Source organism: Nicotiana sylvestris, chromosome 1 (genome assembly GCF_000393655.2).
Source record: "Nicotiana sylvestris chromosome 1, ASM39365v2, whole genome shotgun sequence".
In the NCBI taxonomy this organism is placed as follows: Eukaryota; Viridiplantae; Streptophyta; class Magnoliopsida; order Solanales; family Solanaceae; genus Nicotiana; species Nicotiana sylvestris.
In genome coordinates, this window is record NC_091057.1 from 2,909,855 (window position 1) to 2,981,943 (window position 72,089).

The following is a 72,089-nucleotide window of genomic DNA, read 5'->3' on the forward strand; positions in this document are numbered from 1 at the left end:
ATCCTTCAACAACTCCAACCACCTTCTCTACCTCAAATTCAACTCCTTTTTCTTGAACAGATACTGAAGGCTCTTGTGATCCGTGAACACCTCACATGCCACGCCATACAGATAATGCCTCCAAATCTTCAACGCGTGAACAATGGCTGCCAACTCCAAATCATGAACTGGATAGTTCTTCTCATGAATCTTTAACTGCCGCAAAGCATAGGCAATGACCTTGTCATCCTGCATCAACACTACACCAAGTCTAATACGAGATGCATCACAATAAACTATATAAGGCCCTGAACCTATAGGCAAAACCAACACTGGTGCCGTAGTCAGAGCTGTCTTGAGCTTCTGAAAGCTCGACTCACACTCGTCCGGCCACCTGAACTAGACACCCTTCTGGGTCAACCTGGTCATCAGGGCTGCGATAGATGAAACCCCCTCCACGAACCAATGATAGTAGCCTGCCAATCCCAAGAAACTCCGAATCTTTGTAGCTGATGCTGGTCTAGGACAGTTCTTGACTGCCTCAATCTTCTTCGGATCAACTTGAATACCCTCTGCTGATACAACATGACCCAGAAATGCAATTGAACTTAACCAAAACTCATACTTCAAGAACTTAGCATATAACTGACTATCTCTCAAGGTCTGAAGAACCACTCTAAGATGTTGCTCGTGCTCCTCCCGGCTGTGGGAATATATCAAAATATCATCAATGAAGACTATCATGAATGAATCCAAATAAGGTCTGAACACTCGGTTCATCAAATCCATAAAGGTTGTTGGGGCATTTGTCAACCCGAATGACATCACCAAGAACTCATAATGCTCGTACCGAGTGTGAAAAGATATCTTAGGGGCATCGGATGCCCTGATCCTCAACTGATGGTAGCCAGATCTCAAGTCAATCTTCGAAAATACCTTGGCACCGTGAAGCTGGTCAAACAAATCATTAATCCTCAGCAATGGATACTTATTCTGGATTGTAACCCTGTTCAACTGCCAATAATCAATACACATTTTCATCGATCTATCCTTCTTCTTAACAAACAACATCGGTGCACCCTAAGGCGAAACACTCGGCCTAATGAAACCCTTCTCAAGAAAGTCATGCAACTGCTCCTTCAACTCTTTTAACTCTGGCGAGACCATACGATACAGCGAAATAAAAATGGGCTGAGTGCCCAGATCAATGCAAAAGTCAATATCCCTGTCGGGTGGCATACCTGGCAGGTATGAAGGGAAAACCTCAGAAAACTCATGAACAACGAGCACAGAATCAATAGAAGGAACCTCAGCACTAGAATCACGAATATATGCCAAATAGGCCAAACACCCGTTCTCGACCATATGTCGAGCCTTCACATAAGAGATAACACTAAGGGTAGAATGACTAGGAGTCCCTCTCTACTCTAAACGAGGTAAACCAGGTAAGGCTAAGGTCGCAGTCTTGGCATGACAGACCAGGATAGCATGGCAAGGTGATAACTAGTCCATCCCCAATATGACATCAAAATCAACCATGTCCAGAAGAAGCAAATCTACACGAGTCTCAAGACCTCCAATCACAACTATACATGAACGATGGACTCAATCTACCAAAATAGAATCACCCACCGGTGTAGACACATAAACAGGAGCACTAAAAGAATCACTAGGCATGACCAGATATGGTGTAAAATAATATGACACATACGAGTATATAGACCCTGAATCAAATAACACTGAAGCATCTCTATCACAAACCAGAGCCGTACCTGTGAAAACTACATCAGAAGCCTCAGCCTCGGGCCTAGCTGGAAGAACATAACATCGGGGCTCGGCCACACCACCCTAAACTACATCTCTAGGACGGCCTGCAGCTGGCTGGCCTCTACCTCTAGCGGCCTGTGCTCCACCTCTAATACATCTACCTCCACCTCTAGCACCTCTACCCCCACCTCTAGCTGGCTGGGTGGGTTGTGGAACACCTGGTGCCTGAACCATGGCACGAGAACCATGATGCTGAGAGCTACTTGGTGCTTGAGGGCAAAACCTAGCAATGTGACCCATATCACCACAAGTGTAACAAGCCCTCGGTTGTTGAGACTGCTGGCCCTGACGACCTGAATGACCATCCTGAAAACTCTGAAGCGGAGGTACACTGATAGGAGCAGGTGGTACACTGTAGGACTGCTGATCAAAATACTATATCTGAGGACCACGACCACCTGAAGCACCATGAGAAACCTGGAGTGCTGACTGAAAAGGCCTAGGAGGATGGCCTCTACCATACGAATCCCTACCTCTAGATGAGGTATCACTGAATCTGGCTGAATGACGGGGCCTCTTGTCTGACCCATGACCACCTCCCTGTGACAGAAACATCTCCACTCTCCTTGCCATATTGGCCGCCTCCTTGAAGGAAATCTCACTCCCTGTCTCCCTAGCCATCCGAAGATGAATCGGCTGAATAAGTTCATCAATGAACCTCCTCACCCTCTCTCTCTCGGTGAGAAGTATGATAAGAGCATGACGAGCCAAATTCATAAATCTGGTCTCATACTAGGTAACAGTCATAGAATCCTGCTAGAGACACTCAAACTGCCTCTGATAGGCCTCTCTCTGAGTGATGGGGAGAAACTTCTCCAGAAATAGCTGAGTAAAGTGCTCCCAAGTCAAAGCTGGTGATCTGGTTGGTCTAGCCAAATAGTAATCTCTCCACCAAGTCTTGGCAGATCCCGACAAGAGAAAAGTAGCAAAATCGACCCAATTGGTCTCAACTATTCCCATGTTCCTAAGAACCTTGTGACAACTGTCTAGATAATCCTGGGGATCTTCAGAAGATGCACCGCTGAAAGTAGTAGTAAAGAGCTTGGTGAACCAGCCAAACCTCCACAAAGCATCGACAGACATAGCTGCTCCATCACCGGTCTGAGCTACCACACCCGGCTGAACTGCTCCAACTGGCTGAACTGCTGGAGTCTGAAACTGGGGCGCTACCTACTCCAGAGTGCGAGTAGCGGGAGTCTGGTCTCCTCCTCCAGCTTGAGAGACGGTTGGTGCTACAAGAAGCAAGCATGTTCGGGTGACACTCTCCATAAGGCCCACTAGACGGACCAGAGCATCCTGGAATACTAAGGTATCAATAAACCCCTTTGGGACCTGAGTTGGGCCTACCAAAATAGCTGGGGCCGGAACTTCATCATCAAAATCAACCTAAGGCTCCACCGCTGGTGCTGCTGCTCTGGGCTGAGCTCTGCCGCTACCTCGCCCTCTACCCCTCGTGGGAGCTGCTGTTGGGGGCTCGGGATGCTGGTCAGTGGATGACGAAGCGCATGTTCTCGCCATCTACGAAAGAACAGAGTAGAATTTCAGTTAGCATTGAGAAACCAAACCGCACGATAGTAAAGAATAAATGTGAAGTTTTTCCTAACTCTGTAGCCTCTGGGGGATAAATACAAATGTCTCTGTACCGATCCCTCAGACTCTACTAAGCTTGTTTGTGAACTGTGAGTCTCATGTAACCTAGAGCTCTGATATCAACTTGTCACGATCCGAATTTTTCACCCTCAGGAATCGTGATAACGCCTACTAATGTGAGCTAGGCAAGCTAATCCTTTAAACTAATTAATTCATTATCCATTTATATCTTTTTAACAAACATAAAGCGATAACGTATAAACAGCAAAAATCTAAATTAAGTGGAAGAAAATAATAAAATATCTAAAATCTGTATCTATTACAACTACTTAAGCTTTAATCACCCAAAACCTAGTGTCACAGTACCGCAGACGGTCTAAGATTTACTATATACAAAGTCTGAATAAAATAAGTGATACACTATTTCTGAAGCAAAAGATGAAATAGGAAATAAAAGATAGAGGAGACGCCAGGGCCTGCGGACGCCTGCAGGTCTACCTTGGATCTCCGCGTGGACTGAAGGTAGCCTTCAAACTACGGTCCAAGAGCTGCTTCGGGATCTGCACATAGTGCAGAGTGTAGTATCAGCACAACCGACCCCATATGCTGGTAAGTGTCTAGCCTAACCTCCGCAAAGTAGTGACGAGGCTAGAACCAGACTACCAAACAACCTGTGTAATTCAAATAGATACAGCGGAAAAGAAATACAGAAATAAATAGTCAAGTATGGAAAGGGGAGCATGTTGCGGGGGAAATATCAATTCCGAATAGAAAGACAACATGTAAATGAAAGAAGCAATATATCTCGGATGTCAACAAAAGAACCAGAAATCAATAAATGCACGGCATCACCCTTTGTGCTTTTACTCTCGTCCTTTCCAAAGCAAACAAGTAATGGAAAAGTGCACGGCATCACCCTTCGTGCTTTTACTCTCTTTCCTTACCATATAATCAATATAATCGGCACGGAATGGTACATCGTGCGGCACGATATCACCCTTCATACTTTACACTCTTTCCTTACAATCATACACAGCATCACCCTTCGTGTTTTACACTCTTTCCTCACAAAAAAAATACACGACCCCCTTCATGCATTAACTCTCTTCCTCATCCAAACAACATCACAAACAATAGGGCAAGCGAATAAATGACATTATAATAAGAATCCCGGCAAGAGAACAACAATTCAACAATTTAGTCCAGGCAAGGGAACAACAATTCAACAATTTAGTCCCGACAAGGGAACAACATCAATAATATCAACATCCCGACAAGGGAGATAACAAATAAAGTAACAATATCCCGGCAAGGGGGGGCAACATAATGATCTCTTCTCTTTCGCACTTTTACTTCACAATTCGCTTCAAAACTCGAGCCTATGCTTTAATAGTTCAATTATCACTTATACTACAACTTGAGCCAACGTTCCTCAATGTTTATAGGTCACAATTCCTTCCACAAACTTTGCACAACAAATAGAAACCACCATATAAGCATGAAAGATAGAACGAAGTCATGATAATCACAATATAAAGACTCACGGGCATGCTAGACACCAACGTATAGATACTCGTCACCATGTCTATATGTCGTACTCAACAATTACCACATAGCAAATAGGACTTGACTCTTAATCCCTCAAGCTAAGGTTAGACCAAACACTTACCTCGATTCCATGAACACAATTCACGTTTCAATTATAGTTTTACCCCTTGATTCCACCACCAATTCGCTCGAATCTAGCAACAAGTTACTTAATTATATCAATAAATGCTAAATGAATCAACCCCAATGCATGAAAATGAGTTTTCCAAAGTTTTGCCCAAATCACATGGTCAAAACCCGAGGTTCGAACCAAAACCCGATTACCCATTCCCCCACGAACACAAATATGTAATTTGTTTTGAAATCGGACCTCAAATCGAGGTCCAAATCCCCAATTTTTTAAAAACCTAGGTTCTACCCAAAACACCCAAATTTCCTCATGAAAATCATTGATTTTGAGTTGAAATCATATTAAAAGATGTTAATGATTGAAGGAAATGAGTTAAAATTAACTTACAATCGATTTGAAAGAAAATTTGTTCTTGAAAAATTGCACTAGGGAGGTTGTGTTTTGAAAAGATGTGAAAATGGGTTAAAAATTCGTCTAAGTATAAAAGTTGTAGGTTGCAGAAGTAGGAAATGCGAACAGGGGTTCTCAATTACAAACCCCGACCTCTGCTATATTGGGAAATGCGAAACAGGGCTCGCATTTGCGAACCCTTCAGGGAAAGTTGGACTTTCGCATTTGCAATCATGAATGTCGCATTTGCGGCTTCATGCATTACAGGCAGACTTTGTATTTGCGAAGGGACACTCGCATTTGCGAGGTCGGAATTGCGAGGAACATCTTGCATTTGCGAGAAAGGGCAGGCCTGGGCTGGTTCACATTTGGGACCAAGCTCGCGCATTTGTGATATCGCATTTGCGAGCCAGGCTTCATAAATGCGAAGCCTGCAAGCCTGATCACACCAGCAATAAAACCTGCAAATTTCCAAGTCTAAAATACACTCTGTGGCCTATCCAAAACCCGCCTGAGCCCTTGGGGCTCCAAACTAAATATACACACAACCTCAAAAATATCCTACGGACTTATTCGTGTAATCAAATCACCAAAATAACGTCATGAACATCGAATTAAACCTCCAAATCAATGAAATTTCTCAAAACTTCTTTAAACATCAAAATTTTGTATTTAAGGTCTGAATCACATCAAATGGATTCCGTTTCTTACCAAACTTCATAGAATTATCTTAAATCACATATAAGACCTGTACCGGGCACCAGAACCAAAATACGGGCCTGATACTATCAAGTTTTAATCAAAATTCGTTTCCAAACCTCATAAATAATTTCAGAAAATAATTTTCTTTAAAAATTTATTCTCGGGCTTAGGACCTCGAAATTCGATTCTGGGCGCACGCCCAAGTCCCATATTTTCATGCGGACCCTTCGGGACCGTCAAATTATGGGTCCGGATCTGTTTACCCAAAACGTTGACCGAAGTCAAATTATTTTATTTTATAGTTAAAATTTATCATTTTTCAAATATTTTCACATATAGGCTTTCCGGCTACGCGCCCGGATTGCGCACACAAATCGAGATGATACTAAAAGAGGTTTTTAAGACTTCGGAAAGCAGAATTTATTTTAAAAACAAGTGATGACCTCTTGGGTCATCACACTTGATGATGTTATGAACACATGTACCTATGCACGACATGACATTCATACGCATATGCATGACACTATAAGTATTTCATGTTTTACAGAGTTATCCAGACTTACAGGTTGAGTCATTTACTCTATATTTCTTCCATGTCTTTAATGTACTTATTTATGTGCCTTACATATCATTACATTATTCGTACTGGCGTCCCGTTTGCCTGGGGATACTGCGTTTCATGCCCACAGGTCCCGATAGACAGATCGAGAGTACTCCAAGTAGGCTATCAGCTCAGCGAAAGATTGTGCGCTCCATTTGCTCCGGATTTGCTTGTTTGGTCACTATGATTTAGACTTTATTGTTTGGTATAGCGGGGTCATGTCCCGGCCTTTATGTTAAGTGTGTACTCTTAGAGGCTTGTAGACAGATGTCATATATGTGAATGCTTGTATGGCCTTGCCGGCCTATGTTTTGAGTTTACAAATGATTATGTTGGCCTTATGGGCCCATATATCACATGTATAAATTTTTATATCAGGCTGGGTTGTCCTATAGTGAGTATTCCTCTATGTTTATTCTGGTTAGCACATGACGGCCCGTTTAGCCCAATTGCCAACGAAAGTACAATAAGAAAGATATGTTATGTTGGTACTCGGTTGAGCATAGTACCGGATGCTCATTGCGGCCCATAGGTTTGGGTCGTGACAGAAACATCCGACAAGATTTTTTAAAAAAAAAGTAAACTTAGATATGCATATATTAATTAAATAAAGATATTTATTATTCTATTAAAAAGAACACATATTTCTTAAAACTTCTTCAACTTTTTAGAAAATCAAAGAGATAATTGATTAAGAAATACATATTAACTTTACATATGCAGATTAATCCCTTTATAGTTGTGGGGAATTGTATCCTTCCATGACAAGTATAGTGTTGAAGATATGGAACTTGCAACAATAGTGTCATTATATGTAATTTTTACAAATAAATTTTATATATATATATGTAATTATATGTAATTTTTACAAGATATGGAACTTGCAACAATAGTGTCATTATATGTAATTTTTACAAATAAATTATATATATATATATATATATATATATATATATATATATATATATATATTCACACAGACAAATACACTAGTTAGTATAATAATAATGTGATGATATGATTTCTACTCTTACAGAATTATTTTTGTTCATTTATTCAAAATGACTTCCCAACTTATTTCAAATTGAGGCGTAGTGTTGTTGATTGAAGACAAACTTTGGAATATAACAAGAGGTCTTCTCTACTGAGTAGAGGATACTTGTAAAAAAGATGCATTACATATATTCTCTACTTGCTAATATGTTAAGCATGGGATGTAATTTCAACTTCGACGACTTGCTAATATATTTCCCATTTTAAATATGCATAGGTGACTACATCAGACAATTTTCTTGTCTCAATTCAAGAGAGTATCAAATGGGCAGACACACAAGTGAATTGGAGAAGAAGCTCCTTGAAAAAGGTAGCAGAAAGAATGGAAGACAGTTGAAGAAGAGAAGAAATCTCTTGTTGTTCCAAACTTACTTAGATTTTACTTAGGCATACACTTGGAATTAGTTATAGGGATCTTCTTTTCATAGTATTTTACTTTATTTCAAATTGTCTATGGTGAATGACATTTGAATGTATATATTTTGGAATTGGATGGTTATGGTTTCAGGTATAATGAAACGAATATTAGCGTTTGCACTTATAGGATATCGAAATTTCCGACATTTAAACTAAGTGTCAAAAAAATATCGGTAAGGGAATTTGTGACATTTATGTGACTTAATATGACATTTATAAAATGTTGTCGTAGCCCTTGCTTCTTGTAGTGAGTCTTTCTTCACGTGCTCTTGTTGTTTTTACTTCACAACTTGAAATGGCTGAACACTTTGTGATGGAGAGCCATACAACATCAATAGCTACGAATATAAATGGAGCGAAATAGTTAGCAATGATCCATACAGCTGACCTCAACTAACTCGGGATTTAAGCATAGTCTTAGTCATTAATACTAGAAAATTTGCTTTCATGCTGCATTTTAGTAAGCCACTAATCTGTTTTCTGCCCTTCTCTACTTCATTAATTGAGATGTCTGAAGAAATACAAATACACACGAAAAATTGCTCAAGGGGTTGGAAATGTTTACTTGAAAATAAAGAAAGTGTTTTCAGCCTTAAAGCAGATGACCTCACATCAAAGAAGACATCCAAATACTGATTTGACAATAGAAAATGGAACTTCTCTATATTTCTAATAGTAAAAAGAAATTAAATGGGAATTATTTACAATTGAAAGTAATTCAATGAGTATTACAACATTCTCTCTGTTCTGTGATTACATATATAGTGATGTTCCATAATAGGCAGCGAAATCGAATGTGGAAAAATCAAAGGGATGAAATCCTACACATATGAGGTTGGAGATGATGATGCAATTGCTAACCTGGCAATAATGCAGAATCAAGAAATCCACAAAACAAAACATTTCCTCTTGCGCGTCTTTGTATCTATGTTGCTTTGGTGAAGAACAGAACTAAGAAGAAGACATAAATGGTTTAGCTGCTACGAATATCTCCTTGATCCAAAGAACATAAGATAATGAAGGCTGTTGCAAAAGCTTAATCTGCAACTGAGAAAGTGAAGAATAAAAGCAAGATAGAGAAAAAACTCAATAGATCATGTCATGACAAAATGATGTACCAATTAATGATTTTGATAAGATAAGTTTTCTTTTTTGGAAGCCCTTATGTTGTTGTTACTGTTTCTGTGATTTCTGTTGATGGTACTGATTTATTGTCTCTATTCGTCTTCTTGAGACGAAGGTCTTTCGGAAACAGCCTCTTCACTCCCTCAAGTAGGGGTAAGGTCTGCGTACACACTATCTTCTCCAGAATCCAGTTGTGGGATTACACTAAGTTATTGTTGTTTGTCAGTTTTTTTTTTGGAAGATCATATAATTCTATATATATCACAGTGCGTATAATGTAAAAGATTTGCCTCGTTTGTCTTAATGATAATTTTCTAAAAAGCCATCCAAAAACACTATGTTGGTATTTCAAGAAACTTTCCAAAAAAACTTCTTGAACTTTAGTATGTTAAGAAATAACGAAAAACAATGTTTTCTTCCTTCATACCAGAGGAGCAAAAAAGCGCAAGAAAGAGTTTTCTTCTTCTTGCATGCAAGGGCAGCTCCGTAAAATTGGTGGCCTAAAGCCAAATTTTAATAAGAGGCTTTATACTTTTTCTATTAGTACGTATCCACACATATATGCAAAAAAATTAATTTTGCCATTTTTTTCATACTTGTTGTTTATAGAATATCTTCTTAAATGACATAAAGTCTTTAACTTCACATAGTAATAGTATTATTTATATTAAAAAGGAAAATTTAAATAAATGAGATATTAGACATGTATTTGCGATATGTTACCTTTGATGTTGTTGTAAAAAATATATTTACTAATATGAAGATTTAAGTAGTTTAATTCAAAGTTTAAAAAATATTTTTACTGTTTAAGAGAAGACACCCTTCTTTCTTTTTTACAATTTTTTTTGTACTTTTTATTTTTTCTACAAACATTAATATTGTCTAATTTGAAATAAAATTATGAAATCCATTATTAAAAATTTTGGGGGACCTAAATCAAGGCTTTACTAGTCTCCTACTAGAGCCACTTATCTGTCCTATACATTCTCAATAAAATTTATAGTCTCACTTAAAATAAGGCAACTATGACAAGAGCATTAAAGGCAGCGAGTTTGTCATTCAGTTACCAAATGTGAATGAAGCTGGTTGAACATTACGTTTATAGTGGAGCAGTAGTCTATAAATAATTGTTGATTGTCAATGAGGGGCGGCTTAACAAAACTGATGGCCTACATCAAAATATATTAAAAAGACCCTGAAACGTCTTTTATAAAATTCATATAATATTGAGATACAAAAAAAAACTTTCATGACTTTAATATAGTGGTGATAGCACAAATCATGATGTATGAGTTAGGCGCGCATCATATGGTATTGAATTCTTCCCTTAAGTAAAAACGGTAAAGGGTGAACCCATTATTCATCATGTTTTGAACCTTTCGACATTTGCATGGGGGATTTCTTAGTTAAAAAAGATGAGACACAAAAGAACTTGCTTTCTGGTGTGTGGATCAATCAAATGTGACAAAAAGAAATAGTTAATTTAGAGAATTGGAATTGAAATTAGAAAGTAAAATCGTAAGAAACATAAAAAAAGACTATACATAAAGAAAGAAAAATAAAATTGATGAGAAGGTAGATATATATTATGTCTACCAAATGTTAAAAATCATTAAAATTTGAAATCATTATTAATAATTATATAAATATAAATTATGAAGTATATATTATATAATAATATAATACCAGTTTTTATTTGTGGGGCCTTAATTGTTTGGGGGCCTAATGCAAGGGCTTCAATTGCTTTACCCTAGAGCCGCTCTTGCTTACATAATAGAAAGAATTACAGCCCTTATCATTTGAACTAATAGCCCAACCAAAAATAGCCCATGTTTGAAGTTCTTACCGAGTTTGGCCCAGGTTATACATAATCTGAAAGAAAATTTTTAGCCTTTAGCCACTATTACAAACACACTTTTAGGGTTTCTTTATTTTCGTTTTTTCTTCGTCCCAGCACACTCAATACTTTCCACCCGCCTCTTTTTGCTTTCTCCCTTCTTTCTCCTCTCACTCACATAGATCTGAATATTTATAGAACTCAAACTTGATTTAAATCATTTTCTCTACTAAGTTGCTTAATCTTCGTAAATTTTTATAGATCTCAAATATTTGAATTTCGATTTATGGGTGTCCAAATTTAAAATTGAAGTTTTGTTGCATCCATATTAAAAACTCCATTGAAGGAGCTTTGAAGCTCTATGTTCAACTCATATTTGAAAAATCTAACTCTAACGTGATAAGGTTAAGTCAAAAATTATTGTAAAAGCTTGTAATGATATGAATCTTGAGTGCTGGGTTAACTGTGTTTGATTAATGTTGGTTTTGGGAACCATACTAGTTGAAGATGAAATCCAATTTTGTATACACCATGCTACAGCATTATACAATATATAACATTATATAAAATTACAATAAGGGTATAATATTGTATATTGGGTGTGGAAATATTGTTATACAACATTGATCTTTCTTTTGAAGTAAGTTTCTCTTTCAAGATAGTAATTTTAGTTTTGTTCCATTTTTTTTATTTTTAGTTTTGTCGCGGTTCCATTTTGCTTTTGTTTTGGTTACTTTTTATTTAGATTTTTCTTTTTGCTTTTACTTCGTATTCTCTATGTTTTCTATTAACACATATTTTGCTTTTCTTGCCAACGAAATACAGATATACATTATTCAACATTTTATATACAAGTTAATATAAACTTATATATCATTGTCCACGTACTGTAAAGATGCAGTTAAAACTGAAAATAATTTTTTTTTATTTTTCTCACTTTTTTCGAACAATTTATATATAAAGTTAATTTTTTCGTTGATTTCTCTGCTAAATCATGAACTTTCAAATTTTTCTTTCCTTGTTGTGTTTTCTGTCAAATCAGAAATTTTGGAGCAAATTCATCTATATAGAACTTGGAGAATAAGAGATTTTAGGTCTGTTTTTTGTATTTTTATATCTAGGATAAGAATGTATAAATTTGGGCAAGAAAGAGAATAAAAAATCATGAAAAATTTGCGTCAGAATAAAAAGAGCATGAAAGTTTGTTCCAGATCTGAGCCAACTAATATTGGGCTACATACTTGTAAACTTAAATCTGGGTCATCCGATTGCAAGGTTAACTTGTGAAGTGTATTATTTTGTAATTCTCCCTACATAATATGTATCATAGGTACGATAATCACTTACCTTAATCTTTAAAATAATAGGCACGAAATTGGAGACAATCACATCCTGTGTTATCTTCCACTTCTTTTTTAATGTTCGGAGATGAGGGTCTTCCAGAAATAGCCTAGGTCTGCGTACACATCACCCTCCCGGACTCCACTTGTGGGATCCGGCTGGGTTAATTTTGTTTGTTATAGAGCTGAATCCTCAAGTGACTTTGTGTAGTCAATTTAATCAACTTAAGTGTTTGGATATCCGCAAAGCTAGAAGGGATCTCTTGAAGCTTCTCACAACTGTGTATAACTAGTTTCTCGAGCACGGGGAAGGTCCAGGATGCATCTGAGCAGCGCCATTCTGTCAAATCAACAAACTATAATTTCAAGTATTTGAGTGCTTGGAACTTGTAATCATTGATATCCCAACATCTGCTACATCCTCTGTTCAGGACCTTATAATAATATTGATCCTTGAAGTATGGCGAAAAAAGTGTGAATCTCTCAAGGTTTAGCAGTCTTGCGATTTCTGAAACAGGTTTTTCCGTTAGCATAAAGTCAAAAAGGTGCACATTCAGCGATCATTTAGGGGCCTTAGCTGGTGATCCAGGTTGTTTCCCTCTCGACGATGAAGCTTCAAGGGAAGACAAGATAGTTGCTCCATTTAATGTATATGTGAAGGCAATCCTCCGGGATTTGGAAACTCGTAGTGAGAGATTGAACTGGGACAACAACAACCCAGTAAAATCTACAAGTGGGGTCTGGGGAGGGTAGTGAGTACGCAGACCTTACCCCTACCCGAGGGAAGAGATTGAACTGGGAGTTCTTCAAAATTCAGAACAGAACATAATTTGATGATTTTATTTCCTTGATTTCGGATAATTATTTGGAGCTTGAGATCTTCACTATTTGGAAATCTCCACAAAAAGTTCGGAGTGATCAACCTACCCAAGTCCATAATTAAGCACCGAAAAATCTTCAATTTGTTTTTGATTTGCACCAAATGTCTGAGTCTCTACGAGCCCCGACTAATCTCGAGGGTGCATAGGCCCTCGGCAAGGAGTTTCCTGCAAGTGCACCACGGTTAATTCAGGTTTTATCTAGTCTGATGGCCCTTGCACCCAATGAGTTTCGAACTTGAGACCTTGAAAGGAAGCAAACCCCAAGGCTCAAGTCAATTACCACCAGGCTAGCCCTTGAGGGTTGAAAAATCTTCAATTCGGTAGCACACTTTCTGAAGATTCTTCCAAAATTGCTCCATCATTGTCTTCCTTCCATTTTATGTACAAACTCTCTACTTCCACATGCCTTAGCTTCTGCATTTTCCAAATAGCAGGTGATGTCCACGATACTGCATAAGAATCCCTCGTCGACACCGGCAAAGTTTTTAGATCGAGTAAGTGTGATACCCACTGAAAATCAAATTCTTCGGTCCATATTGCAAGACTTAAATGTAGGGTAAAATTGCTATCATCTGACCAGGAAGTCACGCGTTCAAGCCGTGGAAACAGCCTCTGTTGGGAACTGATTCAAAAACGCTTTTAAGTTTATTGGTTGGATGAAGTTATTTACTGTGAGTTGAATAAGTCTTTTACTAGAGTTGACAAAGTCTTTAGGTCAGTTGCTATGTTTTCTAATTTGGTTGTTGTTTTTCTGGTCATTTTCTAGATTTTAGTCAAGTGGGTGTTACGGATAGATATTATCTTTACGAGCTTGTAAGCCTATAAAAGGCACACCACTTTCAGTTAATAAAATAAGCCCTTCTACAAAATATCTCTTTTAGCTTCTCTGCATCTGCTTTAAGTTTTCTAGTTAAAGATAATCTCTTTTTCACATTGTGGTATCAGAGCCTGCGTTCGGTCTTTGACTGGGGGATAGAGGGATAAGGAGAGAAACACGTGATGGAGTGAAATACGAGAAAAACAAAAAGGTATGGCAGCAAATGCTATTTCCTCTTCTTCACAATCACTCATACCCGTCTTCAATGGCGAGAAGTATGAGTTTTGGAGTATCAAAATGAAGACCTTGTTTAAGTCTCAAGAATTGTGGGACTTAGTTGAAGATGGGTTCGTTGATGTGGACAAGCCGGATGCAGAGGATGAGAGGATATTAAAAGAAGTCAGAAAGAAGGATGCCAAAGCTTTATTCTTTATTCAGCAAGCTATTCATGAGACGATTTTCTCAAGAATTGCAGCAGCAACTACCTCAAAATAAGTGTGGCTGATCTTGAAAACGGAGTTTCAAGGTTCTTCAAAGGTAATTATTGTAAAACTACAATCTCTTCGCCAAGATTTTGAAACATTGTTCATGAAAAATAATGAATCTGTGCAAGACTTTTTATCAAGAGTTACTGGGATTGTAAGTCAAATGAAATCATATAGTGAAGAGGTAAGTGTTAAAACTGTAGTAGCAAAAGTTTTAAGAAGTTTACCTCCAAATTTTGATCATGTGGTTGCAGTTATTGAGGAATCAAAAGACTTATCTGTGTTTACATTTGATAAACTAATGGGCTCTTTGCAATCTCACGAGTCACGAATCAACAAGTCGATTGAGAAGAATGAAGAACAAGCTTTTCAAGTTAAGGAAGGGCCTCCAATTCAGAATGAGAAATCGCCCAAGCAAAGAACACAAGGATGTGGTGGGAGAGGTGCTTTTAGAAGAAGAGGACGTGGTAGAGGCAGAGGCCAATTTGGACGTGGTAGAAATGGACAGCAATGTTACAACTGCCACAAGTTCGGTCACATAGAAGCTAACTGTTGGTACAAAAAAAATCAAGCTAGTTATGCAGAGGAAGAACAAGAAGAAAGCATGTTTTTTATGGCTCGCTCTACTATCATGGATCATAAGATTGGTATTTGGTTTGTTGATAATGGCTGCTCCCATCACATGTCTGGAGAAAGGTCAGCATTCAGAGAGTTAGATGAGACAAAAAGGAGGCAAATTTGGCTTGGAGATAACAAGGAAATACATGTTGAAGGTGAAGGTACTACGGCTGTCCAAACGAGTCAAGGTAAAGTAAAACTTATTCAAAATGTTCTTTTTGCTCCTAGTTTGGCTCATAACTTGTTAAAGGTTGGGCAATTATTGAATAGTGGATTTTCTGTCTTACTTGATGATGGATTATGTGTTATTTAAAATAAAAAAATGGGTTAAATCTTAGCAAGTATTCATATGACAGAGAACAAAATGTTTCCTCTTGAAATTTCAAAATTAGAACAAGCATTGGTTGTTAGTGAAAGAAATCTTGAAGAATCTAAGTTGTGGCATTTACGTTATGGACACTTGAATATGAATGGAATGATGTTGTTGAGTCAACATAAGATGGTTCATGGTTCGCCAAACATAAAATCTGTTGAAAATGTATGTGAAGGTTGTATATATAGCAAGCAACACAGAAAATCCTTCCCTGTAGGAAAACCTTTGAGAGCTACTAGTTGTCTTGAAATTATTCATACAGATCTATGTGGCCCTATGAATACGCAATCGCTTGCTGGTTCTCGATATTTTCTACTATTGACAGATGATTATAGTCGTATGAGTTGGATATATTTTTTGAAGTTCAAATCAGAAACTTTTGCAAACTTCAAAAAATTCAAGGCATTGGTTGAGAACCAAATTGGTACTAAAATTAAGGTTCTTCGTACAGATAGAGGAGGTGAGTTTGTATCTCAAGAGTTTAAGTTGTTTTGAGAAGATAATGGCATTCACAGGGAATTGACTGCATCTTACACTCCAGAGCAAAATGGAATTGCTGAGCGAAAGAACCAAACCGTAGCGGAGATGGCCAGAAGCATATTGAAGAGCAAGAATCTTCCGAATCAGTTTTGGGCTGAGGTTATTCATACTGCAGTTTATTTGCTCAATATGTCTCCTACAAGAGCAATCATGGGTCAAACACCAGTTGAAGCTTGGAAAGGTAGAAAGTCGTGGGTAAGTCATTTGAGAATTTTTGGTTGTATTGCATATGCTTTAATAAATTCTCAACATCATCAAAAGCTTGATGGAAAATCTGAAAAGTGCATCTTTATTGGATATTGCTTTGAATCCAAAGATTTTCGATTATATAACCCCACAAATGGAAAAGTAATTATCAGGAGAGATGTGGTATTTGATGAAAACTCATGTTGGAAATGGGAAAGCACCAGTAAAAGTTCCCAAGTTGTAATGGAAGATGAAGTTTTTCCTAGTGAAGGAGAAAGTCAGCCTTTTGTTAATGCACCAAGCCACTCTTCAGAAAGTTCCAGTAACATCAGTCCAGTTGGAAGTAGCTCAACATTGATGGTGCCCGACTCAGAAGATTCTGATGAGACTCCTCCACAGAAGACTAGATTACTTGCAGATATTTATGAAACATGTACTTTTGCTTTATTTGGTGCAGATCCAGCTAGCTTTGAAGAAGCTTCAACAAAAAAGGAATGGAGGTGTCCAATGGTAGAAGAGCTTATGGCAATAAGGAAAAATGGAACATGAGATTTGGTGGATCTTCCAAACGGCAAAAATGTTATAGGATTAAATGGGTGTTCAAGACAAAATACCATGTTGATAGGAGTGTGCAGAAACATAAAGCCAGATTGGTAGCAAAAGGATATTCGCAACAACAAGGTATTGACTTTGACGAAACTTTCTCTCCAGTTGCTCGTTTTGAAACAGTAAGAATCCTTTTAGCATTGGTTGTACAGTTAAAATGGAAGGTTTATCAATTTGATGTTAAATTTGTATTCCTTAACGGCGATTTGAAAGAAGAAGTCTATGTAGCCCAACCAGATGGCTATGTAGAGAAAGGAAAGGAAAACAAAGTGTACAAGCTGAAGAAAGCACTTTATAGGATTAAACAAGCTCCGCGCACATGGTACAACAAAATCGACTCCTATTTCAGAGAAAATGGACTGGAAAGAAGTAAGAATGAACCAACTTTATATGTGAAGAAGTATGAGAAAAATGATCTTTTTTTTGGTATGTTTGTATGTTGATGATATGATATATATGGGCTCAACGTACTCTGTTATATGTGATTTCAAATCTTCAATGATGAATAAGTTTGAAATGACATATTTGGGATTGTTGCACTATTTTCTTAGACTTGAAGTAAAGCAAGGAGAAGATGGAGTTTTCATTTTACAAAGGAAGTATGCCATTGATTTGCTCAAAAGGTTCAATATGCTTAATTGCAAAATAGTGCCAACTCCTATGAATGTAAATGAGAAGCTGCAACTTGAAGATTGTACTGAAAAAGTTGATGGAAGCTATTTTAGAAGCTTAGTTGGAGGCCTGATTATCAGAATGCACGGGAGAAAATATTATTGATTAATTATTGACAATGATACAGTGAGCCTTATATATATATATATATATATATAATACATGTCCTACTCCTAATACATATGGGATTAGGGTTATTTATTACTATTTAACTATCAAACTAACACTCCCCCTCAAGCTGGTGCATATAAATTATATGTACCGAGCTTGTTACATATATAACTAATACGAGGACCAATGAGGGACTTGGTGAAAAGATCAGCAAGCTGATCATTCGACTTCACAAATTTTGTAGCAATATCTCCCGAGAGCATCTTTTCTCTAACAAAGTGACAGTCAATCTCGATATGTTTAGTTCTCTTATGGAACACTGGATTTGACGCAATATGAAGAGCAGCTATCACACACAAGTTCCATTTGACTAATCTCACCAAATTTTAACTCCTTGAGCAATTGTTTGATCCAAATTAGCTCACATGTCGCCATAGCCATTGCTCGATATTCTTTTTCTGCACTAAACCAAGCAACCACATTCTGTTTCTTGCTCTTCCAAGACACCAAATTTCCTCCTATTAAGACACAATATCCAGACGTAGAATGTCTATCAGAAGGTGATCCTGCCCAATCAGCATCTAAGTATCCAACGATCTATTCACGGCCTCGATCCTCAAACAATAAGCCTTTGCTTGGATCTGATTTTATATACCGAAGACTGCGGACAACTGCATCCCATCACTATCACAGGGAGAATCCATAAACTGACTCACAACACTCACAGGAAAGAAAATGTTAGGTCTAATCAATGTAAGGTAATTTAATTTACCAACCAACCGCCTATATCTTGCAGGATTGCTAAGAGGTTCCCCCTGTCCTGGCAGAAGTTTAGAATTCGAATTCATCAGAGTGTCAACAGGTCTACAACCTGTCATTCATGTCTCCTCAAGAATATCTCAGGCATACTTTCGTTGTGAGATCACAATATCTGAGCTAGACTGAGCGACCTCAATACCCACAAAATACTTTAATCTGCCCAGATCCTTAGTCTGAAAGTGCTGAAAGAGATGTTGCTTCAACTTACTAATACTATCCTGATCATTGCCAACAATAACAATATCGTCAACATAAACGACCAGATAAATACAGAGATTTGAAGCAGAATGTCGATAAAATACAGAGTGATCAGCTTCACTACGAGTCATGCCAAACTCCTGAATAATTGTGTTGAACTTACCAAACCAGGCTCGAGGAGACTGCTTTAGACCATAGAGGGACCGGCGCAACCGACATACAAGGCCACTAGACTCCCCCTAAGCGACAAAACCAGGTGATTGCTCCATATAAACATAATCCTCAAGGTCATCGTGAAGAAAAGCATTGTTAATGTCCAACTGATAGAGAGGTCAATGGCGAACAGCAGCCATGGATAGAAAAAGGCGAACTAATGTAATTTTATCCATGGGAGAGAAAGTATCACCGTAATCGAGTCCAAATATCTAAGTATACCCTTTGGCAACAAGACGAGTCTTAAGTCGATCAACCTGGCCATCTGGACCAACTTTGACTGCATACACCCAACGACAACCAACAGTCGATTTACCCAAAGGAAGAGGAACAAGCTCCCAAGTACCACTCTTATGTAAAACAGACATCTCGTCAATCATAGCCTGTCGCTATCCAGGATGAGACAGTGTTTCACCTGTAGACTTAGGGATGGAAACAGAGGACAAAGATGACACAAATGCACAATGGGATTATGACAGATGATGGTAACTTAAACTGACATAATGAGGATTAGGATTAAGTATGGACCGTATACCTTTTCGTAGTGCAATCGGTTGATTAAGAGGAGACAAGTCCGCAGTATTAGCAGGGTCAGTGCAGGACGGGAATCAGCTGGACCTGATGCTGGGCACGGACGACGATGATAAGTCAAGAGTGGTGGAGCTGTAGAAGGTTGAACTGGACTAGGTGGTGGCACTGGAGCTACAGTTGGTAGAACTGGACTAGGTGGTGGCACTGGACTCGGTGGTGGCACTGGAGCTATAGAGGAAGATGAATGGGAGATAGGGGCTGAATCTCCAAAAGAAGGAACTGGTAGCACCTCAGAGATATCTAATTAATTAACTGGACCTGTAATGTGTGATTGGGTTTCAAAGAAGGTAACATCAGCAGACATAAGAAATCGCTAAAGGTCGGGAGAATAACATCGATATCCCTTTTGCGTTCTCGAGTAACCTAAATATATGCACTTAAGAGCACGAGGAGCTAACTTATGTTTTCTTGGAGTAAGGGCATGAACAAAGCACGTACTCTCCAAGACACGTGGTGGAAGAGAGAACAAAGGTAAGTGGGGAAAGAGGACAGAGAATGGAAATTGATTCTGGATAGCTGAAGATGGCATACGATTAATAAGATAACAAGATATAAGAACTGCATCCCCCCAAAAACGCAGCGGAATATGAGATTGTATGAGTAGGGTACGAGCAGTTTTAATAAGATGTCTATTCTTTCTTTCAGCTACCCCATTTTGTTGGGATGTGTACGGATAAGATGTTTGATGAATAATCTTATGTGAGTTCATAAACTGCTTAAATGGGAAAGACAAATACTCTAGGGCATTATCACTACGAAATATGCAGATAGAAACCCCAAATTAATTTTGAATTTCAGCGTGGAAGGTTTGGAAAATCGAAAATAACTCATATCGATTTTTCATCAAAAATATCCAAGTGCACCTGGAATAATTATCAATGAAACTGACAAGGTAGCGGAATACCAAGGTAGAACTGACCCGACTAGGACCCCAAACATCTGAATGGACTAAAGTAAAAGGTGACTCTGCTCGATTATCAAGACGACACGAGAAATGGGAGCGGGTATGCTTACCGAGCTGACATGACTCACACTCTAGAGTGGACAAGTGAGATAAGCCATGTACCATTTTCTGATGTTTTGACAAACTGGGATGTCCTAACCGTTTTTGTAATAAATCTGGTGAATCAGTAACGGGACAAGTTATTGGAGGAAGACAAGATGCGAGTCCATGTGATTTTGCAAGGATAAGGTAATAAAGTCCATCTGATTCACACCTGGTACCAATGATCCGCCCTGTACTGCGTTCCTATATAAAAACAAGGTCATCAAGAAATAAAGCAGCAGATTTAAGTGATTTGGCTAAACAACTAACGGCTATGATATTAAAAGGACTACCAGGAACATATAGAATTGAGTCTAAAGGTAAGAAAGGAAGTGGACTTGCTTGAACTATTGCAGTTGCCATGGTTTGAGACCCATAGGCCATTGTGACTGTTGGAAGAGATTGAGAGTATGAAATACTAGTGAAAAGAGATTTGTTACCAGAAATATGATCAGATGCACCTGAATCAATGACCCAAGACTCAGAAGTTGAAGATTTGGAGACACAAGTCATGCTACTATATGTTGGAACAACGGAGGCTAATCCTGAATATGTTTTACGTGCTTTGTACTGAAGGAAATTAATATAATCCGGTAAAGAAACCATCTGGATTGGATTCATTGCATTTAATCCAACAGATTGTGAGTGTAAAGGTGTGGTCGTCTTTTATGAAAGACATGGGATATCTTTCTAGAGCACTCATGAGACTCAAGGTATGTGCATGACCATAAAAGCACTTTGTTAGTATCGCAGAGTTTGCATAAAATTAAGGATATAGTACGTGTTGTGGGGGTCTCAACTGATGTCCATTCAGTTCAATAGTACTTCACTTTGTAGATATTAATTGTTGCCTCATTTCACTACGTGTCAATTCAAATCGAAAGATATTGACACTTAAGTACATGTTCCTTCTTTTGCCCAGAATTGTTCTATTTTTGTCTTTGCATTAGTGGGGGATTATTGGAATTATTCATAATGCAAAGTCAAAAATTTCTTTTTGAAATTTCATTTACAACCAATAGCCATGAGTTTTTTATTTATTTTTCAAATGTCCTATCTATTTTCAAGTGGCGTCTTGCATGAAGCCTTAAAGCCAAGTGTTGAATGGCTTTGACAAATGGCTATGCAAATCTACCATATGTCTTCATGCATGGAAGACAGGATACACTTGTCAATATCGGAGCCAAGTGGACTAATATAATGGGACAAGTGTCATAAGACTCTTGACACTTGTCATAAATGCAATCTCCTTAATTGCCTATAAATAGGTTATGGATTAGCCATCATAATCACTCAATCTTAACCAAGAATCCATCTTGATAATCATTACTTTTCTTCCTACAACATTCTTTAATTTCTGTAAATACAGAAAATACCTTCATCTTCTCTTTTTTCTGGGCAACTGTTTTGTGCAAATTCTAAACTTCCCGCCACGAGTGCACGTATTTAGAGGTGTTGTGGAACCTTGGGGAGCGACTGGCCTTAACGATTTGCACCTAGTCGGGCCGAAATCGCTTTCAAGGCAGTGGTTTGCCACGACACAATATTTTTGATAAGTTGTTCCTCTTTCCTTCTTGTTCTTAGTCAATATTATCTACTCATTTTCCTTACAATATATATGAACAGCTTTTACCAAATGGCTTGTGTTTGTCACCTTTATATTCTTCTTGGCCATGCAATAAACTTTCGAAAGCTCTATCAAAGCGCTTCCAATACGCGTGCTTCCCAGACGTTCTTCCGCCATTTGTTTTGATTCATCGCTATTGTTCCAAAGGTCTTTCAGTTCGCGTCTCAGTCTCACCAAACCCAGTACCACACAAATTCCTAGACAATAAAGGTTTTAAAACGATGAAAAACTAAACATCAACTTTAACTAAGTGGTCATTAGATTGTCATACCTAGTGTGCATGGCACGAGATATAGGAGAGCGGGTTGACCATGTCCCTTCATTAAATACAAGCCCAAGTAAGTCAAGCAAAGACCTGCATGGATTTTAGATTGATTAAGGCGAGGAATGAATGAAATGCAGGTAGAAAAGTAAGTAAAAAGGAGGAGGAAGGAAACAAAAAGAATGATAAATCATCAATATTGATTTACATGTAAAAAAATAGAATTAACATACACGGCACACAAATCAATTTACATGCAGACTTATAAGCAGAAGAAACATTGTTGTATTACAATAGTTGGAGCCATTAGAGGCATTGAATGAAAGAATTGTACGTTGGAGTGAGAATCTCAAAGCAATCTGCATTATGGGAGCCGTACTCAGTAAAGAGAGACTTCTTTTTCTGAGTTTCGGTTAGTTGATTTCAAGTATTGTGGATAACTATGCTGTCCGGGCCAGCATACGCACCTTGACTAATTCCATAGGCTAATTGCTACCTCCCACCAGCGCAGCGCAGATACCGAATAACTCTATCCAATATATAGATTTCATTTTTATCAGAGCATGTGCTTTTAAGTCTTAATTGCCATTTGTACACAAATGAAAAGCCATTCTGTTTAATGTTTTGCGGCAATTTTTTGTACAGTCATGTGGGCATTTGATCTTTTCAATGTTTTTATGGTCTCGAGCAACTAAATAAGAGCAGCAGTAATATATTAAAAAAAGCGGATCTGGATTAACAAAATAAGAGCACGTAAAAGCAGAAAGGGCCAGGAAAAACAATAAATCTAGTGAATTCCCACAAATGGGGTCTAGGGGGTAGTGTGTACGCAGACCTTATCCCTACCTTGGGGACCTATTTGGTATTATCCTATGTATAACTAATATCCCCTCTGTTTCAATTTAGATGACACACTTTCCTTATTAGTCCATTCCAAAAAGAATGACACATTTCTACAAATTGGAAATAATTCAACTTTAAACTCTTCATTTTACCATTTTACCCTTAATGAAACGTTTTTATAACCACACAAATGTCATGGCCCCACAAAACTTTTACCCCTTCAGCGTTTAAGACCACAAGTTTCAAAGGTATTCTTTTTTTTCTTCTTAAAATCCGTGTAGAGTCAAACTAACTCATCTAAATTGAAACAGATAGAGTACATGGCAAACCATGGTATTAGCAATAGCTAGTTTATTAATGCATGCATTAGCATGGTTAAAGACAAAATTGTCCTTAAAGTCCGCTAAAGCTAAAGAATATGGAGGACATCTTTGTAAGCAACTAATTTTCTTAAATTATGCAATAAATTATAATTTTTAATGCACCACACCAAATCGTGGATAAAAACTAATCTCTGCATAACTAACGCTTGCATTACTAATTCCTGCATTAGTAATATAACTTATTCAACATTATTTTATACACCCTACCAAACGACCCCTTAATGTTTTTTCATGTCAGAGGTGCAGAAAAGCTGAGGACAGAGCTTGTTTCTTCTTGCACGTGTATCATAATTATGAAATCAGTTACCTTTATTTAACGATGGGTCCTTGTGGTCCGGTCTTCCCCAGACTCCGAGCATAGCGGCAGCTTAGTACACCGGACTGCCTTACCTTTATTTAACGATACGGGGCATGAACTTGGAGACTATCACATCCTGTGAACTCTTCAACTTGTTTTTTAATGTTGAGAGCTGAATCCTGAAGTGACTTGCTGCAATAACTCAGTTTAATCAACTTCAGTGTTGGGATATAGACAAAGCTAGAAGGGATATCTTGAAGCCGCCAACAGTAATCTATAACTAATTTCTCAAGCACAGGAAAGGATGTATCTGAAGAGCACCATTCTGTCATAGTAACAAAGTGTAGTTTCAACACTTTGAGTGCTTGAAACTTGTAATTACTAACATCCCAACATCTGCTATATCCTCTACCCCTGGGCCTGAAGTATATCCTATTTAGTTTCAGTCTCTCAAGATTTTGCAGTCTTGCAATATTTGAAACAAATTTATCTGTTAGGAAAATACTGTGAAGGGACAAATCCTTTAAATTTGAAGGGAAGATAACACAGTCACTCAATCCAATGGATATGTAGGTCGAGAAACGGATTTCGAGAGATTGGAGTGGGAGTTGTTCAAGATTCAAGATATCAACTTCTGGTTTGGCATTAATGGAATAATGTATGGGTTCAACAAAGTGGAGGTTGAGTTGTTCAATATTTGGAAATCTCCACCAGAACTCTGGAGTCATATCAGCTAAGTATATCCAACACTTGCCAAAAGTCTTCAAGCTTGGTAAGACAGTTTCTGAAGATTCTTCAAAAATTACTCGATCTTTGTCTTCCCATGTGAAGGAAAAGTCCTGTATATCCAGATGCCTTAGTTTATGCATTTTCCAAATAGCAGGTGATGTCTTAAGTATATGGTTACTTGAATCTTTCCGCACCACCCTCAAGGTTTGTAGATCGAGTAGGTGTGATACCCACCGAAAATCAAATTCTTTGGTAAAAATTGCAAGATACCTCAAGTAAGGTACTGCTTGCATTGCCATATCCCAACAACTTTCCAAGTAGATATCCAACAAATTCAACACCCGAATAAGTCTAAAGTTATCAAGTAAAGAGAAAAGACTTGTATGGTCCCATGGGCAGAATGTTGGATGAGCAATAAACTCGACAGATCTTTGACATCGAGCCAAAGACGTCCCTCCATTCAAGCCTGCCAACATTGGAATCTTATCCAACGAATATTCACACTGCACCAATTGTTTGACAAGATCGTCATGGACATACATGCATAACCGAGGTTCCTTTGCATCTAAAGGTTGGTATGGATCGAACGGGACTATGTGCTGCATAAACTTTTCTTTTGTAAGTTTTCTCAAGCAAAATTCACGCACTACATCATGAATAGTGCAATACTTCATCTCACCGTTATCTCTCCTTTTAGTAACCACTACAAGGCTTCTGTTCACTAGATCATTCAAGCAAATTTTAGAAGCTTCCTCCATACATTTCTCTGTATCTATGTTCTGTACAAAGCTTTCAGCTATCCATAATTTTAGCAAGTCGGACACCGGAAATGCGTAGTCTTCTGGAAACAATCCCATGTAAAGAAGGCAAGCTTTTAAATGGTCTTCCAAATGGTCATAACTTGATTCTATTATCTTCATGCTTTGCTCTTCTAAATCATGGGAACTTAAATCATTAGCAGTTTCAAGCCACAAAGAGACTTGCCTTTTCTTTGCAATAATTCCAGCAGTCAAGACGATCACAAGAGGTAATCCCTTGCAGCTTTCGGCAACTCGTAATCCTGCTTCAAGTAGCTTAGGTGGACAGATCTTTCCTTGAAAAACTTTCTTTTGAAGTAATTCCCAGGTCTCATCTACGCTTAGAAATCGAAGAAAATATGGATTACTGTGATGCTTAAGCTGTCTAGCCACCTCTTCATCTCTAGTTGTCACCAATATTCTGCTTCCATTTTCATCCTGTGGGAAAGATAATCGCAACTCTTCCCATGCCTTAACTTCCCATATATCATCTAATATAATAAGATATCTCTTGTGCATTAGACTCTTGTGCAACTTGTCAGGCATGTCTTTATCTCTGATACCATCTATATCACCTATAGCTTGTTTAAGAATCTCAGAGAACACCTTCCTCAAACTATAGTCTTTGGAAATAGAGCACCATGCTCGAACGTCAAAGTGTTTACTATCAATAAAATGATTGAACACCTTTCTAGCCAAAGTTGTTTTGCCGAGTCCAGGCATTCCAACAATCGAGACAATGTCTAGTTCCTTTGTTCCTCCAGTCAGCTGTTGAATTATACTTTCTGTGTCATCCTCAAAACCAACAGGTTCCTCATCAGTTGATGGATGACTACGTTGGGTGGAAGCCATTGCATGAGCAGGAGTTCCTTGACTAGTCGGAACGTTCTCCATGTCAATTAGCTCGGTCTTATACTGCTGTTGGAAGTAAATATAACTATGTTAGAACTGATTGCTCGTCATACAATTTGATAAATTGACAAAGAAATCAAAGTTTAATAGTCTACTAGACCTAGAATCGAAAGAATAATTTTTTTATGACGGTGGTATCATGGTCAGCTTGAATGAAACTAAGGTCAGGTATCTGCTACCTCCCACTAACACAGGTACCAGATACTATGTCCACCAAGTTTTAGGCAGATCGAAACGGTGGTTTCAGGGTCAGCTTGAACGAAACTAAGGCCAGATATCTGCTACCTCCCAATACAGGTATCGGGTTACTTTGTCCACCAAGGTTTAGGTAGATGGAAACAATGGTGTCACGCTCAGCTTGAATGAAACTAAGCACAGGTATCTACTACCTCCCACCAACACAGGTACCGGGTTACCTTGTCTACCAAGGTTTAGGCAGATGAAAACGGTGGTTTCAGGGTCAGCTTGAATGAAACTAAGGCCAGGTATCTGCTACCTCTCACCAATACAGGTACCGGGTTACTTTGTCCACCAAGGTTTAGGTAAATGGAAACGGTGGTGTCACGAACCGCTTGAATGAAACTAAGGCCAGGTATATCTGCTACTTCCCACCAACATAGGTACCGGGTTACTTTGTCCACCAAAGTTTAGGCAGATGGAAATGGTGGTTTCAGGGTCAGCTTGAATGAAACTAAGGTCAGATATCTGCTACCTCCCACCAATACAGGTACCGGGTCACTTTGTCCACCAAGGTTTAGGTAAATGGAAACGGTGGTGTCACGGACCACTTGAATAAAACAAAGGCCAGGTATATTTGCTACTTCCCACCAACATAGGTACCGGGTTACTTTGTCCACCAAAGTTTAGGCAGATGGAAACGGTGGTTTCAGGGTCAGCTTGAATGAAACTAAGGCCAGATATCTGCTACCTCCCACCAATACAGGTACCGGGTTACTTTGTCCACCAAGGTTTAGGTAAATGGAAACGGTGGTGTCACGGACCACTTGAATAAAACAAAGGCCAGGTATATTTGCTACTTCCCACCAACATAGGTACCGGGTTACTTTGTCCACCAAAGTTTAGGCAGATGGAAACGGTGGTTTCAGGGTCAGCTTGAATGAAACTAAGGCCAAGTATCTACTACCTCCCACCAATACAGGTACCGGGTTACTTTGTTCACCAAGGTTTAGGTAAAAGAAAACGGTGGTGTCAGGGACCGCTTGAATGAAAGTAAGGCCAGGTATATCTGCTACTTCCCACTAACACAGGTATCGGGTTACTTTGTCCACTAAGGGTTAGGCCGATCGAAATGGTGGTGTTAGGGTCGGCTTGAATGAAACTAAGGTCACATATCTGCTACCTCCCACCAACACAGATAGCGGTTACATTGTCCACCAAGGTTTAAGTTTATGAAAATGGTGGTGTCAGGGTCAGTTTGAATGAAATTAAGGCCAGGTATCTGCTACCACCCACCGACACGGACATCGGGTTACTTTGAAACCAAGGGTTAGGCAGATCCAAATGGTGGTGTCAGGGTCAGTTTGAATGAAATTAAGGCCAGGTATCTGCTACCACCCACCGACACGAACATCGGGTTACTTTGAAACCAAGGGTTAGGCAGATCCAAATGGTGGTGTCAGGGTCGGTTGGAATGAAATTAAGGCCAGGTATATGCTACCTCCCACCAACATAAATACCGGGTTACTTTGTCCACCAAAGATTTAGGCAGACGGAAACAGTAGTGTCAGGGTCAGCTTAAATGAAACTAAGGCCAGGTTGAAATCAGCTTTGTCGAGAGAGGGAGTAACATAGGGTTAATTAACTAGAAAAGAAATGAAATTTGAAACAATTAATAATTGTTGTGAAGAAGATTTAGAGTACCTAATAATGATTCAGAAAATAATACGAAGTGCTTTTAATCTTCTAGCTTCCTCTGCGGCAGAGCTTCAACTGTTGTCAAGAAGATGTAGTTAATAGATTAATGGCTGTGGTTCTTTAACTTTATGGCTTTGGACTAAAAGATTAAAATGAAACCGAGGAGCTACGAATAGGAAAGGAGAGTGACAATTAATAAACAAATATTTGTTTATCAAACTTAAGTTCAGATTTAATGAAAATTTAAAACTCTCCATCACATGGCTGTGCATAGCCCAATATACGACTAGAATATAATATAATTGTGATATGTGCTCTTTCAATCTTTTTGGAAAATTTGAATTATCGATCCTTGAAATAGTGTACCTATTATTTTAATCAAGGAGTTATACAGATTAATTTTAATCAATTTATAACTCAATGTTCCTTTGTCATTGTTGTGAGCACGTGATTTTTGCTTCCACGACAATTACTCCAAGAGAAATTGAAAAATAAAATAAATTGTCTTTGTGTATAATTTTGAGAATTTGCGTGGCATTTTGGATAGTTATTTGTAGTTTTTGTTTGTGATTGTTTATTTTTATTAATTAAAAAATACAAAAAAATATGTTGCGTGTAAATTTAGGATCTTATTCTACTATTAGGAATTAATTAAATCGTATTTGGTTTTTAAATGAATGAAAATCACAAAAATATTATTTTGGTAATTCTGTCATTTTATTGTTTAATGGTGTGATTTTGTTTAACTAATGTTTGATCTTGTGTGAGTCAATTAATGTCTTTTTAATATAATTGTAGTTTTATAACTTATTTTAGGATTTTTGGTAGATTAGTATTTAGAAAAGGAATTAAAAGAAGAAAAGAAATGAGTTAAAATTGGACAAATCGGAATCGGGCCATTTAAATTGGACCCAAAATCGGGCCCAAAGCACTGTTTTTTGCCCGGTCCAGATCAGCCAATCTCAGAGACGTCCAAACGGCATCGTTTTGATCATACTTGATCTGGGCCGTTGATCTCATATTGATCAATGGCCAAGATCACGTCTCCATACCCATGCCTTAACCTGACCCGTCTCACCTAGAGACCCACCGGTCTCACTTAACCCATACGGCGTCGTTTCCATTAAGTTGATCAATCCAGGCCATTGATCTTGAATGATCTAACGGCCCAGATCAAATTTCCCCCTAACTATATGACCTCAATCCCTTACCCCCACGCCCCCCTAAGCCAGACCCCCTCTCTCTCATTCTCGTCTCTCTGAACTCAGAGACGAACTCCCCCTTACAAACCCTAGCGCCGCCCTTCCATTCCCTCACCATAAACCCGGCGGCAACGATGCCGGTGACCACCAAATTAACACCCTTAGTGCACCTCGACCCCCTGGACACGAATCTGCAAACCGTTTGGTTCGAATCAACCTACATCGTCTCGAATCTTCATCTGAAGATTCGAGCCAAACGTCAACTTATACTAACCGATCCCAAATGCACACCAATTACTCCCCTGACCTCCCTCGTGACCAAATCAAGCCTGGTTTGGTTCGAATCGAACCAGAAAAGCTCAAACCCCTAATCTGAGCCCCAAGAACCCTAGAAATCCAAAAACCAGGAATTTGTCCAAATTAGCAGAGATTTGAGGGTCTAATAGACCTTAGTCGAAGTGTTCTCCGTTGAGAACACTTGATTAAGGTCCATTCGACCTCAAAAAGGTCGAGTCTGAGTTCGGACCTGGTTCACCTAGTTACTTGAGGTATTCTTTCTCCCTTTCCGTTTGATCTATTTTTGTTTGTTTGTTCTGTTGTTCGTTTGTTGTTTAGAATGATTTTATTTCCAATTTCTTTGCTTTGTTCTTTTTCTTCTCCAAATCAGACCTTTTATTTGGTCGAAATTTTCGTCTGTTCATTGATAAGTGTATGTGTTTAAACTATATAATCGATTGGAATGAGTTTGATCGATTAATTAGTTTCCAGGGTAATTCTTTGTTTTGTCAGTACAACTTGAATCACCTATGTGTACTATTCGATTCTGATCATTAGCTATTGACTTGTATGTTATAATTCATATAGTCGATTGGATAAATGTCGTCAATTAGTTGGGATGTTAGAAACCTGTAAATTGTTCAAGTTTTAATGGTCTGTCAGTTTAATGCTAATATACCACTAAGCTAATGAATAAAATAGGGATCAATAGTGGGAGTGATAATGTTGTTAAGTGCCTTTAGTGGATGGAAATCAGAAAGAGCATGGGGTTTAATTTTAAAATAGAAATGGCCAGTTAAAAGACTGACAGATTTTTGAATTAACTAGTGAAAAGGGTACTACTTGAGTTGGCTTAGTGACTTTACTGGTGGGAAATCAGGAACAGCATGGGTTCAATGATAAAAAGGTAGAAATGCACATGAGGAGGGAATAAAACAGGCTAAAAGTGAAATGTTTGAATGAAAAAAGGGTCAGCTCTAGTCTTTAAATAGACTGGATTTCGGGCAAGAAAGGGGGGGTTAGAACCAAGGGCAGTCTATTTTTTGGAACCAGGTAGCTCATTTCTTGACTTCAATCCTAGATAGACAATAAACAAAAAAGGGGCAAAAGAAAAACCTCTGTTGTTTCATTGAAGCTGGAAAATTCTATTTTCTTTCACTGTTTGAAATCAGCACTAACTACTATTGTTCCATTGAAGATTCAAGCTTCTTTCTTTGATTGTTCGAAAATCAGAAACTACTGTTCCACTATTGTTTCGGATTCTCCTGTTTCTGCCTGTGATTAACATTGGTATTTTCGGGTCTCAACTGAGTCTCCCGAGTCTATTTTGGTGGATATTGGTACTGCTTCATTGGTTTATTTCTGTTTCGTTCACTGGGATTTATTCTGCCTGGTTGATACTGTTGTTGTTGCTGTTGTTATTTGTTGTGTTACTGCTGCCATATTGTTGTTGCTGATCTTCTTCTTCTTATTGTGTTTCAACATCCAGGTACACACTCGAATTAAGTTTTTGATGTAACTTTGAAGGGAAGATGAAATGAGAGATGCTCGCATATTTGATTCTTGAAATGTGTTTGTTTGGATTGTTATGTAGTAATAGCCAAATAGATATTAGAGTCTAATATAATTCGATTCCAATTCATGTGCATACAAACCCTGGCCGTTTAATTTGGACTTTTGTTAGACTGTTTTGGAATCGTTGGGACATTATTGATGTAGTGTAATATGTAATGATAACAGATTCAGTATGGTTGGCGCTGATTGTGTAAACTTTAGTTGAACTAACGTCTGATCAAGCATAAACATTGAATGGGATCTTAACTTTAATCCTGTGAAATTAACGAGAAACTGTATTGATTCCATGCTTCATAGTCTGATACTGAACCCATTTACATAAATTGTAGGTTTGTTTAAAAGGTAAAAATCGCACGTAGATTACTTTTGTCTGTCCCAATCTTCGCTGCAAAGAAACGTAAAAGTATGGGTTAATTTTATACAATCAGAAACACCAAATCTCCATGTGTACATGCTCATGTAAATACCAAAGTTTAGCCTGGTTATGCACATAGAAGCTTATTTTTATGAATAAATATGTCGACTGTAAGCTGGCGCAGTCCCTTTTGAATGGAAATCCAGTTAAGGCCCAATGATTTGCGGGCTTATTTGCCCTTGACATATTAATTGAAATGATGATACTTGAGCATGCTAGTTAGTTCAGGCCTTTTCTTTATTTTGAGACAAGAATAAACAGAAAAATCATAGTCTTTTAGGATTTGGCCTTAAATAAAGATGAGATGAGCCTCGCCAAATAGTTACAAATCGCGGGGCTCTCAATAAACGTATACAATAATTGGTTGGACTTCGGAGTTGGCCGTTTTAGCGAATTTTCACGACCTCTTCCTAAAATAACAATACGTTAGTCTCTTTAGGACGCGCCTTAATTGATCTTACCTTCTTAAATACGGGTGTACATTTATGTAACCCAAATCCAAATCCCAACGAAGTCAAAATGCGTCGACCAATCACGGGTACATCGATTGTGACGTGGTTCGAAATGCGTTTCCATGACGTTGCAATTCTTTTGAAACAAAATAACAAATGAGACGAGCCTCGCCAAAAAATGCACAAGCTGCGGGGCCCTCTATACGTGTTTATAAAGTTTGCTTAGACTCCGGGGACGGGCCGTTTAACACAGTTTCACGGCCTTGCCCAAAATAACGATACGCCAATCTCTTTAGACGCGATTTTAATTAAATTACATGCTTAAATTCGGGTGCGCATTTATGTGACCCAAATCCAAATCTCAACGGAGTCGGAACGTATTAACAACCACGGGTGCATTGATTGTGACGTGGTTCGAGATGCATTTTCACGACGTTGCAATTCTATTAAAAAATAATAATAAAAGCGGTTTAAACTTAATAAAAGCACACAAGTCATAACATGTATTAAAATCAGATATTTAGCCATTATAACAATTTAAGCGACCGTGCTAGAACCACGGGATTCGGGGGTGCCTAACACCTTCCCTCGGGTCAACAGAATTCCTTACTTAGAATTTCTGGTTCGCAGACTTCATTTGGAAAGTCGAATATTTTCCTCGAATTGGGATTCAAGATAAACCGGTGACTTGGGACACCAAAAGCCAAACCTTTCCCAAGTGGCGACTCTGAATTAAATAAATAATCTCATTTCGAATATTGTCACTTAAATTGGAAAAACTCTCTCACGTGTTTATCCTTCGGGGTAGGCTCGCAAAAAGGAGGTGTGACAATTGTCGTTTAAAAAAACTTATGAGTTGGACTCAATTAGGTGGCATATTTTAATATGTTAACAAAAGATGCTCAAGCTAAGGAGGGTTTTTGAGGTTTTTTTTTAGGGAAATCAGAAATAGTCAGATTTACAACTAATAATTGAAAAATAGTCATAGTTTCAAAAATAATCGAAATTCAGTCACTTTTTCATGTAAAGATAAAATTTGAACAAAAACACTCTTAAAATTGCGGAAATATTCCAGGATAATATGTTGGAGTTCGAAATTTTTACATATGAGATTTCAACATAATGTGTTGGAGTTCCAATATAATATACTGGAAGTTCATACGCAAGAGCTCCATAATACAACATATTATGCTGGAACTTTCCGTATTTCAGCAAAATAATGACTATTTTTCAATGACTTTGCAAACGCCGATTATTTTTCAATTACCAATCCCAAAACTAGCTAGCCCGTGCTATTTTCACTTTCTTTTGCTTAGCCAAAACACAATTAAAGGGCAACCTGATCACAAGGTTCGCAATGTTCGGGAAAGGTCCGCACCCCAAAGGTGTGATGTAGTCAACCTACCCTACTAGTTACTACAAACATTAGTAGCTATTTCTATGGCTAGAACTCTTGACTTATAGGTCGAGGCAACTTTACCGTTGCTCCAAGGCTCCACTTCCGCCAAAACACAATTATTCCTTACAATATTTGAAACTTTAGCACCTTAGAGTGGCAACTCAATGCTATTCTTACATTTTTGGAGGAGCTTCCCTATAAACATTTAGGAATTCACACAATAGCCTTCTTAGTGACATAAGTGCAAAAGGTTTGTACAGTATAACCAAAACAGCGATTTGCAGATGAAAGGGAAACATCTAATAGTAAAAGAAAATGGATCTTCTCTACTATCTCAATCTTAAATACAAAAAAATGGGAATTTTTACTATTGGAAGTAATTGAATGAGTTACAACATTCTCCCTGTTTTGTGATTATTGTGATGTTACATGACAATCAAGGTAAAGCTGTACTGAAATTGGATGTTAAACAATAAAAGGGATGAATGATTATACATAAAAAGGCAAGAAAAAAAGGTATTCCTCTTGGAAAACTTCAATTCTCTGTATATATATTAACAGCTTTTACCAAATGGCTTGTGTTTGTCACCTTTATATTCTTCTTGCCCATGCAATAAACTTTCGAAACCAATATCAAGCGCTTCCAAGACGTGTGCTTCCCAGACGTTCTTCAGCCATTTGTTTTGATACATCGCTATTGTTCCAAAGGTCTTTCAGTTCGCGTCTCACCAAACCCAGTACCAAACAAGTTCCTAGACAATAAAGGTTTTAAAACGATGAAAAACTAAACATTAACTTTAACTAAGTGGTCATTAGATTGTCATACCTAGTGTGCATGGCACGAGATATAGGAGAGCGGGTTGACCATGTCCCTTCATTAAATACAAGCCCAAGTAAGTCAAGCAAAGACCTGCATGGATTAAGGCAAGGAATGAATGAAATGTAGCAGTAGAAAAATAAGAAAAAGGAGGAAGAAATTACAAGAATCAAAAAGTGAAATGGAAAGAAGGAAATAGAGAAAGAATGATAAATCATCAATATTGATTTACCTGGAAAAAAAATGGAATTAACATACACGACACACAAAACAACTTATGTGCAGACTTATAAGCAGAAGAAACATTGTTGTATTACAATAGTTGGAGCCATTAGAGGCATTGAATGAAAGAATTGAACGTCGGAGTGAGAATCTCAAAGCAATCTGCATTATGGGAGCCGTACTCAGTAAAGAGAGACTTCTTTTTCTGAGTTTCGGTTAGTTGATTTCAAGTTTTGTGGATAACTGTGGTGTCCGGGCCAGCATGCACCTTGACTAATTCCATAGGCTAACTGCTACCTCCCCCAGCACAGATACCGAGTAACTCTATCCAATATATGGATTTCATTTTTATCAGAACATGTGCTTTTAAGTCTTAGTTGCCATTTGTGCACAAATGAAAAGCCATTCTGTTTAATGTTTTGCAGCAATTTTTTGTATAGTCATGTGGGTCTTTGATCTTTTCAAGGTTTTTATGGTCTCGAGCAACTAAGAGCAGCAGTAATGCATTAAAACAAGCGGATCTGGATTAACAAAATAAGAGCATGTAAAAGTAGAAAGGGCCAGGAAAAACAACAATAAATCCAGTGAATTCCCACAAATGAGGTCTGGGGAGGGTAGTGTGTACGCAGACCTTACCCCTACCTTGGGAAGGCAGAGAGGCTGTTTTCGATAGCAGCCAGAAAAAACAAAAAAATAAAATAAAATAAAAAAGAAGAAGGAAGAAAGAAAAGAGAAGTACCCACCGGTCCCGTAACCAATCATCAGCCAAAGGAAGTATCCATTTAGTACTCCCTTCTTTCTAGCTTCGTCAAATCTGCAAAAAAAGATTAAGAAAGAGATTAAGAAGTCAAAACTAAATCGCCATCATTCTGTAAGAAAAAGCGAGTGAAGTTTGAAAAGCAGAGCTGCTAAGCCATTGCAATTTATTTGGTCAACAATAACCATTGACTTGAAAACATCCTCAGCTGCATTCCCCAACCGTTTATCCAATTTTAGTTTTCCCAAATTTTAACCATTGTCACCGAAACCATTTGTAATACTTCTAACTGCAATACTTAGAGATGTTTCATAACAAATAAGAATTTCCATCAAAACCCAGATCGTCATTATATCAAAACATTCATGACTAAATTAATATATATTCTCCTTATAGATGCCTAAAATGAGAATACCCTTTAAGAACAAAGGTAGAGAAGACCTATTTAATCGAGGTGATGCGCTTATCTTTACTTTTTCTGAAAGAGAGTAACAATTATTGTTGCAAGATGTCTGAAGAGCACAAATACCTGTATGTAAAGCAAATTAGCAGACCAGGGAAGAGAATATCCCCAAAGCCAAGCATATCAAAGCCACTATAAGGATCTGTTACTTTAGGAACTCTCAGAAGCATCGGGATTGATTCTCCACCAGCTTTCTTACCTTTAGCAACCTACAACAGGGGGCAAATCCGCCAACACGAAAACTTAATGACAGAGACTGAAGAGCTAAACTATTTTCTGGTATGAAGTGCATGACAAAATCGTGTTTCGATATAACCACGCCATTCAATCCAGCTTAATAAATAAGGCACCAAGTAACCAATCAAAATAAAGTGCGATTAACATATACCAAAAAGAAAATAAAAGCAACATTCAAACCATTAAAAGATAAAACGTATATGTGTGCGCATTTTAAAATCACACAAGTGCATCTAATATGTTTTAAACAATCTGGATCAGCTTAATAAAAAGAATTACCTAGTTCTGTGCAAATCAATTAAAAACTTTTGTTTCATTTTGTGAATTTTCCACAATCCACGTCAATTAGTTAAATATTCAAAGAGCCTCGAAAGAAGTTAAATGTATACTGCTACTTTGCACGCATGCATGTTACATATGCTAAGCAATGACGAATTATGGATTAATTTTATATTCTAAAATATACTATTTCTCAAAACTAAGAATAATAAAATTTTAGATTAATTTAATTTTTCTTCATTTTCTCATCCGAATCTTATGTCAAACCAACTCATGATATGATTTGAACACTTCCAAACCAATATATCACTCAAGACATTCCCCAAAAAGGTTTGCGAGCCAGATAAGTTATATGCATCAATGGTACGGACTGAAATTGTAACTAAAGAGAAAACTTACTGAAATCATAACACTATCATGGAATATAGTGGGAGATAGGAAAACCCAGAAGATGTCATAGACAAATGCGCAACACAGAAGCACTGTAGCGACCTAAAAAGAGAAAGGAATGACATAAATGAGAAGTATATTAGTAAACATAGGTAAAGCAAAACAAGAAATCAACTGTTTTCACGAGTGAGTTTATAGAAGCTATCACACACCTTTATATTAGGCAACTGAGCCAACTGCAGAACAGTGATCATCAAAGCAATTCCCTGGCGAAAATAAAGTTCTCTTTTATTTTAAACAGTTTTCAGCTGGTGTAAATATCTAGAAGAGTGAGACTTGGTGATAAGGATGCATAAACTGTATTACCTAGAAATCATATAGCAGATTTAAAGAGATCATTCAACTAATAACACAAATAAATATCCAACTGCAAAGGTCTATCACACAAAGGACAACATGAAATGGTTTAGGAAGAAACTATAGATTAGCTTACAAGAATGTCTTGACCAATCCAAGAGTATGATTCTTTCCTGTTTACTGCCCAGAAGATGGCGAACGCCACACAAAGTAGTAGGACAACTAGAGACAGAATAGTGACCTCCCCAAGAAGTGGCAAATTCAGTGTTTTCTTTCCACAACATCGATATTTGCTGCTTAAAAGATTGTAGGAAGCATATTTAAAGATCTAATCAGAAATTCTATACATAAATATGACACAGACGTCATGGGTCCATAGATCATACCTTAGTATGAGAGACACTATGCAGTTATGCAGTCCCTGAGAAGGAAACAATTAAAGAATAAAAGTTCAACAAGCAGAAAAAATGTTGACCAAGCGCAAACAAGACTAAGTTTTGTTCAGCCAAAAATGTAGAATGTGCATATGATCATGATATAATTGCATATGTTGCACAAATCAAGCATCAAAATCAAATGCATGCTAATAATTTGAAAGTGAATGAGTAGTCAGAAAATAGATAACCTGACCTACCAAGACCACAGATATGGACTTGAGCACGTCAACTCAGAAAAAGTGAAAGCTAACTAAAGCATATGGATCTGTAAGTTCACATATTATAATTACATCTATAAGCAGATGGAAATGTTAACCTTTCAGAAGATTATGGCAGGCACAATTATCATGGAAAAATGCTTGTATCACACAAAATGTTGACTAAATTTACTGTTCCTAAGATCTAAAGTGGAAAGAATAGATAACTTAAGGTCTGTGATGCAACCAGAAAATTAAGCCTAAATACACCTCATCAGGCCCAGCACTCTCTTGACTTTGCAGTACCCACCCACCCACCCCCCACCCCACCCCAAAAAAGCCAATCTCTTTCTTCTTCAGCCAAACAAAATCAGTATAGAGCTCTTCAATCTTAAAATTCGTTTCTTGTTCATCCAGATCAACGAGCTCATTTACCCCTCTTCTTCCTCTTTTCATTATTGAACCCGTAATTGCCTATGATTTTGTGGTAATTTCTTCTCTAAAATTAAGGTGGATTTTTTAAACTCAAAAAGAATATCAAGAAATTGGGTTTTGGTGGCCAATTTCAATCTAAATTTTGTAATCGCTTCTCTTAAATTAGCTAAAAGAAATTGAGTTTTGGTGGCCAACCTATCCATCTTCACCGGAAATTAAGCTCTCCATCGAGGACCCCTCCCCCGATCCCCGTTCCCCCTTTTCTTCTTCTTCACCTTCGTCAATGGGGTGATAGTAAACAATGGTGGTTGTTCTGGAAATTAATAATTGTATGGAGTGTAGGATGGTGTTGTAAAGGATGCAATAAGAGGGTGGTGAATACTAGTGGTCTGGTGGTTTACAGTGGTGTTCTTTTGGTGGAGAAAAATAGAGATAGAAGAAGTTGGTATCGGCGCCGCCAGTAATGGCAGTAGCGATGGAAGTGTTGGTTTTGGTGGCGATTCTAGCGTGGGGCTTGACCTTCTTCCTCTAATGGTATTCACAGATTGAGTTGGTTGAGAAAAGAAAAGGAAAAATATATTTTCTTAAGGTTTCGCACGCTTAAAAACAAGTGAAACACACTTGTTTTGCCATCTCAGCATGAGGGGTATACGAGGCTCACTTAAACCAACACAAAGTGTCTAGATGGTTACCTGGTAAGTTGGAGTGTGAGATAGATATCTGGGGCCAACTTTAGGTGTTATTTTGCCATTTACTTTTGTTAATCCTTACGGCATGTGATTGTACACATCGTACAGGACTAGCACTCCCAGTCGCAGAAATTTCTTTGAATATTTTTATCAAGGGTCTAAGGCAGGGGAGTGGGAGCATGACAAATATTTGTACACTTGAGTGCTCGATTTGACCAGCTATGAAACAGTTACTACTGCAGCACAAAGTCATATCATTTCCCTGATTAGTTTGTACGTAGAGAACTAGATTAACAGGAAAAACTGCTATACGCATTGAAAATATTGCAAGGAGGAATATTTTAGTTCAGTAACATAATAATTTATGAATCTATCATAGTATAAATTATTAGGCATTGAAAAACACATTCTTATAAAAATCTTTAGAACTTCAAGTTTATCTTCCGTTTTCTTCTGTAGCATACGAACAGATACATGATATCATTATCTTGCTCATCTGTTAGATACTAAATGCATGGCCCCAGACTATCAACTAATTCAACAACAACAACAACAAACCCAGTGTAATCCCACAAGTGGGTCTGGGGAGAGTAGTGTGAACGCAGACCTTACCCCTACCTATAGGAAGGGAGAGAGAGAGTTTGTTTCCAGTAGACCCTCGGCACCCTCGGCTCAGGAAAAAAGAACGAAATGGTTTAAAACATTACAGGAAAAAAAAATAGTGCCATGAAATGAGATGGTTTTATCAGACCAAATTGTATTGATTTATAGAAAAGTCAAGATGGAGAAAGAACGAACTTGAATACCTCAATTCCACCGATACAGAAAAGTATTATCAGCAGCCAGACAAACCATGTCGACATGAAAAAGTAAAGTAGCACCAGAAATGTGGATGCTGAGATGACAAACCCAATAGCAGTCCATGCAGTAATGTGCAGAATTTCATCATCATCCTCCTTGGCTACTACATCGTCATCCTGCAACGAAAACATATCATTTTTTTACGCCATTACAGACAAGGCATCATTGGGTGTTATCCAAATTTGACACACAAACTAGAAGTAGGAAAACTAAAGGAGACATGTTTACAGTATGCTCATAACACACAAAAATAGAGCATACATCAAATTCAGTCATAGATGCATGTGTGTGTGTGTGCGCGTGAGCAAACACACTTAGACACAAACATAGACCAATCAATTGTTCAAGTATATTTTAGTCTCAAATCAACTGAGGTTATATATGAATCTTCGGTTCCGTTCCACTCTATTCAGGCATATTTCATTCCAATACTAAATAATTTGTATATTAGCACAAACGAGTTCTCCAAACTATATTTGAAAAAACAACGATCAGAAACAAAAGTATCCACAGAGCATGTATCAAGAATGGAAAAGAAAATGGCAGGGTAGCAAAAAAATTATACAGAACATATCAACCTTGGTCAACATACTTAAATTTTTAAAGACCAACAACTATAACCTAATTGTGTAACCCAAAATCCAACAGCCAGGGTAATCTAAAATAACTAGATCAACTGCAAGATCAGTGATGACAATTTTATCAAAGTAACCATAGACAAAAGCAAAGATGGGATTGCTGCTAACTGAATTTAATAGAATATTAGAAGCTTAGCATGTCAAATGTGAAGATGTTTCAGAGAGCTTCTCTTTTTTTTTTTGTGTGTGTGTGTATTGGGTTTTTGGGGAGGGGGGTTGATAGTTCACAGTCATCACTTTCCTTAGATTGAGTAAATCTTTTCCAAAGAGCTGCACAAATAATTGTTCCAACAGCCATCAACCATATGAACGACACTGAGTAGTCCACAATAGGGCGATCTGGCGAATATAACAGCAGCTCCACTGGATTAAGAAAAAGAAACACACATATCATAAGTATTCCAACTGAAGTAAAACAAAAAAGAAATAATAAATAATTTTGCACCAATTACAGAGTCCCTATGACAAAGTTTGCAAATAAAAAGCCATTTATTCTAGCAACACAGCTTAGCATTCATTCCTTAATGGTAAGTTATTAAACGCATCAAGCCAGTGCAACCCATTTTTTTAGCAAGAATCAAGCCAGTGTAACCTTTGAGAGTCATACACTCAACCTCTTTTTTTTATGTATACTCAATCTCTGTTGTAGCTGTTAGCATCCAATACAGATTGTATAAGTTGTAGTATCCTTACATAGTCTTGGACAATTCATACAACTTGAGAGAGCTTTTGAGTGTTGGAATTAGGCCCAATGTCCTTTTTAACATGCTATTAAAGTTGGACCCATCCCCAATGTCAGGCCAACCATATTATGTTACACCCCAATCCCCACTCCAGATGTCAACCTTGGGCTTCTAGGGGAGGGCATGTTGGAAATTTCACATCAGTTAAATGTATGAGTTATAGACATCCCTTCGAGCTAGCTTTTTGGTGTTTATAGACATCACATCCATTTCCCTGGTGGTAATTGTTCTTTCCTGGAACATGCCCTGAATCTACTCAATACATTAACAGATGTGAAATGTCAAGATGAGTGTAAACCATCTTATACATGATACGCATCTCTTCATCTGTTAACTGGGTTGTCTGGAGATACATGAAACGTGCAGCATTGTATGGTTATAGGTTGTGCGTTGTTCATGTTGAAACACTGAAAAAACTTCTTGATATAGGCCTATTGACCTCTAACCCATAAACCTTCATCTCAAACTCATCGCGTAACTGCTTTTTCAAAGTATTACCCTATGACATGCCTTTTGCGATGAATGTACATCACCCGTACACAGCAATTAATTGACTACCATCTAAAAGCTTTCTATAATACACATAACTTTCATATGATTTCCTACGGAATACACCAATAATCTATGCAACAAGGATCTCTTGGTTGCACCAAAAGTTAACCAGAAAGAAATGGGATTATATTTTCATATTTACCACAAAAACTGAATAATAGGTAATATGAGAAACGTGTATTGCATCATAAGCTACTCAACCTCTTAACAACAAAATTTAGAATCCAAAGAAAAGCTAATACTTCACAAAACATTTGAGCAATATAGATGAGGCCAGGGATTTACCTTTCTTTCCTGCAGCTATGTATTTATCAATAATATCTCCCCCATCATTTGAAATTGAAACGACAGGAACGGTTACATTAGATATGGTAGAATTGTTAGGACAAGCAATCTCCAGAGCACCTAAATAAATGCAGGAAGCAGTGTCATTCAGAAAGAGATGACGGGAACATAACTAAATAGATCTTGAGACCTAAGATGACAAAGTGAGTCAGGGTTACAACCTCCTTCAGTATTTATTAGCACAACACCTGATGCACCTCCTGCTTGGGCAACCGTAGCCTTGATTAGAAAATCACATTCACCGCGACGAGCTAGTGCAATAGAGCCTGATAACTAGAACAATTGATATCTCTGCATTATTTAATGTAAAACTAACAATACAACTATTTTTCATTTTCGTAGGGCAATACCAAATTATTTTTTGCAACAGCCAAACTGAAATGAAAACTTAGACTTCTTTGGTATTTCAAAGTAAAAACAGTTTGTAACAAACATTATAGATTATAAATGAGCCAACTTAGTTATACTTAATTTCTGACAGATCTTAGTGGCAACCCTTTCAGGTTATTTTATAACTGAAACTCTTCCACACTAGTATGTGATTCAATTTCTGCACAATCTACGAGTCTATATCCATCGTTGTTTTCATGATAGGAAAGTTCTTGTTTATAGGAGCTAAAAATTTAATCTTATCCTTTCAAAAGCAATATTTGAACTCAAAAGAATTAGTGGATAGTCATACTAGTTTGAGGGCTTCTTCAAATCTTAAAATCTAAGTTCTAAACACCAAATGGGTACTTTTCATCCACAAACACCACTAGTATATGTATCTCTAAAACCAACACAAACTCAACGAAAGAAAAAGCGAAGACAATTGCAACTTTAGTAGACTCACAAATTGTTAGTAAGGAAAATTTTTGCAATTGGCCCAATATATGATTACTTTTAGTAAAGAGTACCTTTTCGATTTTCACACTTGAAGCTTACTCTTTAAGTTTTTCATATGCTGAAATAAGTTGTTTTATGCAGACTCTAGAAGCTTGAATTTAGTTAACTACCTGATGCTTAAATGCATGCTTAACCTATAGATGTTGTCACCTAAGTTTATGTATTGCATGTAAAAGAAAAAGTTTCTTTAGGCAATTTGTTGCTCTTGAGGTAGGACTTTTATCATTCTCCAATATTCTCAAATCAACAAATGACGGGTGCAAGATCATCAACAAAGATCAAAGAAACAAAATTGGGCAGTGAAAGAACTACGACTATTATTTAAGCAAGCAGCACCTTGGACTATCAAAATTGGGCATTAAGTTCCCGATCATAGCGGGAGCTTAGTGCACCAGGCTGCCCTTTAAGCAGCACCTTGGACTATGTTTCGGGTATCCACCTAAAAGTAAAGGTGTGTAAGGAATGTGGGGTAAATACCTTGGTGGAGGAAGCAGAACAGCTATTCGACGGTTGAGTATAAACAGCAGGCAATCTGGGGGCATGTTTAGTATCAGTGGGTAATACAGATCCAAATGCTGCACTCAAGCCAACTATTGAATCTTTCTCAGCACCATTAACCCACAACTTCACCAGAATCTTTGAAAAAAAGGAAGAAAAAGAATTAAATACAATAACGTCAGTAAGTTCCCATATGTGCTGAACAGAACTAAAACAGAGAATACTTCTAGACCAACTAAAAAATGGACCAAACCAATCTTATCTATGTTGTTAAATTCCATCTCTTTGAGATAAGATCAGATTGCAGTTTTCTTAATTCCTGAATAAATCTTTATACGGTAACATCCCAAAACACACACCAGAACCTCAGAATTATTACATTATTTATTTAAGCCCCAAGGCTTAGCTCAAGTGTCAAAAGTTGAAACACTTGTGACTTAGGTCACAGGCTCATAGGTCCGAGCATTGCACCATAAGAACTAAGCTTGGTATTTAAGTGGAGAAAGAGGGACGGGCCCATTGTCTCTGAGTTCGGGGAAGGTCACGGGTTCGAGCTGTGGAAACAGCCTCTTACAGAAATGCAAGGTAAGGCTGCGTATAATAGATTCTTGTGGTTCGGCCCTTCCCCGAACCAGGGGCGGATTTACCAAGGGTGAAGCGGTGTCACGTGACACCGCTTCGTCGAAAAATTTAACAAATTATATGTATAAAAATGATATGTGAACATTAAAAACCTTATAAATACAAATGGATGACACCACTTACAGAACACATTGCTCTGGTGCAGTGGAAAGGACACTACATTTTATTGGGGTGGTGGCAGGTTCGATCCTCCCAGATAGTAAACTGGGCTTCTTTTTTTCCCCTTCTATAACAAAATACTCAATATATTCTTTTTTTCCGCTTCTATAGCAAAATACTCAATATATTCTTTTTTCCCCCTTCTATAGCAAGATACTCAATATATCAACAATCTCTCACGCTCCACTCAATATATCAACAATCTCTCCAACTCGATATATCTATAGCAAAATACTCAATATATTCTTTTTTTCCCCTTCTATTGCAAAATACTCAATATATCAACAATCTCCCCCACCCCACCCCATCCTTTTGTTTTTTCTTATTGAACGTTAATGACAATTACATTAGGGCATTTAAAATACTTTTTGTTTATATGATCTTATAACAATTTATTTATGTGTTTATTTATTTTAATGTGACACCGCTTGTAAGAAGTTCTGCGTACGCCATTGCCCCGAACCCCGCGCATCGCAGGAGCTTAATGCACCGGGCTGCCTTTTTAATCAAATATCACTTGTAAGATTATACCGGGTATGTTGTTGTTGTTGTAGAATCAAATACCTCCAAATTCATGAACCCAAAGGCAAAGCCTCCTCACCCATTCCAAATCATCTCAATACAACAGCCAAAAAAAAATTCTTCACTTTAAAAACCCCTCAAAAGAACAAAACAAAATTCATAACCCCATCATAATTTTTCACATAATTACTACCCAACAACAACAACAACATACCGAGTATTATCCCATACCGTGGGGTCTGAGGAGGTAGTGTGTACGCAAACCTTAGCCCTACCTTGTGAGGATAGAGAGTTTGTTTCCAATAGACCCTTGGCTCAAAAATAATTACAACCCAAGATAAACAAAATGAAGGTTGAGTTATCCTAATATGTTCTTGCCAATACTCATCATGAGCTAACTTTTTGGTGTTGTTAGGCTCAGCATCCATTTTTATTAATGAAAACCACAAAATTATGATATCAAATAAAAAATCTACAAAACCCATAGAAAAGAATTCAAAGACATGACATTTTCAACACAATTACCACCCAAAAACAAAACCCACAATTCTTTTTGCCTGAAAAGAAAATATATGCAAAAGGGGGTTGGAAATAATTTACCGTATTGATATCATTGCTGCAGGAGCTATGAACATTGGTAGTAGGGGCAGCATATGCTGATATTATTGATGATGATAAAATCAGAATAAAAAGGCTCACTTGTCCATAATCAAAATGCAATGAAGAAAATGCCATAATTTAATTTCCCCCCTTTTTTTCCTTCCTTTATTTATTTTTTGTTCCTAATAATATATCTGGTGATATATTTGTTCTTCGCCTATTTCTGCATTGATGAAAATTTTTTGAGGGGGAAGGAAGAAGGGATTGACGTTGGCACGTTTTTGACGTTTACGGTTTTAATGTTAATCAAAGGAAACGAATTTTATTCAGTACCCAACGGTGATACAGAGGGGCATTACTGTAAATTGGTAAATGATTGCGATTGCGATTGCGATTGCGATTGTAACTCGTACTCATCAATTGCGTTTTATAGTAATTACGTTTTATAGATCGCACTTCATATTGCGTCACGTATTGCTTTTGACAAAGCTCTATTAGTTACCTCTATCTATGTACTAGATTATCTTTGCCCGTGCTTACGTACGGGCCCAACAATATAAATTCTGTCAAAATTTATTTATCTCCCACTCATTAATTTTGATTTATTATAATTACTTGTGTATTTCAAATTTACTAACAGAGGTCAAAGTTTTTTTCTTTTTAGTCTTATAGCCTGTTTGGTCAAGCTGCAAAAATCAGCTTATTTTGACAAGTACTTTTTTCAAAGTGCTTTTCTCAAAAGTATTTTTGGTGAGAAGTAGTTTATGTTTGACTAATTAGTTTGAAAAGCAATTTTGAGCAGCAATTAGTGTTTGGCCAAGCTTTAAAAAGCTGTTTCTAAGTATATTTTTCTCAAAAGTGCTTCTAAAAAAAGTGCTTTTGGAGAGAAGCTACTTTTTCTGCTTCTCCAAAACTACTTCTGCTTCTCCTCAAAAATATTTTTTTCCTAAAAAACTTGGTCAAACACCTCAATTTTTGGCCAAAAACAGCCAAAAGTATTTTTGGCCCCAAAAAAGCACTTTTGGCCAAAAAAAACTTGGTCAAACAGGCTATTAGAGTAATAAAAGTAATCATGAAGCAAATATGTATTTCTAAATTGTCAACTTGTTAGAATATTAAGGTAAAATTAAGAACAAATAAGATGCACAAAAATGAGAAAATAAACACAAAGCTCTTTAAAGGACCTCCAATTTTAATTTTTTTTAATAACTTTTTCTAAAAATTTGTGAAAACAAATGCTTGAATGAATATTGTGACCCCCCCCCCTCCCCCACAACTCATTCGTAGTTCTATCTTTCTTTGTTTTATATATCTATAATTTAATTATAATATTTTAAATAAGTTTTATTATTTCAATTCGACGTTCGATGGATATTTAAAAAAAAATTAACCTTGCAAATATGCAAGGATCATTCTTATTTCTTTGCTTACTTGAGCGTAGTTACAAGTAATGGACTCTTAATACCCTTCGTGTACTTCATTTATCTCATTTACGTTTGAGTTATTTAGAAAGTAGGCTTGGTTAATATATACATGTTAGTAATTGTAAAGTAAACATTGGTTTCTTTATTTACTTTCTCCCTTCTTTATTCTTCACATACCTTTAAAACATTTTGAGAAAAATTTAAATAAATACAAAGACCTTCAAATAAAATTTAACTTCGTAGTAGAAAATTAAACAAAAAATATGGCCATTAGATAAAATATATCTTTTTGCAAATTATTATTATTATTCAAGCTGGACGAATGAAGGCTAACAATGGCTAGGAGTAAGTGCCCGTTTGGACATAAAATTTGATGGAAGATTTTTCCAAAAAAAATTATTTATTTCGAAATGAGCGTTTGTTCATAAATTTTTCAATTTTCACTTGAAGATGCATTTTAAAAATTTTCGAAAATTTAAAAAACTGCAAAAAACTGATTTTCAAAATTTTCGCTCAAATCACTCACAATCCTTCAAAAACAACCCAAACTGAAATTTATGTCCAAACAAAATTCTAAATTTCAAATGTCATTTTCACTTGAAAAATATTTTTACCATTTTTTCGAATTTTACAATTTTTATGTCCAAACGGCTACTAATTTTGTTATAATATATAGGAGTAATTGGTTGAATGAGTTAAAAATGAAAAATTTGTATGCTCAAAAATATAAATTAACGGGCAAGTTATATACAAAAAGGTTAGTTATGGAAATGGAATTGTCAGCCGCAATCATAATGAGAGATGGACCCACTAAAAATTTAGCCTCAAAAAACTTTACTAAAGTTAATGTAGACATGTAGTTATTGGACCAATCAAAACTCAAAACAATATTTAAATAATCAATGACTAAAAATGTTACAAATTACAGGCTTGAAAATGGCTAGCCTGCTAATTTGGCTACATAAGTCCATGGATTGATGACTTCATTGGGCTTTAATTTAAGTCCAGTCTTCAGTTTATTAGTTAGGATTGTTCTAATTTTGTGAGAGTTTCGTGCACATTATTTGGTCGCGTACCATTTAACTTGTATTCATTTTTAATTTTTTTTTAATTTGTACCCATGGTTTAAATAATATCAGGCCTTTTTCTCTTTTTTCTTTTTCTTCTTCGGGTAACAGTGATTTTAGATGATGCTTGTGAACATATTTTAAGATAGTTTATGATGTTTTGTAGTAGTAAGTTGTTGTAGCGCTTTATTTTTACTATTGCTTAGAGGTTCTTCTTTTTCTTCTTTTTAATTGCAAAATGAATTCATTAGATTTATTGTTGTTTTGACAATTTGATGATTGGGGTTTGTTCTTGATGATATTTGGAGGTTATGTTTCAAATTTGTGCTCATTTGGAATAGATTTACGTATTAACTCGTATATTGGATTGTTAAAATTCGAAGAACAAATTTCTGTTTATGGACAATTTGCACTTCAAGCCTATTTGGCTTTAAGTGCATGAAAATGTTGGTTGCACTTTAGACCTTTTGGCCTTAAGTGCATCTAAAGTGTAATTTTTCACTTCAGACTTATTGGCCTTAAGTGTAGGAAAACGTTTGTTTGTATGTGCATCTGAAATGTAATTTTTCACTTCAGACTTATTGGCCTTAAGTATAAGAAAACATTTGTTGCACTTCAGACCTTTTGGTTTTAAATGCATATAAAGTACAATTTTTCACTTCAGACTTATTGGCCTTAAGTGTAGGAAAATGTTTGTTGCATTTTAGACCTTTTGGCCTTAAGTGCATCTGAGTGCAATTTTTTCACTTCAGGCTAATTTTTTTAACTTCAGATCCGATAAGTCCGAAGTTGATCGTAAGGTGGATAGCTTGCAAAATTTTTGGGATTTTTACCTAGCTATACTATATTAGAAACTTATTTATCAATATTCTCTATGTTTTGTTGTTTTTAATAAATATCTAGGTTTTTTTTACAAATTGTGTAGATTTCTCTTTAAAAGGCTCTCATCTCATTATTAGTGCCTTCAACTAAGAGAATCAATTATATGCTTTCCTTTTTTTTCCCCTTTCCTCTTCTCTCTCCTTTTTTTTACATCAAAATTCTTTAATCTACACCCAGAATCTCAATCTTCTATCTTCCACCATTGGTGACAGCTTTATATTATTAAATCATCAATTGCATCGTTCTTTTGTTGGGAGACCAGACAATACTAAAAATGAAAAAATATTCAGTGATTGTATGATAACTGTATCATAATTGTATTTGAATTGTATCAGATATATCAATGCGTCAAACATAATTGTATCATACTTGTATCACAATTGTATCTAGCTTGTAGATAATACATTAATATCCAAACTAATACCTGATACAATACTAATAAATTAATATATGTAATTATCATATATTTGTGATATAAACTGTGAAATTCGTTATGAACTCACAACTACTCATTATTAAGATACAAATTTGATACAATACCGAAAGTATTCTTACACAATTCTGATACAACTTAAAACCGATTCTAAACTTAAACTAATATAATATCGTATTATATTTGTATTAGCATTGTATCATATATTATTTTAGGTATAAATTGCGATACAATAATGTACAATTGATCTTCATCTTTTTCAAGTTTCAATTTAAAACATTCACCTAGAACCAACTCTAAAACTTAAATTATGACACACTATTGAATTTTAATAGTATTAGTATTGTATCAGGATTGTCTTAGGTATTGATGTATCAAATACAACTCAGATACAAATATGATACATTTATCATACAATCGTAATACAATTCCGAAACTTCTCCTTCCTCGAGTTTCAATAAAAAATTTAACTTAAAACCAACTTTAAACTTAACGAATCTCCTTAAAATTGTGATATAAACTCTAGTGGATATTTTCAATCTTTTTCAATAACACCCAATCAAAAAAAAAAACATAAATTCGTAAAATCTGAATATCTAATTCAAAGTTTCGAAACTTTTTAATTGTATGTCAATGGCAGACCTCTCCACCTACAATTTCAGAGATAATGTTGATGGATTTATCAATAGTTAAAGCTTTTTAATAGTTGGTGGTGGAATTGATTCAGAGAAATATATGATGCTAAAATTTTAGAGAGATAATAGTTTGATTTGTATGAGAGAGAGAGAGAGAGAGAGAGAGAGAGATTGGTTGATTTGTATGAAAGAGAGGTGATGGTTTTGAGTATTAGTGGGTTTCTTGTGGTGGGTAAGTACAAAGACAAATGATATTTTGTAATCCTTTAAAAAATTTCAAAGGAAGAGTATCTTAAATGTAGGGGGATTATGTGTAACTGATATCTAGTATTTAAGGTATGTTTTATTTTTTCCTTTTTACGGTTTTGTATAAAACTAGTAAATATAGGTACATAAAGTAATTAATAAGAAACCTAAATAAAAGTAGTAAATAGGTTTCTATTATAGTATAACTAGGTAAAAATTCCCATTTTTTTTTTGTAAAGTAAGTATAGGTTCAATTGTGATCCTAAAATCGGGTATAGATACAAAAGTCCTGAGCTAGTCTTGTCTGATCCATCCACTGGCCCATTTAGAGTTGCTCAAGTAAGAGAGATTAATATTTTTTTTTATCAAAAGGGAAATAAAAGTCTGCTTAATATCATATATGGATCATGCATATATTGAGAGAAAGAATAGTTAGGAAATCAAGATTAATAAGTTAAGTGGTTATTAAAGCTAGTAGAAGAGGTGGTTTAGTGTCTCTCTTATGTATATCTTCGGTACATTAAGAACGAAGTTACAAGACTTATAGAGGAATTGAATAAGTAGAATCTATAAATAAATAAAAAATCATTTGTTCTTTTTTATCTTTTCGTCTCTTTCTTCGAGCTAGTTTGACAGAATATTTGCGATGCTCAAAATTGTGACAGTCAATAATTTGTCATAAATTCGTTACAAAGTCATATTTGTGATAAAATTATAGTCAATTACTTAAATAGTCACTTAACTATCTCAAATTATCTTCTAAAGTCACTTTTTTTTTGTTTGTAATAACAAAGTCACTGCACTATGTCTATTGCGAGGGGTTGCTCTGATGGTAAGCAACCTCCACTTCTAACCAAGAGGTTGTGAGTTCGAGTCTCCCAAGAGCAAGGTGGGAAGTTCTTCGAAGGAAGGATGTCGGGGGTCTATTTGGAAACAGCCTCTCTAACTCAGGGTAGGGGTAAGGTCTGCGTACACACTACCCTCCCCAGACCCCACTAAGTAAGATTATACTGGGTTGTTGTTGTTGAACTATGCCTATTGCACTCAAAAAGTCACTCAACTAGATTTTTCAAATTTTAGATTGTTAAATACCAATTTTACCCTCTAAATTATAAACATTTATCTTGTTTTTATTTATTTTTAACTTTTCAATATTATGATTTTTTCCTTTTTAATTTATATTATGGACTTACATATAGAATAAATAAATATTATTTATAAATTAAAAAAAATAAAAAGTATTTAAGCATCTATAATGCTGGAATAACAAAATAATGAGCATAGTAAAAAAATTAATTAGAATAAGTTGTTCGTAATAATAATTTTAGTATTAACAACAAAAATTCAAAAATTTATTTACACCATTCAGAATGAAAGAAAATAAAGGATGTAAAATATATATTCCATTCACGTAATATAAGAATAATTATTTAAATAAAGGTATTTTTATAATATAGATTATATACTCTTGAAAATTATGCTCAATTATATTATTATGTTTCTACCAACTTTCCAACGACACAAAGTTATGTCACCGGAAAGCAGGGGGACTATGTATAGGGTAAAATATGTTATGTTAAGTCGTGCATGAAATATATATAATATAATTGAGCATAATTTTCAAGAATATATAATGTATATTATAAAAATACTTTTATTTAAATAATTATATTTATATTACGTGCATGGAATATACAAATTTTACAACCTTTATTTCCTTTCATTCTGAATTGTGTACATAATTTTTTGAATTTTTATTGTTAATGCTAAAATTATTATTACTAACAAATTATTCTAATTAATTTTTTTTATTATGCTCATTATTTTGTTATTCCAGCATTATATATACTTAAATATTTTTATTTTTTAATTTATAAATAATATTTATTTATTTTATAGGTAAGTTCATAATATAAATTAAAAAGGGAAAAATCATAATATTAAAAAGTTTTAAAAAAATAAAAAGAAGATGAATGTTTATAGTTTGGAGGGTAAAATAGGTATTTGGCAATTCAAAATTTTGAAAAATCTAGTTGAGTGACCTTCTGAATAAAATAAGCATAGTTCAATGACTTTGTTGTTACAAATGAAAGATTTTGAAAGATAATATGGGATAGTTGAGTGACCATCTAAGTAATGGACTCAACAAAATTGTGATGGATTTTTCAATTCGATCTTTTTTTTCTTGTAGTGAAGGTGTAAAATGTACCTTTTTCTTAGAATACCTCCTATTTGAATTTACAGAATATAGGTTGCCTACATTGTACTTTTTGGGACGCAGCCCTTCCTCGAACCCTACGTGAATGTGGGATACTTCGTGCACTGAGTTGTCTTTTATCGATAAATTAAAACTCTCCTTCTTTCACTTAATTTTACGACCATTACAAAAATCATACTCCCTCCGGTCCAAAATAAGTAATTTTTTGGCCTTTATTTTGTGGTCCAAAATAAGTAATTTTTTCATATTTCAAGAATGAATTAATTATTTGATTCCTACATTGCCCTTGGAGTAAATAATGTTGGAGTATGTGTTAGGAGTGTTTATGTGAAGAGATAGTAAAGGTTAATATGGTCAATTTCATTGCTAATTAATATTAAAATGTGAATTTCTTAATCTGTGTAAAAACAGCTAAAAAATCATTTAGTTTGGACCAGAAGGAGTAATTGTTTTCACTTTTTTTTTCTTCTACCTCGGAATTATGCAAACGACATCCTGAAAGTTAGAAAATTTTAAATTCAAGACCTTATCATGGATATTACACGTACAAGATGCTAAAAGGAAATATTTCTCCTATGAATACAAGAAAAATAGTGATCAAGCGATCCACAATATTATTTTCAGTTTCTTCCCCAATCTCCGGTATTCGTGCAGTGCCCGACTAAATTTAAAGTTGCATAAAAGTCTTATATTAGGGGTCAAGCGTGGCTTAACAAAACGATTTTATATTTAGGTCTCAAATTCAAAATTTTTAATTATGATGAAGGAATATTTATCACTCCATAACTCCTGATCGTCGACATTAAGTGCTAGATAATATCCTCAAAAAGCTTATTTATTATACTCCTAGTGGGATCCCATACTCAAACCAATAAGATAAAGTTGGAGGATACTTTAAAAAGGCACTACACTTTGTGGAATCTCCCCCATATGGTAGCAACAAAGAGAGAACACAATATGAAGTCAACTAATGATAATATATGTCATTAGTACAAAAATTTAGTTGACCTTGTTTTGACATCGTGTAGTCTCAAAGAAGTGCTAAATTTTTTATTTTTTATTTTTGTTTCTCATATGGTGTGTTACTTGTTTGGGATATGATTAATTGGGATTCACCCCCGAAAAGTTTTACTTTTGGGCAGGGACGACCCGACTAATTTTATGATCTAAAGCTAAACCTTATGAGGGCCTTAAACTTTTTAAAAGAAAATTATTTATTTATTTATTTATTTGAAGTCTATCTTTTTTAACTTTTCTTAAATGCAAAGTAACTAATAATTTCTTACAATTAATAACTCCTAATAAGTATTTCTCAATTGTCAATATAGCTAATCCACTTAATCTTTCTTGAGACATTATTGATGTTAGGTAAGACTTTATCAATTTTAATTTTGACAACTTCTTTCCGCTGAAGCAATGGTAATAAGAGTTATTAATATTATTCAATAAGCAATATAGACATTTAGAAAAGTCAATTAAACTGCTACTCCATCTTCTAATATACTATTTTCCTTGATACTTTTAATTCAGAAAATAAATCTAAACCATCATTATCGAATTAATTATTATGCTTTGAGGAATATTCAAGATTGAGGCAATATTTTTTCAAATTTTCATCATCTAGCGATCTTAGTTTTATCGCTAAATAGAAAACTAAAAATATTTTCATATGCTTCAAATTGTTCAAATCTATTTTGAAATGAAAAATAGTCTTGTCTACTATGTGTTAGGTGTTTGTCCTGATTTTCTTACCATATTTAGTTTTCTTATCTCTTGAAGGAAAATGGCAATATAATTACCTTGATTGGATTTTTCTTTTTGTCAATGGAAATTATAAATCTTCAATATTTGGCTAGTCCTTTTTTTTTTTGTAGGAAAAGCTTTGGACTTCTATAAATTGAGAATCTTTCCTTCTGATTCAGTAGCATCTACAATGTAGCCATATGTGATTTGAGAGTCGTGTTTAGAGGAAGAACTTTACGGGACAAGTGTTAGCGTATCACTTGTGTTTGCCTCTTCGTGAGGTTGATCTCTCGATGTTTTGTACTCTCTTTTTATATAATGGATTCCTCATCTCCGCCCGTGGATGCAGGTCAGTTGACTGAACCACGTATTTGTGTCTCTTTTGGTATATTTCTCTTCTGTTGTTTGATTTATCGTCGTTCAAGTGTTGCTTTACTAGCTTCCGCATGACACCTGATTTTTTCGGTCTTAACACTATGTATAACAATAATCAACTCTAAAGGACTCTTTGAATAATTTTGAGATTTCGTTATAAACATTCTCATCACATTGTCACTTCCTATATATCACAAGTTTCTTATAAAATTCGGATTCGATATTCATTTCAAGTGCAATTTCCTTGGCAGAAATCATAGCAGTTGCATATCCTTCTTCTCTATATTTGTTAAAGAAATAAATCAAACTTTTTTCACTTTACAATTTTTTTAAAACTTATACATAGCTTATTAAATATAACAAAAAATAGGACCCCACAAATATGGGACCTAAAGCAGTTGCTTTACTTGCTTTATGAAAGGACCGCCCCTGTTTTTGGGATAAGGCGCTACCTACAAAAAGCCGACTCCACATTAAGGCTCGAGCTATATGCTTACAAATAACTTAGTACTATAATTTAATCTTCAAAGTATATTAATTGAATTGTACTAATTATCCTCTTAAACAAACAAAAAAAATTAAAGGAAAAAGAGAATTCGTTTTTTATGGTCAACGAATTGAGGCAGCAATTAGTTTAATCTGCTCTCGCCTTTGACTGGACGTTGTCCTGTCTTGTTTGGAAAGGACAAACAACTCTTTTGTTAAATGTTTTGTTTGGAAGGTATTCTATAGTAATTTATTTTTTGGTAGAACTAAGTGGGCGTTTGGACATAAGAATTGTAAAATTCTGGAAAAAAAACAAAATATTTTAATAAGTGAAAATGGTATTTGAAAATTAGAGTTGTGTAAAGATATGAATATAATTTGGAGCTGTTTTTGAATTTTTGTGAATGATTTGACGTGCAAATTTTAAAAAATAGTTTTTTCGAGTTTTTCAAATTTTCATAAATTTTAGAAAAAATTCAACTTCTAAGTGAAATTTGAAATTTTCGTGAAATTTACGGAAAAAAAAATTGAAAATTTTCTTATGGCTAAACGGGCCATAAATGTTACAAATTAAATGAAGAAATCTTCACCAGAATATGACAAATCAACTTGAATAATGAAAAGGTACAAGTTACCTTAACCAGAAGAGAAATTTGACACGATCCTTTTTTTTGTAATTTATGTCTTCATTTTTAAGAAGAGAAAAGATTGACAATATAAATAAATAAATAAATAAATAAGAAGCTACAGTCAGCAACTACGAAATCAGTTATTGAGACGTGACAATGTAATGACAACAAAATGACAGTACAAAATGACGTTATGCTTACAAGAGGCAGAAATCACTTTTATTATAATATAATTAATTAAAATAAATTGCCCTATAAAACGTGTTGATTTGTTATGTTAATTGAGATTTTAAAAAAGTCGTTTATAAAATCTTGTCTTTTGAGGACCCCTAGGCTTCAAAAATGGAATAAAAGAATAGATTAGACGTTATTTTTTGAACGGAAAGAAAAGAATGAAAAGGAAGTGAATAAGAGTAAAGGATTCTATTCTTATTTGGTTCATAAAAATTTTAAAATTACTTATAAAAGAGGAGAGAATCTTGAAAGGAAAAAAAAAAGAAGTTTCATGAGATATATATTGCAGTGAACGTAACTTTAAAATTTCACCAAATTTATATTTACCTAAAAAAAAGGAAACAAACATGAAATTTTGTCTTGTATGAAAATCATTTTCCAACAATCGATTTCTTATCTTCTTCAACGTTGTACCGTTGGTTTTCTTTCCTATAAATAGAATTTAGTTCAACGGCACTGGTATAATTTTAAATAAGCTACTCCCTCCGGTCCAAAATAAGTGTCCATTTATATAATTAAGAAAGAATTTAATTTATTTTTACAAAATTACCCTTACGTACATATTCCTAAAAAGTTTTCCTATTCCTCACATTAAATATTTAATTAAGGGTAGTTTAGTCATACTAGTTATTTTTGTATCGAATTTAGTATTTTTTAATGAGCGTGCCAAAAGTAAATTGATTAAGAGTGGATATCGTATCCATCCACGCAATCTTTAGTTTTTTTGATATAATAATATAATCTATTTGGTCCACTTTAATTGATTTTTTTGGCTTTTTTATGATCTATAATATTTAATTTTTCATATATTAAAAAGGAATTAACTTTTTTTTCCAAAGTTGTAATGAATTAAAGAGATTAGGAGTACTTATTATATTTTTAATGAATAAATTAAGGTTAATATGATCAATTTTATTGTGAATTAATATTAAAAAATGGATTTTTTAATATATATAAAATAATTAAAGACCGGAAAAAATATTAACTTACAACCGATAAAGAAAAGAAAGGAAAGAAAGGAGAAAATGCACTACCTTAAATTCCACAATGTATTACATTCATGCACATAAAGTTTTTTCAACTCCAAATGCAATATGCACTACAGTATTATAATGAAAAGTGCAACTAAGGATTTCTTCTAGAAACTTTGCCCACAAAAGGCATGATGAATGGATAGCGCACTTTTAACTTAGACAAAAATACGTAAGTTGCCACCCGAATTATGACCAAAATCCCGGTTACATACTTTCTCGGAACGAATATTACTTTACACACTCAACCTTTCCAAAGTGTATCTAAGACATACCATTTTTTTCTTAACCAATTTTTCAGAATATGTGCAATATCACGCACCAATCAAATAGTGACACGTGTCATTTAAAAAATAAAATAATTAAAATTACAATTAAACCCCTCATCTTCCTCATCTAAACTACCATGGCCCTATTCCTCCTCTCTCACCATCAAACATCATATCTTCTTCCTCCACCTTTTACTTAATAGCAAAGCCACCATTAACTAACCAAAATCACCAAAAAAACATACCCAAAACTTCATCTTTTCCGCTGAAATTGAATCAAAATTTTTGAGCTCAGATCTAACTCATTTTTCATTTCACTTCTGTAAAAGTTCGACCGCCATTAACTGTCATCGCCACAAGTCAACTATTTAGAAAATCATCCATTAATAAAATTAAAGAATGTGCAAAATCTTGAGCTAAGCTTTAATGGTTGGAAAATATTTCGAAAAATTCTCGCTTCCTGAAAATTTGACTTCGCCATGGGTAAAGCTCAAGTTAAGCTTCTCTACAACAAGAAGAGATATAAGAAATCATGATATATCTATTTGAGAAGAAGGAGATCGGGTGGTGGAGCTCAAGGAGTAGCTACGACAGAATTTAATAAAGGAAGAAGATGACTCAATTTAAAATTTTTAAAAACTAAAAAAAATTGACATCTGACACAAAATTCTTCTGTTCACGCGACTCATTTGTTGGGAAAAACACACACTATCCACATGGGCAAAGTATTGTGTATTAGATACACTTTAGAAAGGTTGGGTGTGTAAAGTAATATTCGTTCCTAGAAAGTGTGTAACAGGGATTTGAGTCATATTTCGGGGGTAACTTATGTATTTTGCCTTTAACTTACAACGAGATGCGGACTTGACATCGAACTCATAACTTGTACTCTTTTTTTTAGTTTTGCTAAAATATTTTATTTATCGAGAGTTATTTTGACTAATTTTAAAATTAAATTGAATTTGTTCAATTTAGTATTTTAAAATAAAAATATAAAAATTAAAAAATTATATAAAAAGTACTATAAATTGTAATTTTTCTCATATCAATATGATAATAAAATATTTTAAAATATTGGTCAAACTAACATAGTTTGACTCTCGATAAATGAAATGTGTGATCTAAATTGAAACGAAAAAAGTATTAGTTATTATTTATAATACAAGTATAAGATTTACGCAAAAGCTACTTGGTTCGTTGGAATTTGTAAATAATACTCTAGTTCCATCCCTACTTACACGAATGAGAGTCACGTAATATTAAATTACAAATAAGGGAGCATCTTTTTAAATTCAAGTTGAATATAAGGATGACAAGAATGTATATATAAACTTATTAAGGGATATAAATTATAATTTATATAGAGAACCAAAATTTTGAAATAAGTTAAATAACCAAAGGAAATTCTGAAATTCCTACATTTATTATGTATTTATTTATAACCATACGTGATGAACTAGGCAACTTGCATGCATATTGACTAATTTCAGGAAGTACCTGCTGCCCATCAGTGCTGGGCATTCCTTATTGATCTGCGTTGAAAAACTTAAAAAAGCTAAAACTTTTCGTTTCTTTTCTTGATATTTAATTGAAAAAATGTTTAGTTGAAAAAAAAAATTACAAAAAAGAAATTAAAAAATGGGGTAGAAACTCTTCTTCAAAATTTGAAAGAAGCTCCATTAATAATATTCATTCCAACAATAACAACATTGCCAATATAATCCAACAAAAACTAAATATTCTTCTTTATCAACAAAATTTCTTTCAAAAATTTTCTTTAAAAAGGTTTTTCCCCATTTAGTAATTTCTCCAAATATATTTGACTTTGAAAAGAACTTTTCACACATAGGAGAAAAGCTTCCATCATGATGACAAAAGCATGAAATCATCATACTTGAATATCCACAAACTAAACTCCAAAAGATATTTAAAAAAATAATAAAATTAGCTGTCTCTTTCAACATTCAACTTACAGAGTTTCCTCAATCTAAACCCCATTGTCTCATTTCCCACATTCTAAAAACTCTCATATAAATAGGAGAACATAGTTTACAAGAGACACACAAAAAATTTCCAAGAATTGGCCATTTATGAGAGCTATTTTTAAACAATTTTTACTGAATTATTTCCCATTTGTTAGAGCCAAAACACTATCAAAAAAGTCAATTTTTATCAGAAATATCATGTCTGAATCAAATCAATATGATTCTTGTTTTGATAGACCAAGATTGGTAATTAAGAAAGTTTTGGCTAAGCCTCAAAGTGAAGGGAATGGAGCTGTTGTTAGAAGAAGCATTGGAAGGTATATACTGGAAGTTGATATTTTCATACTTGTCCCCTTTTTTTCTTAATTTTACAACTTTTTTTCATCTGGTTATTTTCGTTTAAAAAAAATGAATTTCTTCATTTTGGACTCTAAAACAGAAAAAAATCCCCTTAAATAATCTCAGCATGTGCACATAGGCTCAAGCTGGTCAGTTGAACACCCTTCGTCAAAAAATATTATTTTTATATACATATATATTAAATCTTAAACAGTTATAGAGATTTTCCTGGCTTCGCCACTAAAATTCTCAGCTCCTAAAAAAAGTGAGGAATATATGTGTTTGAAACTTGGATCTTGATTTGTTTCATTTTGTAAAGTCTTTGTCTTGATGATATACATACATATCATGTTGCGCGGATTCTCCAAAATGTTGCTGCACCTGTGTCGGATTCTCCAAAAATGCATTACTTTTGGAGAATCCGACACGTACCCCCGACATTTTCGGAGAGTCCGGACAACATAGGGCACACACATATATATATACTGGATTTTTCATCTGAATGTTCATGAAATGTTGAATTTTGCTTTGTATATTTGATTTTGCAGGCCTGAATTGAGGAATCTTGATCCATTCCTCATGTTGGATGAATTTTCAGGTACTGTTTCTTGTGCATCTAACTGGAATATGTTGTTTATTTAATTCTCTTGGTTTTGTTGAGTCAAATGAAGTTGAAATAGTACTGTTTTATTGTTTTCAGTTTCTGCTCCTGCTGGATTTCCTGACCATCCACACAGAGGTTTTGAGACAGTAACTTACATGCTAGAGGTAAAAATTAAGTTCCATAATTCAATCCAATATAATAATACTTGACCATCCCCTGTTGAATCCGTACAGAGACGGATGTAGCGTTTACTTGAACCTAGTATTTCTGACACGTAACATAGATATTGTGTGTGAAAAATCACTAAAATTTCAACGGACACTAAATCCCGAACCCATAATTTTAACTGTAAAATGAGCGTCGAAGACATTGAAAATGCTAATGTGGTGTTTTCCTGTATTAGGGAGCTTTTACTCATCAAGATTTTGCTGGTCACAAGGGTACAATCAATACTGGTGATGTGCAGGTACAGAATATTCAGCTCTTAAAATCTTATCTACAAGAACAAAGAGAAATTTTTTTGGTTGATGATATTTATGTTGCACGGACTCCCTAAAACAGCTGTCACACCCGTGTCGGATCCTCCAAAAATACACTACTTTTGGAGGATCCGGCATGCACCCATCGATATTTTCAAAGAGTCCGAACAATATAGGCCTATATATGTTTCTTTTGGACGTATTGCAGTGGATGACAGCAGGAAGAGGAATAATTCACTCAGAAATGCCTGCAGGAGAAGGCAGTCAAAAGGGGTTGCAACTTTGGATAAATCTTTCTTCTAAGGATAAAATGTAAGCCATTTACATCAGTTGTCTTCTCTTTTCTACAGTCCATTGGAAATTTTACACTACAGGATTTCAGTGCTTATCATTCCTTTTGAACTGACCCCATATAGATACTTTTCACACCACCACTTCTTATCTATTGTACTTGACTTTAACATATTAGTAAAAAGTAATGTTAGCTCTTATCAACTCTTTTTTTGGTGTGTGTTTTTTTTTTTTGGGGGGGGGGGGGGAAGGTGTTAGTAGTATGCAATATAAAGAACACATTTGTTTTTTGGAGTTCTTTGTTAAGCTTAATCATTCACTTTGACTAAGTTCTCAAGATTATCCAAAACCATACCAAAAGTCGTGGAAACAGCCTCTTGTAGAAATGCAAGGTAAGGCTGCGTACAATGGACCCTTGTGGTTCAGCCCTTCTCGCGCATAGCGGGAGCTTAGTGTATCGGACTGCCACACACCAAATGTGACATCTACACTTCTTGTCAAATTCATGTATATCTTCTCTAAACATGTCCAATTAATCTTTAAAGAAGGCATCTTGATTTTGTGAACCAATATTTCCAAGTCAATTTGTAGCACAAGAAATGAAAACTTAGTAGCATTCACACGTTTGATCTTGGAGCTTTTGCCTTTTGAATTACTGTACAACAACAATTACGCATCAATCTCAAGCGCTTTTATAAATTACTGTACTCGAGAAATATTAGTAATGAAAGATCTAAATTATTCTAGTTCAGGAAAATGATCTCTCAGTATCACTAAATTCAAATACAACTGCAGGATTGAGCCAAGGTATCAAGAACTGCTGAATGAAGACATACCAAGAGCAGAAAATGAAGGAGTTGAAGTAAAAATCATAGCAGGTGAAGCAATGGGTGTTCAATCTCCAGTTTATACGCGAACGCCTACAATGTACCTCGATTTCACCCTACAACCAACATCTTATTATCATCAAGCCACTCCTGAGTCTTGGAACGCGTTCGTGTACATAGTTGAAGGAGAAGGCATATTCGGAATTCCAAATTCAGGTCCTGTATCAGCTCACCATTGTTTGGTTTTAGGCCCTGGAGAAGGACTTAGTGTGTGGAATAAATCTTCAAAGCCATTAAGATTTGTTTTATTAGGTGGACAACCTATTAATGAACCTGTAGTTCAACATGGTCCTTTTGTGATGAATTCACAAGCTGAAATTGATCAAACTTTTGAAGATTATCAGTATTGCAAGAATGGTTTTGAGAATGCTAGATACTGGAGGTCAGGGCACTGAAGAAATCAACAACAACAAAAATCTCACTATAGTTCCACAAGCGGGGTCTGCGAAGGGTAGTGTGTACGCAGACCTTACCCCTATCTAAAGGCAGGGCACTGGAGCTGAAATGATAATTAGTAGTCTATAAGCCACAAAATGCACCTTTTATGTTTCTTTTTTCTTTTCATAAGTATCTCTGCTAAAAAAATAATGGTTCAGCTTATCTTGATTTTTTTATTTGAAAATTGTGTAAGTTAATGTTATTCTATTCTTATTTCAATGTTGATAGGTCATTGTCAAAAAGTTGATTGTTGTTTTTTTTTCTTATAGTGAAGATTGATTCTGAATCTTTGATAATATCTTGATCTTGGATATGGATATAGTGGTGGAATAGTGGTGGTGGTAGGGTAAGATTCTTTGTTGTAAGTTGGTTTCTCAATTATAAATAAGTGACCTCCACCAACTAATGTACTTGCCAAAAATAAAGTGGAAAAATGAAATAAAACTAAACGGGGTAGGGCAGTGCAAGGCCGGGCAAAATTCGCTAGACGGGGCAGGGTTTGAAATGCGGGCAGTGCGAGGCAGGGCAAAATTTTGGAAACACACTAGACGGGGCAGGGTTTAAAGGGCGGGGAAATGCAAGGCCGGGCAACATTTTGGCAACACGCTAGATGGGGCAGGGCGGGGCAGTGCAAGGCAAGGCAAAAATTTTGAAAAATGTTAAGACGAGACAGGGCTTGAAGGGCGGGGAAGTGCAAGGCAGGGCAACATTTTGGAAACATGCTAGACGGGGCAGGCCGGGCTTGAAGGGCGAGGCAGTGCAACATTTTGGAAAAAATGCTAGACGGGCAGGGCAAGACGGCCAAGGCTTGCCTTGCCCCGCCCCATTTACGTTCCTATAAACAGGTGACCCTACACCAACTAATGTAACTACCACTTAACAGCATAGCAGAAAATGCTGCAAATATTGTCCCAGGTTGATTTGCCAATTATTGAGAATCTTTTTCTATCATTACAGTCTGTTGCTTCAAGGTCATATCACTGCAATGATCTTAGTTGATTTTGATGGTCTTACAAAAAATTTTGACTAACACATCCTATAATTTTATTTTAAAGAAAAGGAACTTACGAAGTGAATAATAGCAATTTTGGTAGATCAAGATTTAATAGCAGAATATCTTCACAGTAAAATTAGTTTTAAACAATCAAAAAGGGTAATAATTATTAATTGTTTAACATAAATTATATATTTTTACATAACTGATAATTAGTGTTGTCATTGTAATTTATTTCACTTTACATACAGACCGACATAAGACGTCGATTCTTGATTAACAGTCTTCCTTTTATTAGAGTCTTTTTGATAAATGTAGCCCCTACCATGTTACTATAAGAGAAAATCATTTTTTTGATTTTTTATTCTTTGGAAGAGGAAGAAGTTAATAGGGCAAATTAAGGCCTTCTCTTTTAATCCATCCATTCTTTAAGAGAGTGAGGAAATTTCATGTTATCTATCTCTCTACCTATTATTTTTGCAAAAACGACTTAATCAAACTCAAGAAATAATCTATTTTAAAGCGGTAGATGGGTGTATACTCTAGCCATATTTAAAATCCTAGTGCCTTAATAAAAATGATCCACTTACTACTAAATAGCATTATCCAAGACATGACTGTCCTCATTAAACTTTTCTTGCTAGGATCTTTACACAAATAGCCGGCTATATTTATTATTTTTTTTCTAACCATATACATAGTTTATATATTGATTTTACATAATTATTAACATATAATACATAAATTATGTGTATATTATACCTTCACCAATTATTTTTGGTTTAAGAGGTTGGGAGAGCGACTATTCGGATTAATTCTTCTTTCTTGTTTGGTGTAACTTTTTTCCTTGTCAAGTTAGAAGTGGGTGTTTGGACATAAGAATTGTAAAATTTCGAAAAAAAGAAGTTCAAGTGAAAATGATATTTGAGAAGTAGAGTTGTGTTTGGACATGAATATAATTTTGGACTATTTTTTGAATTTTTGTGAGTCATCTGAAGTGATTTTTTTTTTGAAAAATAGTTGTTTGGAGTTTTTCAAATTTTTAAAAAATTTCAAAATTCATCTTCGAGTGAAATTGAAAATTTCATGACCAAACATTGGAAAATAAAATCTTTTTTTATGGTCAAACAACCCTGAAAAATGGGGAAATGTCTCATAATGTTTCTGGTCTGGAACAAGAATAGTGGTGAGTAAAAATAGCACGGTATAGTCAGTTTTCGGACTGGTCATTCAAAAATAGCCAGCGTTTACAAAATCAATGAAAAATAGCCACTATTTTGCTGCAACAGAGACCGGTCCAGCATAATATACTGGAGTTCAGTGCACCTGTGTATGAACTCCAACATATTATGCTGGACCGGTATACTTTGCTGACTCCAGTATAATATACTGGAGAATGGAGTACCGGTGCTCCAAACTCTAGTATATTATACTGGACAATTATACTTGCTGGAACTCCAGTATATTATGCTGGAGTTCTAGTGTACTTATGCTGGAACTCCATCATATTATGCTGGAATTCCAACATACTTATCCTGGAACTCCAGTATAATATGCTGGAGTTCAAGCATACTTATGCTGGAACTCCAGTATAATATACTGACGTATTTTCGGGTTTTGAACAGTATTTTCGCTCAGATTTATCTTTACATGAAAAGTGGCTAAATTTCGATTACTTTTGAAACTGGGCTATTTTTGAACGTCCAGTTGTAAATCTGGCTATTTTTTTAATTTCTCCCTAGTGGTGAGGATGAAAGAAAGGAGTCCGAAACTGAAATGACATATTTTTTGACATAAAATATGTTTATACAGTTAAAAAAAGTTACATTTCTACATAAAACGCAGTATAATACTGCATTTTACTTAATGGAAAGTTAGCCATTAAAGTTAAACGCAGTATTATACTAATTCTTATTAAAAAATTAATTTGTTTTATAGGAAAACGCATTATAATACTGCGTTTAAGGAAAACGCAGATACTGCGTTTTCCTTAAACGCAGTATTATAATGCGTTTCCCTATAATAAAATATAGGGCGGTCCTTCTTCTTCCCCAACTCCACGACAGACTCCATTTTTTTAAAAAACCAACCCCACCACTGTTGGTCCTCCCCCCCCCCCCCCGCGATTAAAAACAAAATTCTTGGGCCTTACCCGTCACACAAAAAGTGAAGAGCGTAGGTCCCGCATACAACCCAAGCTTTGGATTCCTTCTTTCGGGGTCAAAATTTCGAATTTTTGATATTTCAAAAAACTTAAATCGAGGTATTTTGATTTAGTTTATGTCGAAACTCGTAGAGCATATGCATATTTGTTTTGTTGAATGTGTTTTCACGCTGATTTGTGTTATGTTTGCGATTAAATTTGTATGTATTTTTACCCGGATTGAATTATTAGCCTTGGGACAAAAAATAGTTAAAACTTGATAAATAATTTTTATTGTTAATGAAATTGTTCACAAATATCTTTTACTGTTTTATATGTAATTTTGTGAATGTTATGTTCATATGTTTGTTGTTTTTATTTAGTTTAGATTATTTATTTGTTTAAAGAATAGTGGCCTTTTAGCGTAGTAAAATATAGAGTCTTATAGCGTAGTAAAATATAGAGCCTTTTAGCGTAGTAAAATTAATTATCCAATTACACTTTACAAAATTAATTATTTATTTTATAAAATAAACTTACAAAATTAACAAATTAATATATGTTATCAAATTAACTCAAATATCGAGTCTGGAACCCATAGATAATTACACTGTGCAATTAAATAATTAGTTATTTTATTTATAAAACTACAGTAGACGACATGGACTTGCCGCCTGTGCATCCTGGACCAGCGGCAGATCAGGTATTAGTGTTACAGGGCGAGCATAGGTCCTCCTATGTATGGGAGGGACATCTATTGGATCAGACTCTCTGCGCTAGGAGACCAGACGACTTGTGGGACTTTTTGAGGGAGAGAGTTTTCCATGCTCGCGTAATCCATCGCCTGCGTGCTACGGGCTTCCTTAGGATTTTTGAGATTGGGCGGATGCAGCTCGACTGGTCTCTCATCACGGCTTTGATTGAGCGGTGGCGACCGGAGACGCACACTTTTCACCTGCCCACTGGAGAGGCCACCATCACACTTCAAGATGTTCAGGTTTTATATGGGATGCGTGTAGATGGACTAGCCGTTACACTGCCCCAGTATATGAGAGTTATGACGTGTCCCCAGTATTTGGATTTGCTGGGGCAGTATACTGGTTTCAGACCACAGGGTGAGGTTGCACTTAGAGGGGGTAGTCGCATTTCTGTGACAGTTATCAGAGAGCATATGGAGTTATTGCACCCCAATATTACCGGCGAGACAGAGGATATCCATATTGACCGGTACACGAGATTGGCGTTATTCCTTCTTTTGGGGGGTGTCTCGTTCCCGAACACTTCGGGAAATCTAATGAGTATGCGCTTTCTCCATCATCTACAGCAGCTAAATGAGTTACCCCAGTACAATTGGGGTGCTGCTGTTCTAGCATACCTGTACAGGAGTATGTGCCGGGCGAGCATGGGCACCCAGGTGGACATATGTGGTTTTCTGCCGCTTCTACAGGTGACAACATTTTCGAATACTCTGTTCATTACTCCGAATTCTATATAGTCAAAATGACTCTTAAATTTTACGTCAACCTTTTATCTTAGGTTTGGGCCTGGCAGCGAATCCTGCCGTTGCAGCCACCTCTACCACCACTAGAGCCGGGTGTAGCACTTCCGTTTCTCCCTCTAGCTACGAGGTGGTTCTCCTGCGTGGGAACTACCGAGGGACTGATGCTCATCATAATCTCCCCCTTGTCAGGGATGTGTTAGATATGCTGGTGGCCGAACTGGTAAATATGTACCTAAACTTACTTGTTATAAATTCACTTGTGTTGCACATACTCACTTTTATGTTATTATTTGATAGTTCATTTGGACGCCATACAACGACGAGTTGCTAGCTCAGCTGCCCGATTATTGCTCAGTCGACCGGCTGCTTTGGAGCATTTCCGTCCTGATGATCTTCTTTGATGTGGTGGAGCATCATGCCACAGAGCGTGTACTTCGCCAATTTCACTGTCCCCAGACTATACTGGGGGAGACTGCATGGGTGCCTACGCATTATTAGCAGGATGACCATATCAGTGTGGACGATGAATTTGTAGGATGGCTAGAGCAGCAGGTCCATATTTGGGACCAACGAGAGTACCATATTCCGCCACCACCTTCACATATCCAGGAGGCCACTATTGAGCTGTATACTTCATGGTACCACCATCACACCCAACTGATGATCGGGAACCCCATTCATGTACTTGGCAATCGGTACAGACCATATGCTGGGAGGCACGAGGCACTGGTATGTTTTTGTGGCTTATTAATATCTTATAATTGTGATATAGCGTTAATTAATTAATATTTTAAATGTTGCGCAGGCTATTGGGCATCACATGTTCTACCAGTTGGGGCAGGAGATGCAGCAGCATGGCGACAATGCTGCAGTCGTTGAGTATGGTCGGCGGGTGGAAGAGCTGGCTCGTCGGACCCTGTATCAAACGAGAGATGGCGCGAGGTTGGATCACGAGGCTGAGTATGCGGCGTCAGAGGAGTACCATTGGGGTAGGGCTGTCCCACGAGGTAGGGGTAAGGCACGAGGCAGGGGTGCCCTATGAGGCAGGGTTGTCCCACGAGGCAGGGGTGCCCCACGGGGTCGCGGGGGACGGCGAGAAAGTGGTCCCCAGCAAGGGGGCGTTGAGGCACCTGTCGACCTACCTGTTGAGGAACATGATGAGGATCTTGGAGATGATCAGCCGGGTTATTTACCTCAGCTAGATGAGCCTTCCAGCAACATGTCGTCGTACAACCTTCAGCTATCTCTGCCAGCATCGCAGGTCACCCCGTCAGATACATTGTTGATCATGGGTACATTCGACGGAGATGTATACCAGTTCTTTTTAGGACCATCTACCGCAGCTGAGGATCGGCCGACCCGTGACGTGGATGACGGGCGTAGGTTGAGTTATGCCTCATCCCCGGCGGTTGATGCGGATCTACCACAGGCGCAGGTATGTTGGTATTACTCTAAAATTTCAATTTGTTTTATTTTCCTTAATGATTTGCCATAAATTAATTTTTAATTTTCTTATTAAGGCTTCGTCCCATCCCATCACGGAGGCCATTGTATACGCTGATGAGGACACCACGGATGCATATACTCGAGAGGCCGACGAGACCATGGTGAGAAAATACTTAACACGTACAATACTAATATACATTTTCGCATGCTAAGCTTAGTACTTGTTTTGTAGTTTGCTGACGGCCCGACGACTTCTTCTACCGATCCTGCCAGATGTACTGTCGATGCTGCTACGCATCCTCACATAAAGAGGCGACTTGATGATGATGATCCCGATAGTGTACCCGGGCGATAGGGGATGCGACTCAGGCCAGCAGCAGTACTGAAGCACACAGGCTGCGGGACTCATTGATTTACTTTTGTTTGTACTTTGTGTAAATACTACATTATGTAAATAATGGCAACAATTCTATTTTAACAACAATTTTATTTTAACTATGGTTGAACAATAATTTTATTTTAACAGTACACAAACACGAACACAACAAACCTAACACAACACAAACAGTACAACTAATGAAAACACTTGACAAGGGAAACATAAAGATACACTACTACGCTCAACACGTATATGCCATTGTTTAGTCACGACCGCCTAGTATTCTCTACTCCAACCACTTGAGCTGGTTTTCCAGCTTTTGTTTCTCTTCTTCCACCTCTTTGAGTTTCGCCTTCAACTTCACAATTTCTTACTTGGATTGGCGCTCTCTGTCCCACTGCCTCGTACACACATTATGAATATGATACAATTTGTCTTTGTAGTATTCCTGCTCACATGGTTCATCAATCCATACCTCAAAATTGCATGTAGGTACGTCGGGTTGCCTATAAAACTTGTTCATACACGCCCAGTAGCGGCGTCCAGTTTCTTCCCAACAATCATACATCATGCTTTTGTTTCCGCAATCGCACTTTGGGACATAAAGGGGTTGTTGAGACATTTCTTAAAGAGAAACTTTGGTTTTATGGAAATATTTGTTATAGGTTATTGTTAGGCGCAGAAAATAACTAGAATGAGCCCGTTATTTATAGGCAAGATTTCACATAAAACGTAGTATTATACCACGTTTTACATACACATAAAACGTAGTATTATACCATGCTTTATATATTAAATTTTTCTGAAACAAAACAGTTTTTTCACATGGTTTTCAGCTTTTTCAGAACGACAAGACAACTCACAAAACGTAGTATTATACCATGCTTTACATATTAAATTTTTCTGCAACAAAACAGCTTTTTCTGCAGTCATTTCAGCTTTTTTGAGAATGCCAAGACAACTCACAAAACGTAGTATTATACCACGCTTTGTATATTACATTTTTTCTGGAACGAAACTGCCTTTTCACATGGTTTTTAGCTTTTTCAGAACGACAAGACAACTCACAAAACATAGTATTATACAACGCTTTACATATTTTTCTGCAACAAAACAACTTTTTCTGCGGTCGTTTCAACTTTTTTGAGAATGACAAGACAACTCACAAAATGTTGTATTATACCACGCTTTGCATATTAAAAACGTAGTATTATACCACACTTTGCATATAGTTTTTTTTAATTTTTAGATTGCCCTTCTTTAGTAACACCAATAAGTTGAATATTTGAAAAATTCTATGAAGAAAATACTACATTATGTAAATAATGGCAACAATTCTATTTTAACAACATTTTTATTGTAACAGAATTTGAACAATAATTTTATTTTAACATGACAACACAAACACAAACATAGCAAACCTAAAGATACACATAACAAAAACAAACAGTACAACTAATGAAAATACATGACAAGGGAAATATAAAAATACACTACTACACTTAACATGTACAGGCCATTGTTTAGTCACGAACACCTAGTACTCTATGCTCCAACCACTTGAGTTGGTCTTCCAGTTTTTTTTCTTCTTCCACCTCCTTCAGTTTCGCCTTCAACTCCTCAATTTCTTGGTTGGATCAGCGCTCTCTTTCCCCTTGCCTCGTACACAAATTATGAAGAAAATACAACTGGCCTTTGTAGTATTCCTACTGATAGGGTTCATCAATCCATACCTCAAAATCACATGTAGGCTCGTCAAGTTGCCTATAAAACTAGTTCATACACGCCCAGTAGCGACGTCCACCTTCTTCCCAACAATCGTACATCATGTTTTTGTTTCCGCAGTAGCACCTTGGGACATAAAGGGGTTGTTGAGACATTTTTTAAAGAGAAACTTTGGTTTTATGGAAATATTTGCTATTGGTTATTGTTAAGCGCAGAAAATAACTAGAATGCACCCGTTATTTATATGCAAGATTTCATATAAAACGTAGTATTATACCACGCTTTACATATTAAAGTTTTTCTGAAACAAAACAGCTTTTTCGCAGTCGTTTCAACTATTTTCAGAACTACAAGACAACTGATAAACGTAATATTGTACCACGCTTTACATATTAAAGTTTTTCTGAAACGAAACAGCTATTTCGCAGTCGTTTCGGCTTTTCAGAACGATAAAACAACTTACAAAATAAGATGTATTAAACCACGCCTTACATATTAAATATGAAAAAGGATAATAAAGGATGTCTTAATTTTAAATTTTTTTTATTTTTAGATTGGTCTTCTTTACTAACACCAATATGTTTAATATTTGAACAACCATATCAGCATCCCAATTCAAAAGGTCATGTTAAAAAATAAAATGTAATAAGATTGTGGAACATAATTTTATTTGATAGATATTGCAACATACACAAGTACAGACACGTATTGCAAAAAACAATACGAAAACAAAAGACTAGATGTATCCTTGATAGTTGGGTAGATTCGACGAACTTGCACCAGGAGTTGGATTACCACCGCCACACACACCACCTGAAGGATATTTACGATGGTCGTGTCCTGTTTGCGAGCATATGCCACATTTACGCGCATAAACGGTGTCACCAACATCCATTTGGTTCCGTATACGCGTTCTCTTTAGCACTTGCAACTTGCGCAAATAGTCCTTGTTACACACCATCTTAAAAGGTTCCGGTGGCCAATAATGCTCAGCACCTAATGGCTGCAACTGCCCACCATACGTGTCGATATATATAGCAACACTGTATTTCCTATCAATATAGTTGGTTTCCCCTAAACCAACTTGTTGAAAGCACTTCAAGGCATGCGCGCAAGTCATGTGGTAGATGGTCAATTTCCCACAAGAACACAACCTGTTGGCTTCATTCATCGTCTGTAGATTATTCCCTCGGTGTCCGCGGATAGCGGTCATAACTTCAAAAATACCCCGGTCGTGATCGTACTGTAAAAATGAATGTCAATATGCTCGCCTCCTATATCTTTCAAATCTTCTCATCAATATTGGCATAAATTGAACACCCCTGGCCATCAATGCCGATGCAGTTCCATATCTTTCAACAAACCTCTCCGCACTCTATTTGAATGTCATACGGACCATGGCAGTGACATGCAATCCACGGGCAGACTTCAACAAGCCATCGAATGACTCCGACACATTTATAGTCAGGGCTCCCCATCGTCTGCCACCATCAGCATGAAATGTCCACATGTGAAGCTCATATCCCATCAGCCAAGTATAGGCTCGTGGATCTAACTGCCGGATCACTTCCTTGTGCCTCATGAATTTGCACTGCTGGTGCTCAGTTGCATCCATCCACATTAAATCATGCAAGGCCTTGTCAGGATATTTCTTTTGGAAATTGGCCTTCAGGTGCCTCACACAGTAACAGTGGTATGCATAGGGTTCCTGCCATTCAGGCAAGTGCCATATAGAACTT

General features: G+C 36.0%; 4 protein-coding genes across 11 annotated transcripts; 2 read left to right on the forward strand and 2 right to left on the reverse strand.

Moving 5' to 3' along the window:
- Positions 1 to 8,364: 8,364 nt before the first annotated feature.
- LOC104238859 (putative late blight resistance protein homolog R1B-12) lies at positions 8,365 to 28,598 on the reverse strand. 8 transcript variants are annotated; one of them, XM_009793345.1, is made up of 6 exons: positions 28,427 to 28,598; positions 24,117 to 26,551; positions 22,593 to 22,676; positions 22,349 to 22,518; positions 9,099 to 9,284; positions 8,365 to 8,575 (listed from the first exon to the last, which is right to left on the reverse strand). In XM_009793345.1, exon 2 carries the CDS (start codon positions 26,525 to 26,527, stop codon positions 24,206 to 24,208), a length of 2,322 nt encoding a protein of 773 aa, XP_009791647.1. In that variant the 5' UTR covers positions 26,528 to 26,551; positions 28,427 to 28,598; the 3' UTR covers positions 8,365 to 8,575; positions 9,099 to 9,284; positions 22,349 to 22,518; positions 22,593 to 22,676; positions 24,117 to 24,205. The 8 variants fall into 8 exon arrangements, with proteins under 8 accessions (XP_009791647.1, XP_009791653.1, XP_009791648.1 ...); XM_009793351.1 differs by lacking the exon at positions 8,365 to 8,575 and having other exon boundaries at positions 8,921 to 9,284; positions 24,117 to 26,548; XM_009793346.1 differs by lacking the exon at positions 8,365 to 8,575 and having other exon boundaries at positions 8,921 to 9,188.
- Positions 14,886 to 15,653, forward strand: LOC138889400 (uncharacterized). The gene has a single exon (XM_070172707.1). It carries the CDS (start codon positions 14,886 to 14,888, stop codon positions 15,651 to 15,653), a length of 768 nt encoding a protein of 255 aa, XP_070028808.1.
- Positions 28,599 to 34,079: 5,481 nt separating the features above from the next.
- Positions 34,080 to 45,766, reverse strand: LOC104238858 (signal peptide peptidase-like 5). The gene is made up of 14 exons (XM_070162130.1): positions 45,468 to 45,766; positions 43,524 to 43,682; positions 42,320 to 42,431; positions 42,099 to 42,218; positions 40,758 to 40,881; positions 39,826 to 39,994; positions 37,648 to 37,682; positions 37,398 to 37,554; positions 37,117 to 37,170; positions 36,914 to 37,006; positions 36,065 to 36,207; positions 35,522 to 35,592; positions 34,566 to 34,649; positions 34,080 to 34,491 (listed from the first exon to the last, which is right to left on the reverse strand). Exons 1-14 carry the CDS (start codon positions 45,600 to 45,602, stop codon positions 34,373 to 34,375), a joined length of 1,575 nt encoding a protein of 524 aa, XP_070018231.1. The 5' UTR covers positions 45,603 to 45,766; the 3' UTR covers positions 34,080 to 34,372.
- A 13,400-nt stretch (positions 45,767 to 59,166) lies between these two features.
- LOC104238860 (pirin-like protein) lies at positions 59,167 to 62,455 on the forward strand. Its single transcript, XM_009793352.2, has 6 exons — positions 59,167 to 59,441; positions 60,012 to 60,061; positions 60,164 to 60,231; positions 60,471 to 60,533; positions 60,755 to 60,858; positions 61,633 to 62,455. The coding sequence occupies exons 1-6, from the start codon at positions 59,230 to 59,232 to the stop codon at positions 62,117 to 62,119; spliced, it is 984 nt and encodes a 327-aa protein (XP_009791654.1). The 5' UTR covers positions 59,167 to 59,229; the 3' UTR covers positions 62,120 to 62,455.
- Positions 62,456 to 72,089: the final 9,634 nt, after the last annotated feature.

What these genes read in the sequence shown, in the direction of transcription:
- LOC138889400 (XM_070172707.1), top strand. Translation starts at nt 14,886, where the DNA reads ATGAAATCATATAGTGAAGAGGTAAGTGTTAAAACTGTAGTAGCAAAA.
- LOC104238859 (XM_009793345.1), bottom strand. Translation starts at nt 26,527, where the DNA reads ATGGAGAACGTTCCGACTAGTCAAGGAACTCCTGCTCATGCAATGGCT.
- LOC104238858 (XM_070162130.1), bottom strand. Translation starts at nt 45,602, where the DNA reads ATGGCATTTTCTTCATTGCATTTTGATTATGGACAAGTGAGCCTTTTT. An exon ending in CATAGCTGCAGGAAAGAAAG is followed by an intron (nt 40,882 to 42,098) that starts GTAAATCCCTGG and finishes TTCTTAATCCAG; the next exon opens with TGGAGCTGCTGTTATATTCG. An exon ending in CTCAGTTGCCTAATATAAAG is followed by an intron (nt 37,007 to 37,116) that starts GTGTGTGATAGC and finishes TTCTCTTTTTAG; the next exon opens with GTCGCTACAGTGCTTCTGTG.
- LOC104238860 (XM_009793352.2), top strand. Translation starts at nt 59,230, where the DNA reads ATGAGAGCTATTTTTAAACAATTTTTACTGAATTATTTCCCATTTGTT. An exon ending in CATGTTGGATGAATTTTCAG is followed by an intron (nt 60,062 to 60,163) that starts GTACTGTTTCTT and finishes TATTGTTTTCAG; the next exon opens with TTTCTGCTCCTGCTGGATTT. An exon ending in TCAATACTGGTGATGTGCAG is followed by an intron (nt 60,534 to 60,754) that starts GTACAGAATATT and finishes GACGTATTGCAG; the next exon opens with TGGATGACAGCAGGAAGAGG.